At 57.2% G+C, this 69436-nt stretch overlaps 1 protein-coding gene across 6 annotated transcripts; it reads left to right on the forward strand.

The window, feature by feature from the left end:
• Positions 1 to 9409: 9409 nt before the first annotated feature.
• Positions 9410 to 53383, forward strand: LOC308516279 (interleukin-10 receptor subunit beta-like). Of its 6 annotated transcripts, XM_081087181.1 has the most exons (12): positions 9410 to 9500; positions 10369 to 10410; positions 11739 to 11862; positions 13898 to 14070; positions 17082 to 17242; positions 20778 to 20946; positions 31488 to 31611; positions 35108 to 35265; positions 38231 to 38397; positions 41830 to 41977; positions 47657 to 47817; positions 52624 to 53357. In XM_081087181.1, the coding sequence occupies exons 1-12, from the start codon at positions 9446 to 9448 to the stop codon at positions 52804 to 52806; spliced, it is 1665 nt and encodes a 554-aa protein (XP_080943307.1). In that variant the 5' UTR covers positions 9410 to 9445; the 3' UTR covers positions 52807 to 53357. The 6 variants fall into 6 exon arrangements, with proteins under 6 accessions (XP_080943307.1, XP_080943302.1, XP_080943306.1 ...); XM_081087176.1 differs by lacking the exons at positions 31488 to 31611; positions 35108 to 35265; positions 38231 to 38397; ... (1 more) ...; positions 47657 to 47817; positions 52624 to 53357 and adding exons at positions 22081 to 22211; positions 25704 to 27770; XM_081087179.1 differs by lacking the exons at positions 9410 to 9500; positions 10369 to 10410; positions 11739 to 11862; ... (1 more) ...; positions 17082 to 17242; positions 20778 to 20946 and adding exons at positions 29598 to 29735; positions 30816 to 30956 and having other exon boundaries at positions 52624 to 53383.
• The last annotated feature ends 16053 nt before the right edge of the window (positions 53384 to 69436 follow it).

Raw genomic sequence — 69436 nt, forward strand, 5'->3', positions numbered from 1 at the left:
GGAAAGCTAAGCCACGGGCCAGTGGGGAGGGAGGGATGGGCAGGAGGGACAGAGAGGACGTGTAGAGCAACGAGCCCACTCGTGTGACACTCTGAGGCGGATACGCGACCTCATGCACTTGTCAAAACGCACAGCATGTACAACACAGAGTGAACCGTCCCGTAAACGGGGGACTTCAGTGAATAATCATGAACCGATACTGCTCATCAGTTGTAACAAAGGACCTCAGAAGCGTGTTATTAGGGGAAACTGAGGGAGGGACAGTAGAGGCACTCTGTATTTTCCAATCAGTTTCTCGGTCCGCCTACAGCTGCTTTAAAAATAAAATCTATTCAGCCCGGCCGGCGTGGCTCAGGGGTTGAGTGTCAACCTATGAACCAGGAGGTCATGGTTCCACTCCTGGTCAGGGCACAGGCCCAGGTTGTGGGCTCCATCCCCAGCAGCCGATCCATGATTTTCTCTCATCATTGATGTTTCTATTGCTCTCTCCCTCTCCCTTCCTCTCTAAAATCAATAAAATATATTTTTAAAAATAAATAAGTAAAATCTATTCATTTTAAAAAATAAAAATATCCGCTCTTGTCCCCCAGAGCACCCCTGGCTCCCATTTGTTTATGCGTTTGTTTGCCTTGCCCGAGAAGACATACCCACATATGTTTTCCTAAGCAGTGTCTAAGGTGTCTATCCAGTTTCCCCAGCACCATTTATCGAAGAGACTCTCGGACCCCACTGGATGTCCCTGCCTCTTTTGTTACCGGTTCACTAAACATAAAGGCGTGGGCTTGTTTCCGGGCTCTCTGTGATGCCCATTCACATAGGTGTCTGTTTTACGCAGGTGCCATGCTATTTCGATTGCTATGGCCTTTGGGATGGAGCCTGCAACCCAGCAAGAGCCGAGACAGGGAATCGAACCCTGACCTCCTGGCTCCCAGGCGGCGGGCTGTCCGGTGTTTGGAGGGAGGCGTGGAGTCCGTGGAAGGCCCCCGAGGGCGGGCATTTGAATGATGTTGCTTCCTGTTATCCGTTCACTGCGCGCATTTTTTACTGAATGAATACAATGCGCCAGGCATCGTCTAAGGGCCGGGCATGTCCAGAGGGCCCTGGGGACACAAACAGCCAAACCCCCATCCCTTCCCGCGGAGGGGGCGGGGGAAGGGCGCGCGGGGCGGGGCGGGGCGGGGCCGGGCGGCGCTGTCAGTAAAAGGCAGTGGATTCCCTGGGCCGTGTCCCCGCCCCGGCCCGGCCGCCCCGCCCACGACCCCGCAGGAGGCGGGCACTCCGCGCGCGCACCCGCCGGGACTTCCCCGCGCGCGGGTCTGGGGAGGACGCGGAGGGTCCCGCCCGGCACGTCCGGAGCCGAGTCTCCAGGCCCACGGGCCACTCCACCCGCGGTTCCCGCTCTGCCCGCTCTGCCCGTTGTTCCCGCTCTGCCCGCCGTGCCCGCCGTGCCCGCCGTGCCCGCGCCCGCGGGAGGGGTCGCCGCAGGCACCGCCGCGGACCCGGGAGCGCGGAGCCCGGCTGCAGGGGGCCCACGGCCCGCGTCCCGACCGGAGAGGCGACCCCAAGCTGCCAAGGTACTGCGGGGACCGCGGGGTGGCGGGGGCGGGAGAAGGGACCGCCGGCCTGTGCGCGCCCGCAGCCGCTTCCCGGAATCCGTCCCGGGGCGCCCTCCCTCCGCCGCCCGCGCGCGTCTGTCCGTCCGTCTGTCCCCGGCCGCGCTGGGCCGGCCTCATCCCGGTCCCACCCGGACCTGCACCCTCCCTCCCCGCGCGAGGATGCCCGAGACCCCCGGGCACTGGGCGCACGGGTGTGCGCGGGGCGGAGGGGGCGCAGCGGAGCGGCCCGGCCCAGCGTCCCGGTCCTGCCGGACCGTGGCTGGGAAGCTGGAGGGGGCAGGAGGGAGGAGGGGACCCGCCCCAGGGTCGGGAGGGGATGAGGGACTGGGTGCAGGTCGGACTGCGTTTCCACCCGGGCCGGTGGACCAGTTCACCTGCCCCGAGTTCTGTCGGTCCACGCTCGTGTCCAGGGACGGCTTTATGGGAAGATGCCGCTGTCCGCCTCCTTCTGCGGGTCCCTGAGCCCTCGCTTTGCTGTTTCCTTCCTAGAGGTCTGACCATGCCCCGGGGTCAGAGCGGGGGTGGGGGTGGCGGGGGGCAGGGGCAGGCTGGGGGAGTCCTGGAGTCCACCCCCCCCCACTCGCGCTGGGGGTCACCAGCCACCACCGGCCCTCACTTGGCCAGGCTCTGCGTACCCTCCCCAGCCCCCACCCACCTGCCCCTCAGGTTTAGGGAGGAGCCGGGCCGGAGGGGGCGTTGCCCAGGCGACAGAAAACTCCCGCGCACCTGCCCCGGGATGAGGGAAGGCCTGGGAGGGCGGCCCAGTGTCCGGAAGGACCGGGCTTGTAAATGCTGTCGTTTACAAGTTGCTTCTCCACTTCAGAGCCTCAAAAATCCGCGCGGCTCTTTCATTCTTATCTGTATTTCCTCTAACGTGTCTCCTGTATTTATTTGAAAGTGAAAGGAGATCTGCCCGGAATTGAGCTCCTATGACTTGACAAATGGTAATTTGTCTTAAAAAAAAAAAAAAAAAAGAGCCCTGACAGGTTTGGCTCAGTGGATAGAGCGTCGGTCTGCGGGCTGAAGGGTCCCAGGTTCGATTCCGGTCAAGGGCATGTACCTTGGTTGCGGGCACATCCCCAATGGGGGGCGTGCAGGAGGCAGCTGATCTATGTTTCTCTCTCATCGATGTTTCTAACTCTCTATCCCTCTCCCTTCCTCTCTGAAAAAAATCAATAAAATACATAAAAAAATAAAAATAAAGAATTAGAAGAACCATTGTCCCAGAGATACTGTCTTAGAAGTGAAGCTTTCCTTAACACCCTATCCCAGCCTCCCACCTGCACACAGCCAGCTGGGCCTCATTTTCCTGCTATGGAAGGGGTCGTGGCATATGTATTCTTTGACTCCCAGTCATTATATTTCACCAAATGTAAAATGCTGTGAGCCCTGGCCGGTTAGGCTCAGTGGGTAGAGCGCCAGCCTGTGGACCAAAGGGTCCCCGGTTCGATTCCAGTCAAGGACACGTACCTCGGTTGCAGGCTCCTCCCTGGCCCGGGCTCTGGTCAGGGCGCGTGCAGGAGGCAACCAGTCGACGTGTCTCTCACATCGGTGTTTCCTTCTGTCTTTCCCTCTCTCTCCCACCCCCCACCTAAAAACCAATGGGAAAATATCCTCGGATGAGGGTGAACAAAAAAAAAAATAAAATGCAGTTGAGCGTAAGGTGCCCTTTTATTTCCTGTGGCCACGTAGGAAAGGCTGTCAGCCACGCCGCCTGCACCGCGGGCGACGCCGATGGCAGGGGTGTCCGCCTGTCAGGAGGAAGTGGGCACTTCCAACCGGGAACGCACTCGCTGCTCTTCCTGGGGATTCCGCTGCTTTGCAGAATGAATGGTCCCGCGGCTCCGGGAAGAGCAGGCTCGTGGTGGGATGGGCGCCCGTGGGCCCAGGTGAGGTGCGGAGAACTGGAGGAGACAGAGAGAAAGCGCCAGCCCAGCTGGGGCCGCAGGAACCCCGTGTCCCGCGGGCCGGCTCTCCAGCTGTGGGGGGGCGAGTTCTCTGAGGCATTGCCGTCGCTGTTTTCGTTCTGAGGCTTGAAAAAACATTTAAAATGTACGTTCGCACAACCACCAGGAACTAGACCGGGGAATCGATCGGCGCAATTGAAAATGCCCCGGTGAGGAGGGCGGAGGAGAGGAGGGAGGGGCCTTCGCACGCCGCCTCTCTCCTTTCCTGATAGAGCCGCAGGCCCTTCGTGCTGGCCAGAGGCCAGGGTGGTGGGCAGGTCCCTGGGCGAGCAGGGACAGCCAGCCCGGAACCAGGAGGGCCTCCCGCGGACCAGTGGTGGCCTCGCTTCTGCCCTCCCGGGAGCCAGGAGCTGGGAGGCTGCCCCCAGGACACTCCACAAAGCCTTCCCGGAGGGCCCAGGCGTTCCCACAGAGGTGCACTCCCTGGTCCCCATCCCAGCACCACCCTCTGAGCCAGACTCTTTACAGAACAGCCCAGCTGGCTGCGTGGTTCAGTGGTTGAGCATCAGCCTATGAACCAGGGGGTCAGGGTTCGATTCCCATCCGGGCACAGGCCCGGGTTGCAGGCTCGATCCCCAGTGGGGGGCGTGCAGAGGCAGCCGATCCATGATTCTCTCTCATCACTGATGTTTCTATCTTCCTCTCCCTTCCTCACTGGAAGCCATAAAAAAATATTTTTAAAAATAAGTAAAGCCTTTACAGAACCAAGTGGAATTGGGCACGGTTGTAAGAAGAGTCAAGATTTCATGCGCTGCATGGCAGTAGCAGGTGGCAGAGACGCTGTGGGGAGGACACGGCCGTCCAGCCCATGGCTGCGGGGAGTCTGCCTGGAGAGGAGGTAACGCTCTTGTTCAGAAGGAAATGTCCCGGTCGCCTCCCATCCTCCGCCGACCTGATGACAGTAAGAATTCAGAGAAACGAGCCCAGAGGTGAGAGAATGTGAGGGCCGAGGTGAAAGGGAGGCTGCAGCCTCGAGAGCAAACTGAAGGCGCTGGAACCGTCCCAACAGCAGACACAGGACGCGGCAGCCTGGGCTCTGCGGGGCAAGCACGTCTCACGGGGCGGCATCTCCCACGGGCGCTGAGAGGCGGGGTGGAGTCCTGAGGAAGAGCCCGAAGGGCGCGCACAGCCCCCCGGGCCTCGGGGAGACCCACCAACCAGACGCAAGTGCCAGCACAAACGGGAGGAAAGAAACGGTGTGAACTGAAGCAGAAGTGGCCCTTAGGCCCAAAGAAGCCGCTTCCCAGCACAGGGCTCGCCCGTCCAGTCAGGCCTCGCTCTGCCATCTCTGGGGTCAGCTGGGCACTTTCAGTCGCTGCTTCGTGTCGTTCCAAACAAGCCAAGCTCCAGAGGAGTCGCGTGCTTTCCCGCCTGCTGCATGCCGTGCAGGGCGGCCCTGGATGGCCGCCCCCGGGGAGGCAGGACGCTGCCGGCCGGGAAGGGGCCGCTGCCACCCTCCCTGCACACACCCCAGCACGGCCTCGCGGCCCCATGGGCTCCCCGGCCAGGGGATCCCGCACCATGGGGCAGCCTCCCCTGCAGAGGCCGGGGACCCAGGCCGAGGGAGCTCCAAGCCCGGGCTCGGGTCCCGGGGGCCCATCAGACTTAACGGACAGAGACCATCTGAAGATGAAGTCGTTCAGAACTCTCACAGCCACTGAGAGCAGCCACCACGGGTGGGCCTTCTGCGCACGGGCCTGGGGCAGAGCCGCCGGCTGCGGGGGACGGGCTGGCCTGCTGTCATGGGGGGTGGGGGGGGTGGACGAGCAGCTTCGTGAGCAATGTCAGGCTGGACACCAGGCGAGGCACGGGATCTCTGAGCCAGCGAGAGCCCAGGGCATTCTGGCGGGAAGCCCGGTGTGAGCCACCGCTGTGGCTGAGCACTGACCCCTGAACCACGAGGTCACGGTTCTATTCCAGGTCAGGGCACAGGAGGGGTAGGGGTGGGAGGGGGGTTGTGGATTCGATCCACAGTGTGGGGCGTGCAGGAGGCAGCTGGTCAGTGATTCTCATCATTGATGTTTCTCTCTCTCCCTCTGCCTTTCTCTCTCTCTAAAATCAATAAAAACATATTTTTAAAAAGAAAGAGAGAAAGAGAGACAGAGAGACAGGGGAGTGTGAGTCACCAGGAACAAGGGGGGGGGGCATTTCCTGGGTCCCCTGGCCCAGAGTCAGAGAGCAGACTTCTTTTTTTTCCCTCAAAAAAATTTGAAAATCTTTATTGTTGAAAGTATTACATATGTCCCCTTTTTCCCCCATCGACCCCTCCACCCCACCCCACCCCAGGCCTTCAGCACCCTGTTGTCTGTGTCCGTGGGTTATGCAGACACACAACCACACACACAATCCACCCACCCACCCTCCCCCGCCTTCCCTCTGAGATTTGGAGAGCAGACTTCTTGTTGTGAGGTTGTGTATGTGTGTGGTTGTGTGTGTGGTTGTATGTGTGTGAGGGTGTGTGTGTGTGTGTAGTTGTGTGTGGTTTGTGTGTGAGGTTTGTGTGTGTGTGGTTGTGTGTGTCTGTGGTTGTGTGTGTGGTTGTGTGTGTGGTTGTGTGAGGTTTGTGTGGTTGTGTGTGTGGTTGTGTGTGTGTGTGGTTGTATGTAGGTGGTTGTGTGTAGGTGGTTGTTTGGTTGTGTGTGTGGTTGTGTGTAGGTGGTTGTGCGTGGTTGTGTGTGTAAGGTTTGCGTGTGTGGTTGTGTGTTTGTGGTTGTGTGTATGTGGTTGTGTATAGTTGTGTGTGTGTATGGTTGTATATGTGGGTATGTGGTTGTGTGTATGTGGTTGTGTGTGTGTGGTTGTGTGTGTGGTTGTATGTATGTGGTTGTGTGTGTGTGGTTGTGTGTTTGTGGATGTGTATGTGGTTGTGTGTGTGGTTGTGTGTGGTGTGTATGTGGTTGTGTGTGGATGTGGTTGTGTGTGGATGTGTGTGTGGTTGCGTGTATGTGGTTGTGTGTGTGGTTGTGTGTATGTGGTTGTGTGTTTCTGGATGTGTGTGTGGTTGTGTGTATGTGGTTGTGTGTGTGGTTGTGTGTATGTGGTTGTGTGTGTATGTGGTTGTGTGTTTGTGGATGTGTGTGTGGTTGTGTGTATGTGGTTGTGTGTGTGGTTGTGTGTATGTGGTTGTGTGTGGATGTGTGTGTGGTTGTGTGTGTGGTGTGTGTGTGGTTGTGTGTGTATGTGGTTGTATGTTTGTGGATGCGTGTGTGGTTGTGTGTATGTGGTTGTGTGTGGTTGTGTGTATGTGGTTGTGTGTGTATGTGGTTGTGTGTGTGTGGTTGTGTGTAGTTGTGTGTGTGTGTGTGTCTGGGCTGCTGAAGGCACTGAGCCTGCTCTGTAGACGGGATTCAGGGCGGGGCCACCCGGAAGAACACGGTTATGCAGACGTGCACACAGGGTCTTTGGTGATTACCTCCCGCCCCCCACCAGAGGCCACGGGGCAGGTGTTGGCGCAGGGAGCCACCCCGGGTTGGCATCTGCAGTCTGGGTGCGCCCGTGGCTAAGGAATGTCCCTGCCACGCCAGCCTCTGCGGAGGGGAGTGGGAGCGGCCACGGGTGACAGAGACATCCCTGTGGGCGTTCCGAGTGGGTGCAGGGTTAGGGGCTGCGCTGGGGCAGAGGGGCCTGGGATCTCCTGGGGGGGGGGGCGGTTCCTGGAGTCCCAGGTCCCTCGAGGGGAGCACCTGCTGGTACCCGCGCTGCCCCCGCAGTCAGGAGGACTCGACGTGTGTTCAGCGTGACCTCAGCCTGCCCTTTGCGGGCATCCTTCCTGCTGAGGGGCTGGCTGCTGCCTCTGCTGGGGCCGGGACCCCCCGCGTCTACAGAGACCTCCGTCTGGACTCGGACAGAAGCTCTGGGGGCGCGCCTTCCCTCGTCACATGGAGAAAGGAGGCTTTCAGAGGCAAATGCAGATGCTAAGAAAGAAAATTCCTTGAACTATGAAAACTTCACACTCAGAAACTTCTGCGTGGCTTGAAAAAAACAAACACAAAATCCAGCATAAACACATCGATGGGCAACTGGCAGGAAAGGAGAGAAAAGGGGTGACTCACCCCGAGGCCGGGGCCTCCCCGCCCCCGGCACCCTCCCCCCTCCGTGGGCCAGCGTGTTCGATGCTGCGGCCCCCGGGGCGAGAGCGCGGCCTTTCCCATCAGAATCGCAGATGCGCCCTCTGCCCGGTGCCGACCGCTGCCCTTCTGGACCCACCTCCACCCCCACCCTTTGCTTTGCCCAGGATCCTGTCTTCTGCAGGGACAGTCACCAGCGCCTGTCGCTGACTTCCAGTTGGGTTCAAGCCCGAGGGGAGGGCGGGAGGAGCGTGGTGGGTCGTCTCTCTGTCCCTCAGCGCCCTCCCTGCATGTCCCGGGCTGGCTGAGTCCGGCTCCGGCCACAGCCTCACACCGGGCCTCTCCTCCCAGGGCCCTGATTGGCACCTGCCCTTTGCCCCTCGGACCCAGGGTAGGAGGCGGCCCCCGCTGTGGTGTCTTTAGCTGCTGCATTCAGTTTGCCTACATCCTGTTCACACATCTGGTGGTTGAAGACGATCTCACCATTTCCTGACGTACAGGTGCCGCTCGCTGTGGGGACTCTGACTCACAGGCCCTTTGGCCATCGGTCCAACCTGGAAAGTTCCCCTTCACTCAGACACGCCCATGAGCAGAAGGACATGCCCAGGAGCAGGGCTAAGGTCGTTCAGCACAGAAAAGAAAAGAAGCAATTCCAGTCGCCATCGGAGGGACTGGGGATATGAATGGTGCACGTCTGCAGAATAGGCAGAGTGACTATTTCAAAGCAACAGGAAACTCTGGTGCTAATGTAGACAGGTCCCCCCAGTGTGTGTGTGAGTGGAAGAGCAGGGGCAGGACAGGGCATGGATATGCCATCTTTTATATAAAAACATGGGAGAAAAATAGGTTTGTTTTGCTGATGCATAAAGGCATTCTGAAAGGCTCATCAAAAAAATAATAGTAGCCCGGCTGGTGTGGCTCAGTGGTTGAGTGTTGACTTATGAACCAGGAGGTCATGGTTCCATTCCCGGTCAGGGTACATGCCCAGGTTGTGGGCTCGATCCCCAGTAGGGGGCGTGCAGGAGGCAGCCCATCCATGATTCTCTCTCATCATTAATGTTTCTATCTCTCTCTCCCTCTCCCTTCCTCTGAAATCAATAAAAATATCCTATATAATAAAAGGCTAATATGCAAATCAACTGAAGGGCGGAATGACTGGTTGCTATGACATGTACTGACCACCAGGGGGCTGACGCTCCATGCAGGAGCTGCCCCCTTGTGGTCAGTGTGCTCCCACAGGGGGAGTGCCACTCAGACAGAAGCCGGGCTCATGGCTGGCGAGCACAGTGGGAGTGGCAGGAGCCTCTCCTGCCTCCATGGCAGCGCTAAGGCTGTCTGACTGACAGCTTAGGCTGGGGAGCGGGCCTAAGCCGTCAGTCGGACATCCCCCGAGGGCTCCCGGACTGTGAGAGGGCTCAGGCTGGACTGAGGGACCCCTCCCAAGTGTACAAATTTCGTGCACCAGGCCCCTAGTATTAAAATAATAATAACAAAAGTCGTTTTTTAAAGGAAGCAAGTCTCTTCACTGTCTACTTTTTTGTATGTTTAAAATTTTGGAACCAGATTACTGTGTTACCTGCTCAAGAGTTAAAATTAAAATTTCTTCCTGCCTCGGTGGGGAACGCAGAAGCTGGGCTCAGAGTGCTCGTGGACCTGGGGGGAAATGGTCCCGCTCTCGGCAGTCTCTCCTCGTCTTGTCTCCGCCCGTTTTAATGAGACGCTTCCGAATTGTGATCGCCCGATACTGATCTCCTTTCAGATGTGAACGTGAGGAAGGACGTAGGAAGCAACAGAGATGCCGTGGGCCCGCAGTGCCGTTGCGATTAGACTGGCTAGTTTGTATCTCATGGGTAAGTGACACTTTTTATCGTCGCTCTTGTGGGAGCCAGCCTGCGGAGCCATCGTCACTGAGCCCTTTCGGGGGACGGGGTGGGGGCAGCACGCTGAGACCCGGCCTCGGCCTGCCCACCGTCCAGGGCCGGGGGAAGGTGGACAGGAAGCCGGTGCTGAGAGGTTTCTGCCCGACGGTCGCTTTTAGGAAAACAGACAAAAACAAGAACGGCTTAAGGCTCGCTAAGGACGGGAAGTCCCACCTGTGGGCCTGGCCGGCGTTTCTCCTGACGCCCTCCTCGTGCCGACTCCGATTTGGAGCAAGGCCAAGCCCTTACGACCGGCCAAGGTCACTGCACTGAGCGTCGACCCTGACCTGTGGCTCCACGCTCCGTTTTTTATTGATTGCTTTCCTCCGTCATACGTGTGCCTCCCCCTGCCTTTCCGGTGACTCTGTTTTAGCATCACGTGTCCTCTGTCTGTCATCTGTTCCGGGCAGGACGGCCCGGCACCGCGGGGTATCTGCAGCCTCCGTGGCCCCCGCGGATGGGAAATGTCCTCCACTCACCGCGACACCCGGCAGGCAGCGGACGAGCGAGTCCCCAGCCCCTGCACCCTTCCTCCCCCCTGCCCCCCCCCCCCTCGGTGACCATCTTCACCTCTGAGGCTTATTAATGAGCAACATGCTTCTTTATATTCGGAGGATTTTCCGGGCGGACGACTGCTTCTCGGGGCAGCCCCTGGGCTCATACCAGCCCCCACTGTCCTGTGGGGCCCACTCGGTTCCGTGCTCGCACGCGTGTGTGAGAGGAGGCCCGCGCGGAGCGGCAAGTGTGAACGGAGCCCCGAGAGAGTGCGGTCTGTCTAACGCGGCTTTCTTCCTCCTAGTGCACGTCGGGCCCTCGCTGGGTGCGCCGGAGGCTTCGCTTGGTAAGAGGCGTCTCCTGATCGACTGGATGCTGGAAGGTCGGGGGCGGGGTGACTGGTCAGATGCCTAAGATGTGGGGAAGTTTCTTTCCGATCCCAGATCTGTTGCCCGTTTTGTTTGATGGTCCCCTTTGCCTCACAAAATTATTGTAAGAAATTAACACCAGAGGCCATTTTAAAGCCCCTTAGAACAGCCGTTCTCAACCTGTGGGTCTCAACCCCTTCGGGGGTGAAACGACCCTTTCACAGGGGTCGCCTAAGACCATCGGAAAACACATCTATAATTGCATATTGTTTTTGTGATTCATCACTATGCTTTAATTATGTTCAATTTGTAACCATGAAATTGGGGGTCACCACAACAGGAGGAACTGTATTAAAGGGTCGCGGCGTTAGGAAGGTTGAGAACCACTGCCTTAGAAGATTCTCCCATTTAAAAGCCCTGACTAGGAGAATGCGGGAGCCGCAGGCTACGCCAAGCAAAAGATGGTCCAGGAATAATTCCCCTGCATTTGGCGTTCTTCCACCAGTCCCCCCGTGCCTGTACCGATAAAGGAAAGTAAATTTGTAGTTGACTGTGTTGGGGTGACACCGGTTAATAAAGTTATACAGGCTTCAGGCACACAGCTCCACAGCACACCATCTGTGTATCGCACTGTGCATTTACTACCCCACGTCGAAAAGCATTTCTAAACTAAACTTCTTGAGCACAAATGCAGACCTGCCCACCGAGCTTCCCTCCGTGTTAAAGGCGTGTCCAGCCCGTGCTGGGCGCTGGGGGAGGGCGGTGGGAGACCGAGAGGGTCGGAGGCACTGTGAGCAGACCTGGCAGATTTGACAGGCGTAGCTCCCTTCGGCCGCCCAGCACTGGCTGCCTCGGGCTCAGTTTCACAGTCTGCAGAATGGGTCTGCAGCGCCCACGTCAGCATGGCTGTGGGGACTCAGTGCCTGGCGCACAGGTTCTTCTCCCCGCCCCCTGGGACGGGAATGAGGTCAGCGGGGGACTCCCAGCAGGAACAGCGGAGGAAGGGCAGGGAGAGGAGTTGGAGGGGAGCCGAGGGAGGGGGGGGCCAAGATGGCGCGGGCACTGGGGGGCCCAGTCTGTGTACACGTTGCTGACGGCCTGCGTGTGCCCTGAACGCGCCTGGGTCCTGTGCTGCTCGTTGGTTAATGGGGTCGGGAGAGCCGTTCCCTTCCCGAGGGTTCAGGGGCGCCGGGCTCCAGAGGGCTTCTTTGCCGGGAACGCGGGCTCCAGATCCCAGGGGGCGGCCAGGACCCGGCCCTGGCTCCCTGCCTCAGCGTTCTGTGTTTTTCCTCCTGCTTCCCTCTAGCGTCTTCAGATGAGTCTTGCATTTTCAGCCTGACCTTGAGGAATTTCCGGCCAATATTATCCTGGGAATTAACAAACCGCTCCGTTGTCCCAACGCACTACACGCTGCGGCACACGATCATGAGGTTCGTTTCGCGTCTCGCTCTTCTCTTGCTGAATTCATGACGGACTTCTGGGCGGGAGGGTCGACTCTGGGGCAGGCTTCTCCCTCTCTCTCCCTCTCTCTCTCTCTCTCTACACCCGCCACCCCGCCCTCTGGGGGGTGTGGTGTGTGTATGTGTGTTTTCTTGGGAGCTTTAAAAACCCAGAGACAAACGCTTATCTGTTTAACCCTTTGAGTGCCAACCAATATCCTAGGAACTAGGCTAAAATTGCCAAGGCATTTTTGCTGATTTTACAGCAGTTCAGGAAAAAAATTATGAATCGCAAGTAAATGAAGTTACATATTCAAAAACTTAAGGAAACCTTTACTACATTTGTTTTCATCTTTGACATTTATCGTTTGCTGATTGTATTATAAAATACTAGTAGAAAAAAAATGTGAACAAAACATATAATGTTAAAATAGAGGGACACCCTTCTCCAATATCTTCCACAAAATCGTCATCTTCACAGCAAGAATTGACATATTTAGCAATGTCATCATCACTAATAAAAGCAGACTTAGAACCGGATGCCCTTTCGAAGCTTTAGGGCTACAAAATCTGAGTAAACTTCATAAAATCGTAGTACCTGTAAAAAAATTAGGCAGATGAGCGCCAGTGGTCAATTTCAGAACTACAAACGTTCGGCATCACAAGTAATCCGCACTTAGGTGCCATCTGTCAATAAGCAGTGAACTACCAGCATCTACCAGGGACACTGCGGGAGGAGCACAATAGATCACGCTCCCGGCACTCTAGGGGCTAACTGGGTGGAGTATCGGACAGTTCACTGCCCTTTGGGACAAAGCTCACAGGGATGACCAGGGCCGGTTCCCACAGCACAGCGCCTCAGAGCAGAAGCACGATGTGTGTGGTTCCCACAGGCCCGCCCTCATCTGGGACCTGGGCTCTTGGAAAGTGCACCCTTTTCTGGGACAGGAGTCCAGGGGCCGGGACCGGCGCCATGGCCTGGCTCACTGTGCTTTGCTCGGGGAGCCAGGAGGCACGGGGCAAAGCTCCCGGGCCCAGAGTGCAACTTGGTCACCGCTGTCACCCTGGGCCCTGTGACCCTGGGGCCCTGGCCACCGAGCTCCTCTGAGCTCAGCCTCCCGCCTCGGGGCCTTGCAGGGTTAACTATGTGATGGACGCGCCTCCTTTGCTCTCCCCTTCCCGAGTGGGACAGTCACCCTCCCAGGTCCCATGTGGGCCCGGAGCCCCTCAGCGTGTCCTTTGGTTCATTGCTTGTTTGCCATCGAGCTGATACCCCTCCTGACAGACACCGGGCACCTTTATTTTTGCTTTTTTGTAAAATATATTTTTATTTCAGAGAGGAAGGAAAAGGGAGAGGGAGGTAGAAACATCCATGATGAGAGAGAGTCATGGACCGGCTGCCTCCTGCACGCCCGTCACTGGGGGTCGAGCCCACAACCCGGGCCTGTGCCCTGACCAGGAATCGAACCGTGACCTCCGGGTTCCTAGGTCGACGCTCAACCACTGAGCCGCCCGCTGGCCCTGGTGGACCTTGTGAGCCTCTGCTTTGGCCCCGGCACAGGGCCTGCCTTTCAAAGCCGAGGAGCCCGCAGGGCCGTGCCGCCCTCCAGGGCACAGGCGGGCTGAGCACAGGGCCTTGGGGTCCTCAGCTGGGAGAGACGGGGTCTTGGCGGGGCACCCGCAATTCCCCAGGAGGGGCAGGGAGCTGCAGGGCCTCCCCCATGAACACCCCAGGCTCGCTCGCTCGCTCATCCATCGCGGTGTTTCCCGAGAACCTGCTACATGCGGGGACAGCGTGGCCCCGTGTCCCTGTCCTGCTGGCAGACACCCTGGCAGCAGGCGCAGACGGCAATGAACAAGCCCAGTACACCGAGCGGGTGGGAGATGCTCTGAACGGACATGTACGGGAGCGGGTGGGGAGAGGGCGGCGGGCCGGGGGGAGGGACTGGGACCCCCGGCCGCACCCAGACGGAGTCTCACCACGTAAACACCCGTTTTCCTTGTCCCGTTTCTTTTCCTATCAAAGTAAAGGAGCAGCCCTGGAGCTGGTGCCGGGGTGCGCCAACATCACGCGGCCCTCCTGCGACGTCACGCACGCATGGCGCAGCCTGGTTGAGACGTACCTGCCCTGGGTCATCGGGTCCCGGGGGAGCGCCACGCTGGTCAACTGCGTGGGCAAGGTCTCCCCGATCCTGGAAAGTGAGTTCTCCCGTTTCTCAGCCTCGGTGTCCCCACGATCGCAGCGTCGTGTTCTGCCCGGGAGCAGGCAGGTCTGCAAGGGGCTGGGCCTCGGGCCACTGCCCGGCTCTGTGGCCTGTGGCCGAGCGGTTCCTCGCTGCTCTGAGCCGGTTTTCCTGTCCGGACAGTGGAGCGGCTCCCCCTGTGGGAGGCAGACGCGGGCAGTAGCCTCTGCTGCCTGTTGGCTTGCTTTTTTGTTTTGTATGTTTTTATTGATTTCAGAGAGAGGAAAGGAGAGAGAGAGAGACATCAATGATGAGAATCATGGATCGGCTGCCTGCTGCACGCCCCACACTGGGGATCAACCCCGCAACCCCGGGCCTGTGCCCTGACCGGGTATCCAGTCATGACCTCCAGGTTCATAAGTCGACGCTCAACCCCTGAGCCACGCGGCCGGGCCCTGTGGTTTGTTTCACCGCCTGGCGGGAAGTGGGAGCAGGGTCCCCTGGCCTGTTACCTGAGCTGTCACCCCTCTTGGGGCCAATGCTCTCCTTAGTCCTGCAACGCCTCCCCCAGATCACATCTTAGGAGCCTTTTGACATGTGCGCACCGGGTGAGCATGCCCGGGGCCCAGGCTCAGACAAGGCCGCGGCCGGGTGGCCTGCCCTCCCTCCGCTCCCGATGGCGCCTGAGTTCACAGCCCCACGGCAGGCGACAGCGGCCTCGGCCAGACCCCACGGCTTCTTGCTTTCTCAGTGTCCTCATTTGCAACCTGCTTCCAGGAGAAAGGTTCGGTGTTCGCCCCTGTTGAAGGCGGCGAGGCGTGCTTAGCAGAGCGGTTACGACAGCCGCCTGCCACGGGGGCGGACAGGGCAGGTCCCCAGGAGGCCCTGGAGGCGGGCCGTTCCTGTGGTGTGAACACAGGCACCTCTGTGTCCCCACGCAAAGAAGAAAAACACAGCTCAGGGGCTGTGGCCGTGAGGGCGTTAACGAAAGTGTATTAAGGTCATAATAAGACGCCTGGCCGGCGTGGCTCAGTGCCTGAGCGTTGACCTGTGAACCAGGAGGTCGAGGTTTGATTCCCGATCAGGGCACATGCCCAGGTTGTGAGCTCCATTCCCAGTAGGAGGTGTGCAGGAGGCGGCCAATCCATGATTTTCTCCCTCTCTTTTCCTCTCTGAAATCAATAAAAATAGATTTTTTTAAAAAGAAAGTAAAAATGAGATATCATTTTTCAAGACTCAAAACGGCAGGTATTAAAAATATGTAAATGCCCAGGTTTAAGGAAAGGTAGGGCATTTGCTTTGGCACAGTCTTTCGGAAGGTATTGCAGTAAGGATTAGAAACCTTAACACCTGCCTGCCCTGACCCACATTTCCCCTGTCGTAATTTATCCTAAAGAGATGATGGGCAAAAGCAAAGATTTAGCTCCAAGAATACTCATAGATACACATATTCTATTCAGAAAAATTAGAGTCAGCCTAAGTGCTCAAAGCAGTGAGTCCGCTCAATCGCGGTGCAGCCGCCTTGCCTTTCGGGAGAGAGTTAGCCGTGAGGAAGTGTGATGAAGGTCAGGGGTCAGCCGACTCTCTGTCTGGGCCAGAGAAAAACCCGTTAGCCCAGTGGTTCTCAACCCTGGCTGCACATTAGAATCCCCTGGGAATCTTTTTAAAATCCTGATTTCTGGGCCTCGTCCTCCAGAAATTGTGTTTCTTTCTTACACGCCCAGGGGATTCTAACGTGCAGCCAAGGTTGAGAACCACTGCGTTAGACTGTGCGGGCCACATGTGGTCTCTGTGACAGTCTTCATTTGTTTACAACCTTTTCAAAACTAAAAACCCTTCTCAGCTTGCAGGCTGTGCAGAAATTCAACCACAGGCCGGAGTTCGCCAGCCCTTCATATCGATAAATATGCATGGATATATGTATGAACTAAGTGAAAACATGCCGTGTAGAACAGTGTGGGTAAAGAATGGTTTGATTTTTGCTTAGGAGGGTGTGTGCGTGTGTGTGCGGACAGGAGTTCCATGTATATATGTCTGTGTCTGTTCACACACATACAGTAGAGACAGAAGATGACCAACCACGTTCAGAAACAGTGTCCGTGTTTGCTGATATGTCTGCAGTGGTTGGGTATTATCATCGCTGTTAGGGTTTGGCGGTGACTCGGGCTGTGAAAGAATTCACACTGAGAGAGGAGATGCAGAGAGGAAGTTTATATCACTTTCCGAGGGAGGAAAGGGCCAAGTATTGCTGCTGGTCGCTACAGGGCACGGAGCCAAGGGTGGCCTGATCTTTTAAGCAGTGGCTGTTGCTAAGCAACAAGGAAGGGTGGGGGTTGGGGGCTGGGAGGAGCAGATACCAGAGGCCATCCTGAAAGGTTTGTTTGTTTTCTAGGAACCAGACAGATGTCCTAGGGAAGTGTCTTATCGCTATTTTACCCAACCCTGTAGAACATGCTTAGAGCAAAGGTTATAGAGTTTTAAAAAGGCCTGTTCAAAGGGGAGGGGCAGTGGGACTTCCTTGGTGGGAATGATCCCTGAGTTGTAGCAGCAGGGAGGAGGGGGATGCAGGAATGTAGCCTTGACAGTAGCCTACCTTGTCCCGTTTGAATCGGGGGAGCCGTCAGTCATGGGGTGTGATCACCAGGTGCTTCTCATAACTTGTGGAAGGGCCACAGCGAGGAAAAAGAGAGGCCTTTGTCCCTAACTTACAATGGTAATGGGGCAGGAAGTCAGTTTTCCTTCTGTATTTAGCATATAGGCTGAACATTGGGTAAGGACTGACTTCTGTCCCACTTCGTGGGGTAATACCAAATAAGTCACTTTCGTTGGTCCCAGTTTCTCGTCAATTAAAAAGAGAACTAAAAGAACGCTTCTGAAAAATAATTTAAAACAAGTAAAACCCAGGCCTCAAGGAGGACCGCAGGCAGATTGAGAAGCGGCCAGCTGGGCAGAAGGAAGGCCCTCTCGGGACGCGGGCGCGATTGCTGGCTGGCACGGGGCTTGCTTCTAACTTTGTTTTCTACACAGTGATTTTGGAACCCCCCGAGTTTGAGATCGTTGGCTTTGTGGACCACATTAACGTGATACTGAAATTTCCACCCTCCTTGCCCAAGTTGCCACCTGGGGAAGGATTATGGCTTCGCTTGTCACTTTCCATAGAAGAGGAGTCAGAGGGGATTGTGAGGCAGGTAAGAGGTCAAAACATTTCTGAGTTGGTAATGACACTCTTTTACACATATACTAGAGACCTCAGGTGGAGGGGGGTGTCCCTCAGCCCGGCCTGTGCCCTCTGGCAGTCCGGGAGCCCTCGGGGGATGTCCAACTGCCAGCTTAGGCCCGCTCCCCGCTGCACTCTCCATCCATGAGCCCGGCTTCTGGCTGAGCGGTGCTCCCCCTGTGGGAGCGCACTGACCACCAGGGGGAAGCTCCTGCGTTAAGCAGGATCAGGACAAAACCAGCTCTCTGACATCTCCCGAGGGGCCCCGGATTGCGAGAGGGTGCAGGCCAGGCCGAGGGGCCTCACGGGTGCACGATAGAGGATGCGGGAGGTTGGCCAGCAGGGGAGGGACCGTGGGAGGGCTCCAGGGCGTGTCCAGCCCATCTCACTCAGTCCCAATCGGCCGGACCCCAGCAGCAAGCTAACCTACCGGTCAAAGTGTCTGCCCCCAGTGGTCAGTGCATGTCATAGCAAGCGGTTGAGCGGCCTTAGCATATCATTAGCATAGTATGCTTTGATTGGTTGAACAGCCGACCGGTTGACCGGACACTTAGCATATTAGGCTTTTATTATATAGGGTATACACTTTTTTAAAAAAATAAAGGTATTTTTGCCCTAGCCAGTTTGGCTCAGTGGATAGAGCATCAGCCTGCAGACTAAAGGGTCCTGGGTTCGATTCCGGTCAAGGGCACGTACTTTGGTTGCAGGCTCCTCTCTGCCCCGGGCCCTGGTCAGGGTGTGTGTAGGAGGCAACCAATCGATGTGTTTCTCTCATATCAATGTTTCTGTCTTTCTCTCTCTCTAAAAATCAATGGAAAAATATCCTTGGGTGAGGATTTAAAAAAAAAAGTAAATCAAATGAAAATAAAGGTATTTGTAATGATTTGAGCAATTAGACCCGAAGGGCCGAGGTCAGTGTGGTCTGATTTCAGGAAAAGAGGTCTCCAGCATTCATTCATCATGGAACATCACTGACACGGCCCCACCGCGCGGACTTCCTCCGGGGAATTAGCCATGTGCAGGGACACACAGGAGGGAGAGGCGTGTGGTGCAGGGGGAGAACAGGCACATCCCTGCAGTCCGGGAGATCTCTGAAGGGGTTGGTTTAGCAGCACATAAAAGCACCTGCCTCTCCCACTCCCGCCCACACACTGTGAGGGAAAGGGCTGTTCCACCGCTCTGCTCCCTCCCGCTTTCCCCGAAGGACTAGCTGGGTGTCGGGAGCCTCAGGGTGGTTCCGGTGTCAGGGAGACCTGGATCTTCGGTGATCTGTTCTCAGGATTAGTTCACTAAGAACACCGGAGTGAGTCCGGCTGGCGTGGCTCAGTGGTTGAGCATCGACCTATGAACCAGAAGGACACGGTTCAATTCCCGGTCAGGGCACATGCCCAGGTTGCAGGCTCGATCCCCACGGTGGGGTGTGCAGGAGGCAGCCGGTCCATGGTTCACTCTCATTATTGATGGTTCTGTCTTTCTCTCCCTCTCCCTCTCTGAAGTCAATAAAAATATGTATTTTTTTAAAAAGATGCTGAAGTGAGGGAAGATGGACAGCCATGCTCGCTGGTGGGCCTTGCCGAAAGAGCAGCTCGCGTTGGCCTTGCCGAAGCCCAGCCTGCCAGGCCTCGGTGGGGCATTCCAGGCAGAGGGCACAGGAAGTCAGAGGGCCTGAGGCCAGAGTGGGCCTGTGGGTTTGGAAATAGCAGGGAGCTGGAACGGAGTGACCGAGACAAGAGAATAGAAGGAGGAGAGGTCAGGGAGACGTGGGGCCGGAATTGGTAGGTCTTTGTGGGTCCGAGTCTTTGGAGTAGGATGGAGCATCCTGGCTGGGGTGTTAGGAACAGACCAGAGGGCCCAGCCAGTGTGGCTCAGTGGTTGAGCCTCGACCTAGGAACCAGGAGGTCAGTGTTCGATTCCCGGTCAAGGGCACATGCCCGGGTTGTAGGCTCGATCCCCAGCAGGGCCATGCAGGAGGCAGTTGATTGATCATTCTCTCATCATTTATGTTTCCATCTCTCTCTCCCTCTCTCTCCCATCTGAACTCAATTAAAAATACATACATATTTTTTAAAAAAAGGAACAAATCAGAGAGTGATGGTGGAGGAAGAGGAAGCACCCAGACCTAAATCCAGGGGGGCCGCCAGGTGCTGCTGGGAAGAACACGCCCACGTGGTACTCCCCGGCCCGGGTGCTGGCCAGGCAGCCACTGCAGGGCGAGCAGCACATGTGACCAGAGAGTAGACCAGCCGTGGGCAAACTACGGCCCGTTTGAAATGAATAAAACTAAAAAAAAAAAGACCGTACCCTTTTATGTAATGATGTTTACTTTGAATTTATCTTAGTTCACACAAACACTCCATCCATGCTTTTGTTCCGGCCCTCCGGTCCAGTTTAAGAACCCGTTGTGGCCCTCGAGTCAAAAAGTTGCCCACCCCTGGTGTAGACGCTTGAGAAATACAAACGGGAAGCTAAAGAAAAGACCCAGAAACGTGGTGCTGGTCTCGGGCCGTGGACACAGATGAGGAAGAACGCGGGGGGATCACCCGGCGGGAGTGAGCTGTGCCTGTTTCGAAACCGGAAAGATAGCCCCGGACTTTGAAAGCTATAGGTCGTTATGCAAAAGGGCCTTCCTAGCGTCTAACTCCAGAACAGCCCGGAACTGCCTGGGAAGGAAGAGGCCAGGGTTTCAGGGGGGAGCCGGGGAGCCAGGCATCCACCTCAGGTCTGCCCCAGGCTGTGTGGCCTCAGGGGAGGTGCCTCCTCTGGGCCGTAGGAATCACGCCTGCTTTGCAGACTGTTCTGATGGTCCGTGAGTTCATGTTAATGAAAGCACTTCCTGGAATGGAGAGTGGATAGATACCATTAATACAACAAGACCCTGGGATGGCACGATAAGATTGGCTACAAAAATGACTTCGTGGAGACCTGTGTTCCCCATGGGGGCTTTCTCTCCTCGTCTGTACAATGAGATTTCATAGTTTAGACATGTGAGTGCGTGTACGCGTACATGTCTTTTTGTGATAAACGGCTCGTCCCAGGTGACGAATGATCCCCTTTTCTGCTGAGTGTATGAGCCTTCTATCGCAATGTGAGACCTGAAGGCCACACCCCAAAGACATTCTCAAGGCTTGCTTCTCAATAAAACTCTACGCCAGTGGTTCTCAACCTGTGGGTCGCGACCCCTTTGGGGGTCAAATGACCCTTTCACAGGGGTCGCCTAAGACCATCGGAAAACACATATATAATTCCATATTGTTTTGTGATTCATCACTATGCTTTAATGATGTTCAATTTGTAACAATGAAAATGCATCCTGCATATCAGATATTTACATGACGATTCATAGCAGTAGCAACATTACAGTGATGAAGTAGCAACGAAAATAATTTTATGGCTGGGGGTCACCACAACATGAGGAACGGTATGAAAGGGTCGTGGCATCGGGAAGGTTGAGAACCGCTGCTCTACGCCAAGTCTTACTGATCTTTTGTTTTTGCTTCATTTTACAGCATCTACTCAAAATAGATGAACGCACCACTGGAAATTTCACTTACGTCATCGACAAGCTCATTCCAAGCACGAACTACTGTGTGTCTGTTTATTTGAAGTCTGAGAATCTGTCTAAACTACTGAGATCTCCCTGGAAGTGTACCCGCCTCCCACCCAGACCGGAGTCAGGTATGCCAGGCGCTCTGCTTCCCTTCGGGGGGCAAGACCCTGCAGGCCGGGAGCCCTGCGTTCTCTTCCACCAGAGACACGGGGCCAGGGGGCTTTGGGTGGTCAGTCTCCACTGGGTGGCGAGTCACACTTCTGTCGCCGAGCCATGGGGACGGTCAGATATCTACCTTCATAAGATAGATATCTACCTTCATATTTTTCCATTGATTTTTAGAGAGAGCGAGAAAGACAGAAACATTGATATGAGAGAAACACATCGATCGGTTGCCTCCTGCATGCGCCCTGACCAGGGGAGGAGTCCAGGGAGGAGCCTGCAACCAAGGTACGTGCCCTGGACTGGAATCAAACCCAGGACCCTTAGTTCACGGGCTGACACTCTACCCACTGAGCCACACTGGTCAGGGCTAGGCAAGATTCTAAGGGGAAACTCAAAATAGAACAGAGAGAGTTAAGCAGAGCCCGGACTTGGGGTCCTGGCGTGACCCAAGTCCACCTTAGGGTGGCCAGCTGTTGATTTCAGGCAGAACCCCATCGCCCACTTCTTCCCGCCTGCGGCACACACTGACATGTGACTCAGACGCTGAGGGGTGTTTTCAGTTTTGATCAAATAAATTTAAGTAGTCACGTCACGTGTGGCTCAGGGCTGCCGTGTTGGACAGAGCTGTCATGGAACGTAAGTTCAAAGTGGAAGCGCCCGGCCGGCGTGGCTCCGTGGTTGAGTGTCGACCTACGAACCAGGAGGTCGCAGTTCGATTCTCGGTCAGGGCACAGGCCTGGGGTGTGGCTCGATCCCCAGTTGGGGGGCCTGCAGGAGGCAGCGATCCATGATGCTCTCTCATCATTGATGTTTCTATCTCTTTCTCCCTCTCCCTTCCTCTCTGAAATCAATAAAAATACGTTTTAAAAAATAAAATGGAAGTAACTTTACTTTTAAAAATTAAATCTGTCATTTTTATCATTTGAAAAATGTGTATTTGGATTGCTTTCCGTTTTCATTTTTGTATTCCACAAGAGCCTTTCCAGCTACTGCTCCTTCGACATCTCCTTCGCCACCAGGCCAAGGGGCGTTTGCCCCACCGGCGCGCACCTGTGGGATTTATTTTGAAATGAAGGCATTGACTTTTTCACCCACAGTGTCCTCGGAGTCTGCCAGCATCGGAGGCCTGACGATTCTGTTTTTGATGGCCGCCGTCCTCGGGGGCGCCGTCGCAGTGCTGAAGCGGATCGGTTACATTTGCTTACGAAGCAAGTTCCCCAAAGTGTTGGTATGCAGTTGTTGTTTTTTAATTTCTGTCTTTTTCATTTTCGCTTAAGAACGTTTCTTCTGTACTTGCGTGTTTGCACAGGAGGAAGTCCCATTTTCTAAAGACCCCAAGGGGTTCCGGGGCCTGGGGTTCTGTTCCCTCCTCGGAAACACACATTTTGCACTTGATGTCTTCCTTTCCACTTGGCCCACGTGTTGCTTCTAGGGATCACACCGCAGTCCGATGGGCATGAATGTATCGCCTTTCCCCCGGTCATCTCCCAGCTGGGGAGCACTGGCCTGGATCCCCTTTTCCTTTCTTTTCCTTTCACTTCTTCGGCCATTAGGAATAACGTAGTGGCCCGGCCGGTCGCTCTGTGGTCGAGCGTTGACCTAAGAACCAGGAGGTCACGGTTCGATTCCTGGTCAGGGCACAGGCCCGGGCTGCGGGCTCCATCCCCAGTGGGGGGCGTGCAGGAGGCAGCCGGTCCATGATTCTCTCTCATCACTGATGTTTCTCTCTCCCTCTCCCTTCCTCTCTGAAATCAATAAAAATATTTTTTTAAGTAAAAAAAAAAAAGAATGCGGTGAACATGTTGATACAGATGCCCTTCTTATTTGTCATTACTGCAGTGGCGCCTGCGCACATAGTGGGTTTATCTGGTAAGAAGGTAGGGAAGGGACTGAGGCCGTCAGTGCCGACACCGGTGTGCGCACTCCTCCAAAGCTCTGCTGGCGTTCACCAGTCCCCGGGACCCTTCTGTCCCTCTGTCGTGTGGTTGACGCCCCCCAGACATGCTCTCCTCTGTGTTGGCTTCGTGGTTAGTGAAACCAGCCGGCTTCTTCCCTGAGCTCCCTGAGGCAGAGTCTCTGTTCTGAGCCTCTACGCATCGCCCAGGCTGGGTGTGGTACATGTTTCTAAAACCTCCTCCTGTCTTCTGACTCCACTGCGGCTGCCCATCATTTATCGTCTTCCCTATCCCGCCGCTTTCTCTTTTTTTTTTAATATATTTTTATTGATTTCAGAGAGGAAGGGAGAGGCTGAGAGAGAGAGAAACATCAAGGATGAGAGAGAATCATTGATCGGCTGCCTCCTGATGGAGCCTGTAACCCAGGCATGTGTCCTGACCAAGAATCTAACTGTGACCTCCTTCTTGGTTCACAGGCTGACGCTCAACCACTGAGCCACGCCAGCCAGGCCTACTGCTTTCTTTCCATGTTAGTTTTGTGATTTTTTTTCATTCAGAAATATCTCATTTTTCTACTAGAGGTCCAGTGTACAAATTCGTGCACAGGTGGGGTCCAGCCAGCCTGCCCCAATGGGAGCCCATCGGGCTGGGCCAGCGGGGACGGGGGAGGGAGGCGGGGAGGGGTCACGGGCAGGCAGTTGGCCAGCTGGCCCCACCCCCAATTGGGGTGTTGGGGGCTGGGCTGGCCAGGGGTGGGGTGGGGGAGAGCCAATCGGAGCCCGCATCAGGGTGGTTGGCTGCCACAGTGTGTGTCATAGCCACCGGTCGTTCCAGTTGTTCTGGTCATTCCACTGTTCCCGTCATTGGGCTTTTATATATATCTATATAGAGAGAGATAGATATAGATATAGATATAGATATAGATATAGATATAGATATAGATTAGATATAGGTATAGGTATAGGTATAGATATAGATATAGATAGATAGATGTTTGAACTCATTCACCTTATACTTGTAATTTTTTAACAACCGCATATTTAAATATTCCTCCACAGTGGATAAAATTGTACTCTTCTTCCTCTTGCTGGTTCTATTGGTTTGGGTGGGTTGAGGGAGGGTTTATTTGGGCAGTGAGTGTACTTTTGGAGATTTTAATCCCCATTAGTATTTGAGCTCAGCTGGCATGGCTGTGCCTGTGAGAGGCAGCGGTTGTGTGGGGTTTCGCCTGCACTGTGATGGGAAAGGCAAGACTCGTGTTTTAGAAGCAACACGGGGATTCTCTGTGGCTCTGTGGTAAGGAAGGGTCAGACACAGAACCAAGCACCATAAAGGAAGACCCCCGATACGCTTTCTCACGTGACAATGAAAAATCTCCTTTTCTCAGATGTCATCACAAAGGGAGCAAATGATGACACCACAGACGGGGACAGTCCAGGGGACATAACCAACAGATAGTCAGCATCTGGGTTACGGAAAGAGCTCCTGTGAGTCACTAGGGAAAAGGTGGACAGCCCGGTAGGAGACCCACCCCGGCTGGGTCTGGGGAGCAGGCTGTCGGATGCAGGCCGCGGGGGACCAGGGCGAGCATGCTGCCGGGGGCCTGGGCCGGCGGATAGCCATGCCCACCTCCGCGTCACCAGCCCTCTGTGGTCCACGGGCGACAGTGAACGCCCACCCGCCTGTGTTCTCCTTAGTCGCCCCTGCGTGTCCTGGAGGCGTCTTTAAGGGCTGGACTAGACGGGGCCCCAGTCTCAATGTCCAGACCCTTTCAAGGTCAGTCCGGGGGCTCTGACACCAATGGAATCAGCTGCCTCGGTCTCTCCTCACCCAGTTTCCTGACACCCCTCAAGAATGTCTCGGCCTCCAGAACTGGGATCTCCGGCCAGAATGCAGGTGGCAGCGAGAGGCAGGTGCAGGGAGGGGCAGGTGCAGGGAAGGGCAGGTGCAGGGACAACTGGCCCGGACATGGGCTGAGCCCCAGGGCCTAGTTCAAATCTCAGGTCACACTCACCGGTCATGAGCCCTGGGCCAGTTTCCTAACCTGTCTGCCTCATTTTTTCATCTGTAAAATGGGGGTAAGAACAATAAGCTTAGCCCGGCCGGGTGGCTCAGGGGTTGAGCGTTGACCTATGAACCAGGAGTCACAGTTCAATTCCTGGTCAGGGCTCATGTGGGGTTGCGGGCTCCATCCCCATGTGGGGCGTGCAGGAGGCAGCTGACCAGTGATTCTCTCATCATTGATGTTCCTCTCTCTCCCCCTCCCTCTTCCTCTCTGAAATCTATCTATCTATCTATATCTATATCTATATCTATATTTTTTTAATTTTTTTTTTTAAAGAACAGTAAGCCTACTTCCTGGAGCAGGTGTGAGGGGGAAATGAATGTCAAGTGCTCAGCTGTGCCTGGAAATCAGCAAACATTTTAGAACTGGTCGCTGTGATTTTCGTTGTTGCCATCACCACCCCCATCTCTGTGCAGTTCATCTCATTAAGTTTTTTGTTTTGTTTTGTTAATCCTCACCCGAGGATATTTCTCCATCGATTTTAGAGAGAGTGGAAGGGAGAGGGAAAGACAGAGAGAAACATCAATGTGAGAGAAACACACTGATTGGTTGCCTCCTGCACGAGCCCCGACCAGGGCCTGGGCCAGGGAGGAGCCTGCCACTGAGGTATGTGCCCTGGACCAGAATTGAACCTGGGACCATTCAGTCTGCAGGCCAGTGCTCTAACCACTGAGCAAAACGGGCTAGGGCAATCATTAAAGTTTCATTACATGCAAAAATGAAAAACAAATACTCAATTCTCTCCCTCCCCTCCCCCCAGAACTTTGATGGCGTGGCCATCTGGGCGTTCCCCAAGCTGCCGCCCCTGGAAGCCGTGGCCGTGGCAGAGGTCATTCACATCCACAGGAAGAGGAAGGTGTGGGATTACAGCTACGACGACGAAAGCGACGGGGACGAGGAGGCCGCCCCCCGAGTCAGCGGCGGGGGCTACACCATGCACGGGCTGGCAGTCAGGGCTCTGTGCCCGGAGTCCCCCTCCTCAGCCACCCTGGGGGGCAGCGAGGAAGCCGAGTCCCTGATGGCACCCGGGCCCAAGCCCTGGCCAGCTGAGCGCACGAGTGGGGCCTACGAGGGGAAGGGGACCTGGGGGGCCCAGCGCACGAGTGGGGCCTACGAGGGGAAGGGGACCTGGGGGGCCCAGCGCACGAGTGAGGCCTCTGAGGAGGAGGGGACATGGCCGGCGGACCCCTTTCCCAGGGAGGACAGCGGCCCCAGCAAGAGCCCCGGGGACCCGATCTTCTTCAATGTGGACTTGAACTCTGTGCTTGTGAGGGTCCCCGACGGGGATGACTCCGAAGCGCCCGCCGTGCTCTGTCTCCCGGAGGAGACGGTGGACTCTGACGACCCCGAGGACAGCGCCGTGGGGCCTGAAGATGCTCCTTTTGATGAAAACGACACCTCCAGGTCCGACGTGGGCATCGGGGACGGTTATATGATGAGATGACCCCAAAATATGGGCTTACCCGGCAGCTACCTCCCCACTCCTGGCTGCTCCTGTGGCGGGCAAGTGTTGGGAGGGGGGCAGAGTGCCCCCTTCCTGGGACGTTACCTGTGCAAATCCCTGTGGGGAGGGGTGACCCAGTGCCATCGTGTGGTCACCGGGGCCTCTTATATGTTCAGAGGGACAGGCCTTGGAGGGAATGCCCTGTCCTCTGTTCACGCACTGATCCTGTTCCTGCCTCAGTTTCCCTAAGGAGCAGGGTCCCCTGGGGTTTCCAGGGGTGTCCCAGGGCCCTGGGGAGTAAGCAGACAGCCAGGCCACCGCAGTGGCTGGAGTGTCCACAGTGTTTCCTACAGGCTCCCGGACAGAGCAGGGAAAGAGCCTGAGGGAGGAGCCAGGAGGCCTTCTGGCCTCGGGAGAATGAAGGCCTGAGGTTCCTGGTCCTTTAGCCATTTAAGACGCGGCCGTGTGTGTTGACACCAAATGCCCTACTTGTGATGACAGTCCTGTGACTGGGGTTAAGGGCAGGCTCCAGAGCCTCAGTAGCAGACGCCCAGGACTGGGACTCCTGCTTCTGAGCCCGTTGTGCTGTGTGGCCCTGAGCACTTTGCTCAGCCTCTCTGAGCCTGTGTACTCACTTGTAAATAAGGAGACTGGACAAGGTCATCTCCGAGACCCTGTGATGCTGGGAGAAATATTAGGAAACTAGAGGCCCAGTGCATGAAATTCGTGCACAGGTAAGGTCCCTAGCAGCTGCCAGCTGCTGGCCGGGGCCTGCCTTCATTCTGCGCCGCCTTCTGGTGGTCAGCGCACGTCATAGCGAGCAATCGAATTCCCAGTTGGTCAAACTCCCAAGGGGGCACTTTGCATATTAGGCTTTTCTATATATAGATACACAGGCCTGGTGACAGGCGGAGGGGCACAGCCCAGGAGGCTCTGGGGTGAAGGGAGGGTATAGAACCCCCTGACCTTGGCTCCTCACCCAGAATCAGGGTCCTCAGACCTTCCTTCTGGATCCTTCCAAGGAGGGAACAAAGTTTACAGCAGTCCTGCTAGGCCAAGGACTTTAATAGATTATTTTCTTGTTGCTCTAAAGTAACTCAAAGGACAGGTCCGAGAGAGGGGCGGTGTCGACCTGATGGGTTCTGTAGCAAATGGACGGAGTCATAGACCAGCGGTCGCCAGCCTTTCGGACCTCACGGACCACGGGTCGGCAGTCACTGTCGTAGAGGCTGTCCATGTGTCTGGCGGTCAGCCGCACTGTGGGAGATTTCCAGAGTGACCTTTCCCAGAAAGCTCTCTTTGGCAGCGTGTGTACCTGTGTTTTTAAATTTTGTATAAGGGTTGGAGGTTGGGAAAGGATAATACAGAGATACTTTTTAATACAAATGTGGCGTATTTTGTTTTTTTAATCCTCGCCTGCCTGAGGACATGCTTAGAGAGAGGGAGAGGGAGAGGAACATCCATGTGACAGAAAAGCATGAATCAGTCGCCTTTCATGTGTGCCCCCACCAGAGGGAAACGAAGCCAGGCATGCGCTGCACCCTGACCAGCCGCCCGTGGGTGCCCAGGGCGCCCAACCCACTGAGCCACCCAGGCCTGCCCAGCACGCCAGCTTTGGGGGCTGTTTCTCAACGAGAGCGCACATGCCGTGGACGGGTTCTCGGGCATGGCCATGCTGCACCAACCGCCTCACCTCTGCGGGAGGGCCTGCGGGAACCCTTGCACTGGGGCCAGTGGGTGTTTTAGAGGCAGACACGGGCGGTCCCAGCACTGCCCCTGCCTGGGGCTCCCAGTCTCTCCCTGTGCGCCTTTAAAAAGAGGAAATTAACCCTCCTCCCCAGCTTGGGAGAGAGACGAGTCGCTGACAAATAACTGACTTGGGTCTGTGACCCTTGTCCCTGGAGAGGAAGGGGAAACCGGATATGCCGTGGACTTCTATAAAGTCAGTGTGTGGGGGGGGAAGGGGGCGGGGACTCGCTGGATCACGGAGGACACGGTGCCAGAAGACACCCAGCCAGGGGATGCAGGAGACACCCAGCCAGGTGAATCCAGGAGACACCCCAGCCAGGTGAATCCAGGAGACACCCCAGCCAGGTGAATCCAGGAGACACCCCAGCCAGGGGATGCAGGAGACACCCAGCCAGGTGATGCAGGAGACACCCAGCCAGGTGATACAGGAGACACCCAGCCAGGGATCCAGGAGACACCCAGCCAGGAGATGCAGAAGAGACACCCAGCCAGGTGATGCAGAAGACACCCAGCCAGGGGATGCAGGAGACACCCAGCCAGGGGATGCAGGAGACACCCAGCCAGGTGATGCAGGAGACACCCAGCCTGGGGATGCAGGAGACACCCAGCCAGGGGATGCAAGACACACCCAGCCAGGGGATGCAGGAGACACCCAGCCAGGTGAAGCCAGGAGACACCCAGCCAGGGGATGCAGGAGACACCCAGCCAGGGGATGCAGGAGACACCCAGCCAGGAGATGCAGGAGACACCCAGCCAGGGGATGCAGGAGACACCCAGCCAGGGGATGCAGGAGACACCCAGCCAGGAGATGCAGGAGACACCCAGCCAGGTGAAGCCAGGAGACACCCAGCCAGGGGATGCAGGAGACACCCAGCCAGGAGATGCAGGAGACACCCAGCCAGGTGAAGCCAGGAGACACCCAGCCAGGAGATGCAGGAGACACCCAGCCAGGGGATCCAGGAGACACCCAGCCAGGTGATGCAGGAGACACCCAGCCAAGGGATCCAGGAGACACCCAGCCAGGTGATGGTAGGAGACACCCAGCCAGGCGATGCCAGGAGACACCCAGCCAGGTGATGGTAGGAGACACCCAGCCAGGCGATGCCAGGAGACACCCAGCCAGGAGGCGCCTGGATGGCCTCGCCTCTGTGAGCTCCATTCCGGGACCTTGAGCGCCAGTTTCGCAACCTGTTTCACTACATCGGTGTTTTCCACTCACCGGAAGGGCGGCCCAGGGCCCCTCCTTGCTCCGCACCCCCTGCCCGTCGCGGTGACAGGGGCCTCTGTCCCTGGGGCGCACGCGGGGAGGGGCGCGCAGGAGCAGGGAGGCGGGGCGGCGGGGCGAGGGGCGGGGAGGCGGGGAAAGGGGCTGGGCGTCGGGGAGAGAAGCTGGGCGTCAGGGCGAGGGGCGGGGCGTCGGGGCGAAGGGCGGGGCGAAGGGGCGCCGGTGGCCCCGCCCCAAGTTCCCGGAAGCGGCCTCGGGGCTGGGTCCCGGTGCGTCGTTGGCTGCCCGCCGCCCCCAGCGCCCTCGGGGCGGGGACCCCGGGGCCATGGCGCGCGGCCTCCGGAGCTGGCTGGGCGGCTGCCTCCTGGTGACAGGTGAGCGCTGCGCCCGGGCTGGTCCCCCCCTCCCACCCCCCTCGCCCCGGCCCGGCCACCTGCGCGCGGCCCCGGACCCGCGTGGGCCCGCACGGCCGGCAGAGGCGCTTGGGAGCCGGGGAGCCCCGTGGCGACGTCGGGCAGCGATGACCCCAAGGGCCACCCTGAGGGGTCCCCTTAGACACCCTGCAAGTCACCAGCGTTCACTGGCCCACTCGGCGCTCAGCGCCCACCATCTGGTTCTGCCCCAACTCCAAGCTCTGGTTCCGAGCCCCAAGTCCAGGGACACCTTTCCCGCCCTGGACGACAGGGTCGGTCCCCCCACCCGCCAGCGCGGACACTAGACGCGGGCGCAGGGGAGAGACAGTTGCTTTACCCTGAATGGCGCCCCAGGAGGATGGGTTAGCCCCGCTCCCCAAAGCCAGGGAGGTGACAGACTGGGTGGGGGCTGGGGGCTGGGGTGCTGGGGGCTGGTGGGGGAGGAGAGGAGGCGAGGAACCCCCTCCCGGCTTGGGGGCAGCCCTGACCCCGCCCCTGCCTGCCTGGTCTCCCTGGAGAGTCGCAGTGGGGCGCCACCCGGGCTCAGGAGCTGGAATGAAACTGAGGCCGGGGTGTCCCTTCCACCTGCAGGGGTCCCACCGGTGACCCCACCTCCCACCCGGCTGCTGCCTCGGGGCTGCTGCAGGGAGAGACCGGCTCCGAGGTGTGGAAAGATGTGGTCTCCAGGCGAGGATTTAAAACTCAAGGCCATCGAAGTCCCAGCGCCCTGGTCCCACGCTCTCGGGATGGCCTGCCCTCCTTCCTTTCGGGCGGACGTGCCCGGCCTCCCAGACACGGGGACACGGGGACACGTGCCCTCCCAGAGTCCCCTTCCCCTCGCTGTTCCCACGGGGACCCTCCACCTGCCGGGTCCATTTCGGGCCCTCCTTCCCCACACCCGTCCTCAGCCGCGGCCACGGCTCAGACCCCTCTGTGGGTGCTGCTGGGTGACGGGCCAGTGGGGTTCTATTCTCCTCTCTCTGCTTTTATGGATGTTTGACATGTTCTCGTAACAAGTTTTTAAATGATTTCCATCTCTAGCCTCAGAGTCACTCATCCTGCTGTCCCCGACACTCTGGGGCATGTCCCCAGCACCCCAAGCCTCGTGCTGCTGGAGTGCGGCCCTCGCCTCCCCGGCCCCCAGCCCCACCCAGCGTCGGGTGCTCAGGCCAGGGGTGGAGAGTAAGTCCCCGTCTCCGCAGCAAACGTGCCTGAGGTCTAGAGTCGATGCCTCTGGGAGTCTGTCCAAACCCACCTGCTCACCTCACCCCTTCCTCTCCCTCACCCGCGCCCATAGGAAGACGGGGAGCCGTAGGGGAGACCTGAGGGTTGGACCTGGTCATTTTCTTGGGCGACCTTTTTTTTTTTTTTTAATCCTTACCTGAGGATATTTTTTCCATTGATTTTCAGAGAGAGTAGAAAGGAGGGGGGAAGGAGAGAGAGAGAGAGAGAGAGAGAGAGAGAGAGAGAGAGAGAGAGAGAGAGAAAGAAACATCAATGTGAGAGAGACACATCGGTTGGCTGCCTCCCACATGCATGTGCCCCAACTGGAAACAGGGATCGAACCTGCAACCCAGGTACTTGACCTTGACTGGGAGGCGAACCCTCAGCCCTTCGGTGCACAGGCAGGCGCTCTAATCACTGGCCCAGCTGGCCAGGCTGTGGTGACTTTTCAGGGAAAAAGTCACAACCGTTTTCCCTTGATTTTTACAGCATTGGGAATGGTGCCTCCTCCTGAAAACGTCAGAATGAATTCTGTTAATTTCAAGAACATTCTGGAATGGGAGTCGCCTGCTTTTCCCAATGGGACGCTGACTTTCACAGCTCAGTACTTCAGGTGAGCCTGGGGGTGGGTGGCAGGAAGGTGGCGAGGACGGTGGCCCTGGGCCGGCGCCGGCTGGGCCTCGGGAAAGGCTCTGTGTCACCCACGTGACCGTGGCCGCCCACGGAGCTGCCCGCGGCCAGTTCCTCTGTCCGGCCCCCGCCCGTGAAAGCGCTGTCCCGGCAGACGGGTGAAACGCGTCTTACTCTGCCCCGTGGTGCCTGGTTGGGCGCGGCAGGGGTGGTGGGAGAGGGCGGCGTGTTATCACAGGACGGGATGCCGTCGGCCGCACGGTCCCCGACGCTGAAGCGAACATCTCGGGCTTGTGTGTTTTTTAATAGGAGACATCTCTCTGGCACTGACACAAACCACAGTTTTTTAATTTTATTTTATTTTTAAATATATTTTTATTGATTTCAGAGAGGAAGGGAGAGGGAGAGAGAGAGAAACATCAATGATGAGAATCATTGATCGGCTGCCTCCTGCACGCCCCCCACTGGGGATCCAGCCCGCAACCTGGGCACGTGCCCTGACTGGGAGTCGAACCTGGGACCCTTCAGTCCGCAGGCTCCATCCACTGAGCCATACTGGCTAGGGCTATTTTTATTTTTTTAATATATTTTTATTAATTTCAGAAAGGGAGAGAGGGATAGAAACATCAGTGATGAGAGACCAATTGATGGGCTGCCTCCTGCAGGCCCCACAGTGGGGATCGAGCCAGCAACCTGGGCCTGTGCCCTTGACCGGGAATCGAACCGTGACCTCCTGGTTCATAGGTCGACGCTCAACCACTGAGCCACACCGGTCAGGCACATGGATGTTTTTAAGAGAAACTCGCTGATAGCACCCCAGTTAGAGTCGTGTTGCTAGAAGTCGGCAGTACCCGGTGAGAGCCGTCCAGAAGGGCGGAGGCCAAGTCCGCAAGCCCCTGCCATCTCCCCTCCCCCTAGTGACAGACCGTGAGCCCCCCCGCGCCGTGGGTGCCGGCGGTTCGCACAGAGGGAGCTCCGCGGCCGTGGCCTGAGACTGAGCAGAGGCAGCTCCTGCCTAGCAGGCTGGTCTCCGAAAGCCCAGGGGTGTGCGAGGTGAGGGGGTGAGTGTGGGACCCCAGGATCTCCGTGGGGCGCTGACCTCCCAGGCCAGCCTGCCTGCTGGCTTCCCTCTGCGCCGGGCCCCCCTCGCAGCCTGCGGGGTCGCCCCTGTGTGCCCGGTGCAGCCAGCAGCCGGCACCTGCTCACGGGCGACACAGCAGCCGACAGACACGGTGCCCTCGTGGAGCAGGAGGAAACGCGGGTCCGGGAGTCCGTGAACCCCACGCTCCTCGCACCCAGCCTTCCGCTCGCAGACCCGGGCCTGCTGGTGCGAGCGGAGTGGGAGGCAAGGACAGTCCCGGTGCGCCTGTTTTCCACTTTACCGTGCAGGGTAATTCCACGCGAACGTCCAGCCCGAGAGCTTCCCAGCAGCCTCTCCCCAGGCTCCCAGCCTTCTGGCCGCTCCCACGGGCCCTTTGCCCCGTTTCCCTGTGCGTTTCCTAAGAGCAGGCTCCACGTCGCCAGCACCGGCAGCTCTCACCGGGCGACCCCTGGCTCTGGGGAGCTTGGCTGAGAATTCCGCCCGTGGGGGGCGGGGAGGGGGCCTGGCACAGACTGTCTCCTGTGTGTGCATGGGGAGGGGGGCAGGGGGCGGGCACTCGTGATTTTAATGTAGAAACATCTAAACAATTAAATGTAAATATGGGGGAGGGGTCACTTGCCTATTTAATGGGGAGAAAACTACTCTTAAATGCGATCAAGGTGACCTGGTGGAGGGAGGTTACGCGGAGCCACTTGGAAATACTCTGTGTCCCCCCAGTGGAGGCTTCAGTTTAGCTGAGGGGGGGGGGCGCCTGCGAGGAAACCCCCGTCATGAAAGGACCCTGGGGTTTTCCGAACGGCGGGGCGCGTCTCCGTTCTCCCGCCTGCGCGTCACCTGTGACACAGGGGCCATTTCAGCCGCCCTCCTGGGGTGGGGCCAGCACACCCAGGGCTCACCTGACACCAGTGCGACAGGTGTGAGCCGTCGGCAGTTTTATCAGCAGCTTCCTGGCCACCTCCGAGCCTCGCTGGCTGTGGCGCCCAGAGGGGCAGGCAGGCGAGGAACCGGTGGGACAGAGCCTGGCTCCCCTCGGGGCTGCGGGGAGGAGAAGTCACACCCCTGGGGGTGCTCCCGAACACCCCTGTTCTGCCTCCTCACCTGTGGGCCCCCCTCCCCTCAGTGGCTGGTGTCAGGCGGGGAGCGGAGGTCAACCAATGGTTTCCAGGGAGATCACAGCGAAGTCACGCGCAGGACGTTACTCGAAATCACTGTCATGTGCTCACCGCGGCGGACCCGTGTGCGCCCACCTCGCACAGCGTGTGCCCGATCTCAGAGCCATAACCGGGAGGGGCTGCCTTCCTCACGTGTGTGCGGTGCTTGGCTCCCTCTGGGCAGGCAGGTGCTCGGGGACAGGAAGTCTCAGAACTTCTGTTGTGAACACAGGCACCTCCCCACGTTCAACCCAGTTTTTGCCCCAAATTGTTTGACCCTGGAACCGACCTTTTTCTTTTCTTTTCTTTTAATATATTTTTATTGATTTCAGAGGGGAAGGGAAGTGGGAGAGAGAGAGAGAAACATCAATGATGAGAGATGCCTCCTGCACGCCCCCTACTGGAGATCAAACCCACAACCCAGGCATGTGCCCTTGACCGGAATCGAACCCAGGACCCTTCAGTCCGCAGGCCAACGCTCTATCCACTGAACCAAACCGGCTAGGGCTGGAACTGACCATTTTTAAAAACATATTTTTATTGAGTTCAGAGAGGGAGAGAAAGATAGAAACATCAATGATGAGACTCATGGATCGGCTGCCTCCTGCACGGCCCCTACTGGGGCCTGAGCCCACAACCCGGGCACATGCCCTGACCCGGAATCCTAGACCCCCTGGTTCACAGGTCAACACTCAACCACGGAGCCACGCCTGCCAGGCTGGAATGGACCATTTTTGAAATAGCTCTAGGACAGCGGTTCTCAACCTGTGGGTCGCGACCCCTTTGGCGGTCGAACGACCCTTTCACAGGGGTCGCCTAAGACCATCCTGCATATCAGATGTTTACATAACGATTCATAACAGTAGCAACATGACAGTGATGAAGTAGCAACAAAAATAATTTTATGGTTGGGTCACAACATGAGGAACTGTATTTAAAGGGCCAGAAGGTTGAGAACCACAGCTCTAGGAGCATCGAAGTCCCGTGGGACTCAGTGAGTAAAATGCTCATAAATGATACATCCTAGTCGTCAACATTGATGATGAAGAATTTGCTTGCTCACCTGGCTGGTGTGGCTCAGTGGTGACCTATAAACTAGGAGGTCACGATTCGATTCCGGTCAAGGTCGCATGCCTGTGTTGCAGGCTGGATCCCCAGTGGGGGGTGTTCAGGAGGCCGCCCGTCAGTGAGTAACAGCCTCAGGTGTCCTGTCTCCGGTTCTGTAGTTACAGGAAGTTCCAGGACACGTGCGTGGGCACCGCCGCCACGGAGTGCGACTTCTCGGAGCTCTCCAAGTACGGCGACCACACCCTGCGCGTCCGGGCCGAGCTCGGGGACGAGCACTCCGACTGGGTGAACGTCACCTTCTGTCCCATCGATGACAGTAAGTCGCCCTGCTTTCCGTTTCGCTGTGATGTCCTCGCCACGCCTTGGGGTTTTCCCCGTCGGCTGCCCGTCAGCCAGGATCCTTTGGGTGCCCACAAAGTGGATGGCCTTGTGCCAGGAACTTGGGGAAGACGCAGCAGAGAGGACTGTGGCCTTCAGGAAGCTGCTGGGAGAGACGGGAGGGCAGGCGGAAAGTCAGTAAGGGAATTAAGTAGAAATATAGTAGCGGGATGCCTTCAAGGTGAGAAGCGTTGGAGCCAGGGCTGTTCACGAGAAGACCTGGGTGGTTAACGTACAGTCGTGCACTGCTGGGCCAGGGGGTGCCCCTGAGAAATGTGTCGCCAGGTGATCTCAGTGGGCAGTCACCACAGAGACCCTCACACGCCTGGACGGCACGGCCCACTGCACACCTGGGCCGCGTGGTCCGGCCCCGGGCTCCTGGGCCACGGCCTGGCCAGCTCGTCGCTGCACTGAGTTCTGTGGGCAGGTGGGACGCACAGTGAGTATCTGCGTATCTAAACACAGAGAAGGGCCCAGCCGGGGTGGCTCAGCGGTTGAGCGTCGACCCAGGAACCAGGGGGTTACCGGTTCAGTTCCCACTCAGGCCACATGCCCACAGCGCAGGAGACACCCGGTCCATGATTCTCTCTCATCATTAATATTTCTATCTCTCTCTTCCTCTTATTCTCTGAAATCAATTAAAAATATATTAAAAGTATATATATATATTACTAGTATCAGTCTTTTGAAAAAAAGTGTTTTGATACCAGCATCACACAGACCTGTTAATAACGCGTTGCTGTATGACAGTGATGGCGAACCTTTTGAGCTCGGCATGTCAGCATTTTGAAAAACCCTAACTTACCTCTGGTGCCGTGTCACAGATAGAAATTTTTTGATCTTTGCAACCACAGTCAAACAAAGGCTTATATTTTTGATATTTATTTTACATATTTAAATGCCATTTAACAAAGAAAAATCAACCAAAAAAATGAGTTTGCGTGTCACCTCTGACACGCGTGTCGTAGGTTCGCCATCACTGCTCTATGACATCATGATGCCTATGACATCCCTGGGCGATGGGAATCTTCAGCTCATTGTAATCTTAAGGGGCCACGGTCATACATGTGGTCCGTCATTGGCCGACACTCCGTTGCGCGGTGCGTGACTGTAGGACATTTTCTGGGAGGAAGTGAGTTTGGAATTAGGACTTAAATGTGACAGAGGCCAAGAATAAAGGTATTCCAGGCAGGTGTGGGGGCAGGGAGACCAGGTGCAGACAGCCCACTTGCCCAGAACGAAGGGCAGAGCAGTGGACACAGCAGATGGCAGGTGTGTGGGGTCAGGCTGCCTGGGAAGCATAGACACGGTGCGCAGATGAGATCTGGCACGTCCTGGGGTCCCCAGAGGTCACGAGGTGAACGTAACAGGACCTCAGGGACTGGAAACTGATTAAACCACTGTGCAGCCACTGCGAGAGGTTACAAGGACCTCATGAACAGACTCAAGCACAGCCTTCCAGGGCGTGGAGACACACTCAGGAGGGTCGTCTCTATAGCACCCCCTGCCCTGGGCCCTGGGGGCTCCCCCAGTTCCGCTCACTCGGGGAGGGAATGCCGCCAGGGTGTCCTTCCGCCCTTCCCCAGCCCCCAGGCTGCCCCAAAACACTCTTATTTCTGGAGTCAGAAATTATTCGAGTTATATTATCTTTTCTAAAGATAGAAATGATGAGAGAGAATCATGGATCGGCTGCCCCCTGCACACCCCATACTGGGGTAGAACCCGCAACCCGGGCCCATTCACAGCAGCCAGAGAAGAATACAGAAGAGAAGGCACAGCGGGCTGCCCAGAGCCGTTCATTGTGTTCATTATTCGCTCTACCGTTCTTCCTGCGCGCCTGCCGAGTGCCAGGCACATTCTCGGGGCTGACGCCGCAGCCGTGAGCAAGAAAGTGATGAAATCATTCCCCGTGGAACCTCCTTTCTAATGGGGAAGACAGATAACGCACAAATAGATACATATTTTTTTAAATATGTTTTTCTTTTTTTTTCTTTTCAATTTAAATTTTTTATTGTTGAAAGTATTACATATGTCTCCTTCCCCCCCATTGACTTCTTCCCGGCTGCTCCCTGCAACATATAAAATATGTTTTTCTTGACTTCAGAGAGGAAGGGAGAGGGAGAGAGAGAAGCATCAATGATGAGAGAGAATCATGGATCGGCTGCCTCCTGCACACCCCACACTGGGGATGGAACCCGCAACCCAGGCAGGTGCCCCGACCAGGAGTCCAATGGTGACCTCCTGGTTCATAGGTCAATACTCAACCACTGAGCCACCCCAGCCGGGCTAGATACATGTCTATGACAGAGTGGCCGTGGCTGTCAGGAAAATAAAGTGAGGCCCCCAGGCAGGAGGTGGTGGAGCTGCTCTTCACACGGCGGGGGTGGGGGGGGGAGCAGCTTCTGGCTCTGGAGGCAGCATTGGAGCTGAGACCCAGCCCTATGCACGTCTAGTAAAAGAGCATTTGGAAGGCAACAACTTCAGGCTCCATTGGAAAGCGTATGTGGTTAATTGTATCTGTTAAACACTAAGAATAGCAGAAATACCATCTGTAGCTTCTAACCCAGCCAAGGAGATAAAGCCAATTCAACCTAGTAAGCCGGGGTGGGGGCGGGGGGAGCAGTCTTTACAGGAAACACAAAATAAGGTACTTGGAATAGTTTGGAAGACATCAGAAATTACAACAAATGTAAATGAACCAAAATGATGAATAAAAGCCAAGGTTGTCAGGTTTATTTTTCAGAAACAAAATCCAGCCGCCCTCCTTAGCCACGGCAGTCCGTGTCAGAGCAAGGGTATATCCAAGAGCAGACCAGTGGGTCTACGCAGTTATGAAAACTAAATGTTGACGTTTTTAAACGATGATTTTTTTGATTGTCATTGTGCTTTGTTCTCATCCTCAGCCGCTATCGGACCTCCTGGCGTGAAAGTGGAGGCACTGGCTAATTCCTTACACATACGTTTCTTGGCCCCGAGAATTGAGAATGAACATGAGACGTGGACCATGAAGAACATTTATAGCGCGTGGCTTTATCACATGCAATATTGGAAGAACGGCTCGGACACCAAGGTGAGCTGGGCAGGCCGTGGGCATTGCAGACGTAGGCTCCCTGCTCTTGGCTCCGTGTGGGTGTGAGGCCATGAGGATGGAGGGAGGGCGCTAGGGGGCCCTCTGGCCAGGGTCTTACAAGGAGGCAGCACCCTAAGGTCCAGGGACCTGCGGCCTGTGAGCACCCGAAGCCCCGGTCTGAGGGGGGACCGGTGCCCTGGTTCACACCCCCAGGCCCCAGGCAAGTGCCCGGAGCAGACCTCCTGGGTGCTGGTGCCGGAGAGCAGGCCCGTGCCTTCCCCGAAGGGAAGCTGTGGACGAAGGCAGCGCTGACTCAGCGGTTGGCTGGGGGCCTTGGAGAGGCTGAGTCAGGTGATCCACTGAGTCAGGCGGTCGCTGAATGATGACCGTTTTGTGGCCTGAACCCTCAGCCACCCCGCACCACAGGACAGTCCAGTCCACGGTCAGGCAGCCCACCCCAGGCTGAGCAGTGTCACGTGTGGTACCTGTTGGGGCCACTTTTCCCCAGCACCTCCCCCTCTTTGGGGGACCATCCTTTTCAAAACATGGGCTGGGGTGGGAAGACCTGCTGGGACGTGGCCCCTGCCACCGAGTGGCTCTGGTCACATGCTCGACCTCAGCTTCCTCATGTCTGCACCGCAGCCGCAGTGACCCACTTCGTCAGCACAGCGGGGGAACAGCCGCGGCCTGGGGTGGTTGGGGGGCCGGAGGACACCAGGAGAGCCTGGGCCGCGCTCCATCGCCAGGCCAGCGTCGGGGCAGCACCGGGGCCCCTTCCCCGGACGCAGACGCGTGAAGGTGGTTTGCCCTCGTCCTGGGTCAGCTTTATTCCCATTCTTAGTGCTTCTGAGCCACGTGTGGCCCTAAACGGACGTCCCTGCGTGTTATGTCCCTTACGTTACATGGGTGTTGCCTCCGCTGCATCGATGTCGATTTTATCACTCAAGCGTTTGGCGGCAAAGGGTCAGCCATGTGTATTGTCTCAGGAATGTTGTAATTACATTTACGTGTATGTACTGCATAGCGCCCCACAAAATTTCAAGTTAACTTTTCCCCCCAGAAAATGCTCCATTAAAGTATGCAAGATATCCACCTTCCTTTTTTTAATAATGTGTATAATTGATTTCAGAGAGGAAGGGACAGGGAGAGAGAGAGAGAAACATCAGTGATGAGAGAGGATCATTGATTGGCTGCCTCCTATACGATGGAGATGGAGCCCGCAACCCGGGCCTGTGCCCTGACCTGGAATCGAACTGTGACCTCCTGGTTCATAGGTCGATGCTCAACCACTGAGCCGCGCCGGCCGGGAGCCATTGCCGGTTGATCTATGCTGTGGCTGAACGTCTATGTCCCCCACCCCGAGTCCACGTGTCGAAACGCAAGCCCTCATGGGATGGTGGCGGGAGGAGGGGTGATCCGGTCGTGAAGGGGGAGCTTTTATGAACGAGACCCCGGAGACTCCTCGCCCCTCCCGCCCTGTGAGGACCCCGAGGAAAGAGCAGCTTTGAGCCCGGAAGCGCCTCCCCACCGGACACAGGTCTGCTGGCACCTGGACCTGGGACTCCAGCCTCAGAGCTGTGAGGACACTTGTTATAAGCCCCCGTCTGGGGTTTTCTGCCGAGGCAGCCCCCCCTGCCCCCCCGCCCCGTGAACAAGTCCATGTGGTCTCTTCTCGCCTCAGATGCTTCCAGAGGCCCGAGTTAGGTCCCTAACTGATAGCAGACGCGGCTTTAGAAACGCTATTGCTTCCTGATGGGAGAAAGGGAGAGAGTGCAGCCAGAAGTTGCCCAGAGGGAAGGAGGGCTGGAGAAGCCATGGGAGGGCCCCCGCCCCCCGCCCTGCCGCTCCTGCTCTGCCTCCCAGGGCCGCCTTTGACAAGAGCATCACACGGTGCCAGAGGGATTGGTTTTCCAGAAACGAAAGCCAGGAGTTGGGGCTTTTCTTCTTGGTTTTAATTATTCGGAGTCACACAATCCCCTTCATGTATCCGACGGGTATAATCCAATTCCTTCCCTCCGTGGACTCAGCTTTTCATGCAATAAAGGAACATCAGCAAGATGCCGATCAACCCAACCCCCAAAGGAAATAACCAGCTCCCAACACAGCACAGGTCTGTGCTCACTTTCCGCGGACGTCCCCGTGCCTGTGACAGACTTTCCGGGGCCCCTTTCATAGGCAGTTCCAACAGGATGGACATGCGAAGAGCAGGTGCTCCTCGTCCCCTGTGTTTTGCCAGAAACGGCTTTGGATTCTCAGATTCAGTCATGATGTTTTACATTCAGATCGAGCTAAGAGGAGTCGGGGAGGCGCCCTCCAGGCAGGCGGTGGTGTGGGCCCTGCGGGTGAGGTGGGCCACTGGGGGGCGGGCACCCTGGGTACACGAGCAGAGGGAACCCCAGCAGCCAGGCTCAGACTCAGGCTCTTGACTTGGAAAGAAAGTCACACTGAGTCTCACTGTAGATGACCGTGTATCAGTCAGCTCGGGCTGCTGTAACAAAACACCCCAGCCGGCGACCTCAGGAACAGGGTGATGGAGGCTGGAGGTCAGGTCACGGCATCTGCAGGGCTGGGTCCCTCGAGGCTGAGGGACCGGCTGCTCCAGGCCCCTCCCCAGCCTCTGCTGGTCACTGATAACCTTTGGCTCCTGGGCCTGTAGCAGCATCGCTCCCATCTCTGCCCTCGTCTTCACACGGCCGCCTCCCTGCGTGCGTGTCGGTGTCCACACGTCCTCTGCGTATAAGGACACAGGTCATGCTGGCATCCTCTTAGCTTGGTGGTCTCCTAAGGATGTCATTTAACATGACTGTCCCTGTAAAGCCCACGCTATATCCAACTGGGTCTCTCTCTAAGGCACAGGGGTTAGGACTTCAGCTTGTGAACTGGGGGGGAGGGGGGTGCACAGTGCAACATGTACAGCTAGTAGATCCTTTTTGAAAAGGAAGTGGGATGGTTTGTGTGTCGTTTAAAGAATTAAAGAAACACATCTGTGCCCTGGCCGGTGTGGCTCAGTGGATAGAGGGCCGGTCTGCAGACCAAGGGTCCCAGGTTCGATTCCGGTCAAGGGCACATACCTTGGTTGCAGGCTCCTCCTGGCCCAGGCCTGGTTGGGGCTCCTGCAGGAGGCAACCATTAGATGTGTCTCTCTCATATTGATGTTCTCTCTGTCTTTCCCTCTCTCACTTGCTCTAAAAATCAATGGAAAAATACCCTCAGACGAGGATTAACAAGAAACACGTATGTGAGGATCAGTCAGTGCTTGCCCCCCTCTTAGAAGGGACCCCGGGATGAACTGGGAGACATCGTGGTCCTTTCATCTTCCTGCCTTGAGCCTGATGTTCAGATTATACCTGGGGAGGGGGGGTGCAGATGGAGGGGGGGGCCCCATGTCCCTTCCCCGCTGAGGCCTGTTCTTATCTTTGTCTCCCTGACTAGTATCCAGTGACTTGTCAGCATGACTTCGAGGTCCTCAGGAACCTGGAGCCATGGACCACCTACTGTGTTCAAGTCCGGGGCTTTCTTCCCGATCGGAACAAAACCGGGCAGTGGAGCGAGCCCGTCTGCGAGGGAACCATCAGCGACGGTGAGTCACCGCTCTCCCGCGACGTTTCCGAGAGCTGTACACGCGCCGCCGTGCGGGCGGGCGGCCCCTCCACGTCGCCCGTGCAGCCCAGGCTCCCCAGGCCCGCCCTGCCTGGTGGGCTCCATGCTCCTGGGAGCAGGGCGCCGGGCTGGGGCCACACTAACAGCCAATCCCTCCGAGAGGGAGGCCTTCCCTGGGCTGTCCCTGTGCGGGTCCCAGGGCACTGCTGTGCTGTGTCTGTCACCGGACAACCAGGGGTCCGGCTGCCTGTCACTCCCTGAGCCAATTCAGCAGAGACAGGGCTGAATCCTAGATGAGCGTTTATTCCAATCCTGCCGGCAGCGCGGGAGAGCAGGGGGTCACCCACAACATTCTGCTCTGCACCCCCATAAGCCGGCTGCTTGTTTGGTAGAAGGACTCGGATTACATGGGAAGGAGGCAAAAGAGCAAATGAGCAGTGTACCGGGAAGGCGGGCGTGGAGACCCTGCAAAGGCCTGTGGGTATGCAAAGGCCCGGGGCCTTCAAAGGGCTGGCGGCAGCTCCCTGACGGGAGGACGGGCCGCACTTCCAGGTGGGCCCCCAGGTCCTGAGTGCAGCCGCCAGCCAGGGGCGCAGGCGCCTTCTCTCCCCGGAACAAAGCCATCGAGGTGAACAGCGTGGCCGATGTTCCTAACGGCTCCACCTGGTCCCCGCCTTCTGTTTCTGCTCCTGTCACAGTCACACTGGCTCAGCGTGTCGGCCCCTCGGTTCTTCTTCTTTTTTTTTTTGTTTTGTTTTTATTTTTATTTTTTTAAATTAAATCTTTATTGTTCAGATTATTACATTTGTTCCTCTTTTTTCCCCCACATAACTCCCCTCCTCCTAGTTCCCACCCCACCCTCTGCCCTCACTCCCCACCCACTGTCCTCATCCATAGGTGCACGATTTTTGTCCAGTCTCTTCCCGCATCTCCCACACCCCTTTCCCCCACAAGAATAGTCAGTCCACTCCCATTCTATGTTCCTGATTCTATTATAATCACCAGTTCATTCTGTTCATCAGATTATTTATTCACTTGATTCTTAGATTCACTTGTTGATAGATGCGTATTTGTTGTTCATAATTTGTATCTTTACCTTTTTCTTCTTCCTCTTCTTAAAGGATACCTTTCAGCATTTCATATAATACTGGTTTGGTGGTGATGAACTCCTTTAGCTTTTCCTTATCTGTGAAGCTCTTTATCTGACCTTCAATTCTGAATGATAGCTTTGCTGGATAAAGTAATCTTGGTTGTAGGTTCTTGGCATTCATCACTTTGAATATTTCTTGCCACTCCCTTCTGGCCTGCAAAGTTTCTGTTGAGAAATCAGCTGACAGTCGTATGGGTATGCCCTTGTAGGTAACTGACTGTTTTTCTCTTGCTGCTTTTAAGATTCTCTCTTTGTCTTTTGCTCTTGGCATTTTAATTATGATGTGTCTTGGTGTGGTCCTCTTTGGATTCCTTCTGTTTGGGGTTCTCTGCACTTCCTGGACTTGTAAGTCTATTTCTTTGACCAGGTAGGGGAAGTTTTCTTGTCATTATTTCTTCAAATAATATCTTGCTCTCTCTCTTCTTCTGGCACCCCTATAATTCGGATGTTGGTACGCTTGAAGCTGTCCCAGAGGCTTCTTACACTATCTTCATATTTTTGGATTCTTTTTTAATTTTGCTTTTCCGGTGGGGTGTTTTTTGCTTCTTCGCATTTCAAATCTTTGACTTGATTCTTGCGCTCCTCTGGTTTGCTATTGGGAGTCTGTATAATATTCTTTATTTCAGTCCGTGTATGCTTAATTTCTAGTTGGTCCTTTATCACAACATCAAGGGTCTCATTAGATTTCTTGTGGATCTCACTATATTTATCAGCGGTCTCACCAGCCTTTTCGAGGGCCTTACTAAATTTATCGGCGGCTTCTAGACAGTTCTTTAAAGACCTTAAAAGTGTGGTTTTGAACTCTATATCCAGCATTTTGCTTTCCTCCATTTCTGTCATTTGTGTCCTGTTTCTTTGTCTCCGCATTTTTTATGCTTTCTTGGTTCACCTGCTTGTGGTCTTTGTGCGCAGTCTTGTTGTAGTTAAACCTTGATTGTTGTAGGTAACACTGGGGGGGATTTGACCTCCAGGCCAACTGGCTGTGAGAATCAGCTGTGTCTGCAGTGGGAGAACTTCTGTCCTCTAGGGAGGTGCTAATCTAGCCTTTGCCTGAGGCTATCTAGCAAATGCCTCTGTGCAGGGCTTGGGCAGGGCGGGTCCCAAGGGATCAACAGGGCGGGCCGAGCGAGCAGTTATGGCTGCTCTCAGTCCCGTCCCCAGAGTCTCTGCCTCTCAGTGTCCCAGCAACTGCTGCAAGTACCTTGGAGAGAAAGCTGCCCTCGAGTTCCTACTGATGCCAGACAGTCCCGCTTCTCCCGTTTGAGTCTGGGTCCCCAGAGACTCGCCCGGAACTGGAGCCCAGAGCCTGAGACTCCCTCCCGATTGAAACAGACAATTGTGCCCTCAGCCACCAGCCCGCTCCGCATGTACCTCCGCACCTTAGTATTTTACTTCCGCACTGCGCCTCCTCTGAGTCTCGGTATGCTTTTCTCTTTCCTTCTAGTTGTAGAATTTCCCCTCAGCCAGCCTTCCTGTGGTTCTGGGTGATGTCCGTTCCATCTTTTAGTTGTATTTTTGAAGTGGTTGTGCGAGGCAGCAATCTCCGGTGTTTACCTATGCCGCCATCTTGGTTTCTCCTCCTCGGGTTCTCCTTAAAGGCTGGTTTTGGTCACTGAACTCATTTCTCGCCCCATTTTGCTTTGTCTCACCTGCGGCTTTGCCCAGAGGAGCGGTGGGACCCTTGCCCCCTGTTCCTCAGAGTCAGAGCGTTGGTGTGCTCCAGGCCACCCCTCCCCCTGTGGCTTCGCACCACCCGCCTGCAGGGCGCCGGCCCCTCTGGATAGGGCGGGCTGTTACATAAGCTACTTGGCTGTACTTGTCCACAAAGCCGTGGGAAAGACTTTGCAAATACCAGCTGCAATGGACACCCGGGCCCGGGGCCGTGTTGCGCAGCAGTGCTCCGAGGCCTCGGGGACTCTCAGGCTAAGAGCCTGCACCCAGGTGCCTGAGGAGGGCGGTGTTTCCTTCTCGGAAAGCCCGCCCCGTGTCCGCATTCTTTTTGTTTTTTAATTGTTCTATTGCTTAGAGTATTACCAAGAGTATTACATTTGTCTCCTTTTTTTCCCACCCTCGACAATCCCCTGGCCTCCCCTACCCCCGGTGTCTTATGTCCATTGGTTATGCTTATATGCATGCATACCAGTCCTTCGGTTGATCTCTTACCCTCCACAGTGTCCGCATTCTTAGCGCATTTGACCTTTCCACGCCTTCTTGGAGGGCTCGCCACACCTGCCCATGACGGGCCCCACTTGACCTGTGGTTAACCTCGTCCAACGGGAGGCAGCCGCTGGGCGCTCTCTCCTTGGGGTGCCGGCTGCTATGCTTCTAGTTTCCGTCCTCATCTAGAAGGGTGAGGGCGTAAGGCTGCCACTGAGTGATCCGTTCTGGAATGTTTGTGTTGTTTCCGGGAGCGGCCTCAAGCTCATTGACCTGTGGTTTCCGAAATCATCTTGGCTTTTTCTCTGCTTTCGTCAGTGCACAAGCAGTTGGCGCGGATGTGGGACTCCTGCCCCGTCCCGTCCCGTCCCGTCCCGTCCCAGGCTCGTGACCGGCAGCCTCGTCGGAGGGCGGGAAGGCTGCTGCCTCTGGGGGGGGGGGGAACTCCCTGGCCACCCTCCTTTCTCTTCCTGCTGCCCCTCCACTACCACGCCCCCTTGCCCCCATCTCCCGCCCACAGTCAGTGGCGAGGGGACCTGCCTGCCCCTGCCCTGGTCTCAGCCGCACCTTCAGGTAACAACCGGCAGCCAGGGTGCCACCCGGTCCCAGACCCGCTCTGCGGTTTCCTCACTTCACTCTGCTCAGGAGTCATCTGGGCTGAACCTCAGGGGCCCCCATCCTGCGGAGTCACTAGAACCCCCGACCTTGCAATCACCCCTCTTCCCTCTAAACACTTGCCATCTGCCTTCCCACAGTGCCACGCAGGGCCTGGCGTCCCCACACCCCGTCCCTCCCGCGGTGAGCGCCAACCTCCTGCGCCCCGGCCGCGTCCTAACAGGCCTGTGCCCCCGCGGCCACATTGGCGGGGGTTGGGGGGGGGGGGAATGGGAGGAACAGGCAGGGCGCAGAGCGAGCCGAATGTATACCAGGCCTTGTTGCTGCTCCTCAGATCGCAGGGAAACCACATCGCCGAGTATTCCTGACGGGTTATGCCATCGAATGTGGCCAGAGCCACGTAACTTGATCAAAAAGAACAATTTCTCCAGTATTGGGGGCAATAAGTGATCGCCCATTAACTAACAAAAAGCAACATTTTCTACAAGAAAAGGGGAAGGATGACCCGTGGAAAGGGGCTTTGGCCACACGCCATTCGAGGTTTGTTTAGACGGGGTGGCCTCGTTTAAAGCTCGCCACCATTTTCCCTGCACTGTGTAAGGTCTCCTCTGCTCCTCCGGGAGGAAAGGGGTTCGGAGGGTGAGCTGATGCCCCGACGTCGCTCCCTCCGCTGGTCAGTGGCAGAGCACAGGCTGGCGAGGCCCAGGCAGGTCAGTTCCCTGGGTGGCCCAGGCGGCGTCCTGTCCCTGCCCTGTCCCTGCGGATGAAGCAGGGACAGCGGGTCGCCGGGGTGGGCGGAGCTGAGCGGCCGGACGCTGTGCGCGGGGCGGGTGGGTGGCCGGGCGCCCGGAGCTCCGGGCCCGCGGGAGGCAGGTCCTCTCGCCCTCTTCCCCTCGGGCCCTCGCCGCGGCTGTGGTGTGTGCGTCTGAGTGGGGCTCCGGCCCGAGGACAAGCGGTTTTTCCAGAACAGGGGCTCCCTGCCACTGCGAGGGGGCGAGGGCATCGAGGTCTTGCTTAGTGTGTGTGTGTGTGTGTGTGTGTGTGTGTGCACGCGTGCACGCCCCATGGCTGGAACCAAACGGAAAAGGACGCTAGGTCCTCACACAGCTGCTGGGTTCTCCCCACCCCCCCCACCACCTCCTGGGATGAATGGATGGGCCCTGCTCCCGGGTGTGCTGGGATCCAGTGGTGGGGACAGTGTTAGGGTGGCCGTGGGGACAGTGTGAGGGTGGCCGTGGGGACAGTGTGAGGGTGGCCGTGGGGACAGTGTTAGGGTGGCTGTGGAGACAGTGTTAGGGTGGCTGTGGGGACAGTATTAGGGTGGCCGTGGGGATAGTGTTAGGGTGGCCGTGGGGACAGTGTTAGGGTGGCCGTGGGGACAGTGTTAGGGTGGCCGTGGGGATAGTGTTAGGGTGGCCGTGGGGACAGTGTTAGGGTGGCCGTGGGGACAGTGTTAGGTGGCCGTGGGGACAGTGTTAGGGTGGCCGTGGGGACAGTGTTAGGGTGGCCGTGGGGACAGTGTTAGGTGGCCGTGGGGACAGTGTTAGGGTGGCCGTGGGGACAGTGTTAGGGTGGCCGTGGGGACAGTGTTAGGTGGCCGTGGGGACAGTGTTAGGTGGCCGTGGGGACAGTGTTAGGGTGGCCGTGGGGACAGTGTTAGGTGGCCGTGGGGACAGTGTTAGGTGTCTGTGAGCCACTTGGTAGGGACAGAATGTAACCCTTGCTGTCTCCCTGCAGACAGCGCCCCCTCCTGGGTCGTGGTGGCCATGGTCCTGGTGGCCTCGGTGCTGGCGGCCTGCCTGCTGCTGGCCGGCTGCTTCGGGCTGCTGTGGAGCATCTACAAGGGCACCAAGTACACGTTCTCCCCGGGCAGCGCGCTCCCGCAGCACCTGAAGGAGGTAGGCGGCGGGGGGCGGGGTGCCGGGTGCAGGAGCTTCCTCCTGAGTCGGTCAGGCCTGCGGGGCGCCTGCTGGTCCTGCCTGGCGCCTGTGCTCAGCCCGGCCCGAAGGGAGGGGCAGAGGTCGTCCCAGAAGCTGTCCCCCCACCTGGAGGTCGTACCCTTTCCGACCTGCCCTGCTGAGCCCCAGGTTGTCAGGGAGCCACGGTGCCGCTGGCTCTGGGACAGGAAGGCGGTGCTCAGAGTGGAACCGGGAGGAAGAAAGGGAAAACCCTAGGCTCCCGGCCAGCAACCCGCTGGGGGCCGGCTGGCTGAGTGACTGGAATGGGGGGCGTGTGTCCTGGACTCGGGGCTGTTCCAGGCGCTTGGAGAGGAGGCTGTGTCTGGATGGAGCCGGGAGGACTCAGCCGTAGCGACACGGGGCATGTGCAGACACTTAGAATGAAAGCAGGCTTGCCCTAGCTGGTGTGGCTCAGTGGATAGAGTGTGGCCTACGGACTGAAAGGTCCCAGTTCAATTCCCATCAAGGGCACATGCCTGGGTTGCGGGCTCCATCCCCAGTAGGGGGCGTGCAGGAGGCAGCCGATCAATGATTCTCATCATTGATTTCTCTCTCTCTCTCTTCCTCTCTAAAAAAAAAAGAGAGAGAAGAAAGCAGGGAATAGTGCCTCTAGGGGTGCAGGGCAGCAGGATGTGGGGGCACAGAGCTGGGATGCTGTCATAGCAGCGGCCTCAGCCAGTCCGGAGGCCCTGGAGCTGGGACGGCTCCTTGGAGGTGCCCTATGCTGAGGGCAGAGGGCCTGTGAGCCCCACATCCCCCGGGGGTGGGGGTGGCTACGCCCAGGAGGGTGCTACCAGCAAGGGGACCACTCAGCTGTGTCAGCAGCCAGCAGGCTCTGAGCACCCGAGGGTGAGTGCCCCCCGCCCCCGCCCCCGTCCCGAAGGAGGTAGGGCTGCACCTCCGACCATCCTTCCGGCCGTGGCTGCGTCCTGTAACCTCCGCCTTCAGAACTGGGCGGGCACTATCAGGAGATGCCCAGTGACCCGAGTGCCACCCATGGACGCAGCCTTTCCTGCCCCTGGCGACCAGGGTGGCGACTCCGTTCCTTGCCGGCTGGTTTCTTGGCCAGAGGGGCCCGGCGTGAGGAGGGGCAGCCCTGACTTGGGGCCCCACGGGCTTCTGCTGTGTCTCCTGCGGGAACCCTGTCCACCAGAGGTCAGTACATGCTTTTAAAGGGCCAGAAAGCAAATATTTTAGGCTTTGCAGGTCAAGAGGCAAAACCGAGATTTTATGTAGATATTTATATAACCACTTAAAAAATAACCACTTAAAACTCCAAAGCTAGCCAGACCCTGTGGCTCAGAGGTTGAGCGTTGACCTGTGAACCAGGAGGTCACAGTTCGATTGTGGGCTCCATCCCCAGTGTGGGGCGTGCAGGAGGCAGCCGATCAATGATTCTCTATTATCATCGATCTCTCTCTCTCCTTCTCCCTTCCTCTCTCTCTAAAAAGCAATAACATAATTAAACAGAGTAATTTTTTAAAAAAGAGAATCTTCTAGAGGCGAAAGGTGGAACCGCATTTGCAGCAGGAAAAACACCTTCCTCTGGGTAGAAGGTGCCTCCTAAATGGAGAACGAGAGGAAGACGCACTATTGTGCTATTTTTGCTCTGGGCTTCGCCATCAGAGAGTCCCTTGGGCAGGAAAGGAAGGGTGGGGGCTCTGTGACAATCAAAGTGGAAGCCCCCCCCCGCCCCCCCCCCGCCACCTCCAGGGCTGGACAGCTGTGCAGACGTGACCAGGCACCAGCCCTGTAGCAGCTGAGAAACGGGGGGGGGGGGGGTGCTGGACAAGGGCCCGCGGGGGTCGGGAGCCCAGGAGCTGGGAGCAGATCAGGCTCCTCCCAGGCGCTCTCCCCTGACTGCAATGCAAGAGGGTTGCGGCCCCCCCCCACGCCCCCCCTCCCCCCAGCAAATGCTGCAGGGCTGGGAGAGTTGCTGGGGTGGGGAGTTGCGCTGTGAGCTGCATGCAGCTGGGATGCACTGCACCCCCACCGGCTCCGGGTCCAGCCAGCAGAGCCGCCTGGTGGGTGCGCTCCTGAGCCCGAGCACGTCTCCCCTGCTCTGGCCTCTGCCCCTTTTCCTGGAGAATCGAAGCAGCGTCTAGTCCATTCTCTGCATCCCCGGGGTCTGAGGATGGGGAGGGTCCCCTTTCCCCCAGCCTCCTCCTTGACGCACCAGAGATCCGACATGCTTCCCTCACCCTCCCCCAGGCAGATCCTGGGGCCACCCCACTGGGCAGTGCAGCCAGCAGCTGAGATCAGTCAAGTCAGGGACGAGTGAGGTCACATTATTTTGCTACAACAGGTCAACTATCTATAATAATAAAAGCATAATATGCAAACTGACTGAACGACCAAACAGCAGAGCAACCGTCTGGACGACCTTCCGGACAACCGTGCTATGACAAACACTGGGCCAGGCCGGCCAAGGCGGGTGCAATGCGATTGGTCAGGGTGGGCCCCGCCATCACTCCACGATCGCCCTGCAGAGGGAGGCCCAGGCCACCGGCCGGCACAGCAATCGATCGCAGAATCCCGGTCGGGTAGCCTGGGCCTCCCCTGCTGGACGATCGATCTCAGGGCCTCCCTCTGCGGAGCCATCGATCACGGAGCCCCACGATCGATTGCCCAGCAGAGGGAGGCCCAGGCCACCGGCTGGAGGTGCTGCGGCAGGTGGGCGGGGCCTCTCTGTGCGGGGTGATGGATCTGGGGGCCCCGCAATTGATTGCCCCACAGAGGGAGGCCCAGGCCAGTCAAGCAGTCACACCCCACACCTGTCACCCGCAGAGGGAGGCAACTGGTGGCCGGGGGGTGGGGAGGGGGGCGGACATCACTGCACAGATGGCAAACAGTGGCAGCGGCAGGCTAGGGAAGGAAAGCCCTGGTAGGCCCTGATCACCGGCCAGGCCTAGGGACCCTATCCGAGGGGTCCTGGATTGTGAGAGGGCGCAGTCCAGGCTGAGGGACACCCCCACCCCACTCCCGTGCACGAATTTCATGCACCGGGCCTCTAGGTACAGAATAAAACCTCAACTCAGTGGGAAGTAATGGGTGGAAGGCTGGAAAGAGCCCAGGGACAGAACAGACACAGGCCTCACCATGACGCACAGCCGTGAGGTGTCACCTTCAGGAGGGAGGCCAACTGGAGCCAAACTCAGCCCCCATCCTCTTCCTTAGCAGCGACCTGCGCAGCGAGGCATCCGGGAGGGGCCCGCCGCTGGCCTAGGGGGGACCAGTAACAGGCTGGGGACGGTGGGCGCACAGAGCTCTAAAGAAGGCTCCTCCGTCTCCCCCTGGAGATGAAGAGCGCGGTGGCCCCCGGGGATAGAAATGCAGCCGTGAAGTCAGCAGGCAGTTCAGGAACCAAAGAGCTGGACCCAGGATGACTGGACGGTTGCCCCGGCCCGACGCGCCCCGGCTGCCGTGAGGAGTCCGTGTCCATAACATGCAGGGTGGACACACAGCGCAGGCCACGTGGGCTTTAACTTGCCAGGAGCCACCGTTTCCAAAGTGAAAGGGGCAGGCAACACTATTGTAAGCTGTTGTATGGGACCCAGCATAGCCGAAAGGCCTCGACAGGCAGCCAGGGTTTAGGCAATGACTGAAACACCTCCTTTCCCACCCCGGCCTCGGGGCCTGGCATGTGCTTCGCGCTTAGCGCACCTGCTGATGGGGACCAGCTGCGTTTCAGGTGGGCTCATGGCTCCCCAGCTGGACAGGGGGACTGAGGGTCGGCTCCAGGGACACAGGATGCTGTGAGCACCCGAGGCCCTGGCTCAGCCTGAGGACACCCCCCCGCCCCGCGCCCCTCCACTCCGCCTCCTCGATGCCCGCACAGCCCTGCTTCCTGGAGGAGATGGCGCATGGGCTGTGTCAGGGCAGCGGCAGTGTGACCGGCGCCAAACCCCCTCCCAGGCACCTGCAGGCGGTCCCTCAGAAAACGAGGTGCCGATTTGTCATTTCTCTTTTTAATATATTTTTATTGACTTCAGAGGGGAAGGGAGAGGGAAAGAGAGAGAGAAACATCAACGATGAGAGAGAATCACTGATCAGCTGCCTCCTGCACGCCCCCTACTGGGGATCGAGCCTGCAACCCGGGCCTGTGCCCTGACTGAGGATCGAACTGCGACATAGCTCGACACTCGACCACTGAGCCACACCGGGCGGCAGAGCTTCCTTCCCTTCCAAGGCTGAATAATGTCCCTTGTGTGGATGGACCACATGTTGTGTATCCGTTCAGCTGCCAGTGGGCACCTGGGTTGTTTTCATCTCTTGGCTGTGGCCGCGAATGTTGCTGTGGTCTTGGGGGTGCAGGTACCTCTTCGAGACCCTGCCCAGGAAGGATTGCGGGGTCACACCGTCACTGATTTTGTGAGGAACTCTCATACTGTTCTTGTCATATTTTTTAAAACCACGTTTTCCAGGCCTAGCCAGTCTGGCTCAGTGGATAGAGCGTCGGCCTGCGGACTGAAGGGTCCCGGGTTCGATCCTGGTCAAGGGCAGGTACCTCGGTGGCAGGCTCCTCCCCAGCCCAGGCCCTCGTCGGGGCGCGTGCAGGAGGCAACCCATCGATGTGTTTCTCTCACATCAGTGTTTCTGTCTCTCCCTCTCTCTCCCACCCTCCCTAAAATCAATGGGAAAATTTCCTCGGGTGAGGATTAACTGAACAAATAAGCATAAAGCCGCGAGCTCTGAGCCCAGACCAGTGGGCCTCCGGTCACTCGCTCTCTCCTCCTCTCCCCGCAGTTCCTGAGCCGCCCCCAGCACACCCGGCTCCTGCTCCTCTCCTTCCCGCCCTCGGACCAGAACGAGGTTTTCGACAAACTGAGTGTCGTCACCGAAGTCGAAGTCTCGGAAAGCAGCCAGCAGCCCCCAGGGGACAGCGGCGGCCTCGGGACCTCGTCGGGGCAGGGCCTGCCCTCCAGCTAGTCCCTGGGGAGGGGTACACCCCACTTCTCAGCGCTGCCTCTGAGGGCGACAAGCAACGAGGCCAGGACCCCAGCCCGGGACTCAGACGCTGGGCCAGGTCCGGAGCCTCGAACCCAAGCCTGGGTTTACCTGCCAATGGCCACTCGGCCCGAGGACTCCTCGCGGGGGCCCGGCTGCTCACAGAGGCCCCGGTGAGTAAGCAGCCGCCACAGGGGCCGTGCTGCCAGCCTCTCTGCTCACTGACACAGGAACACGCCTCAGTTGTGAGAAAGAAAAGCACTGGCCTGAGGGATAAGAGCGGATCCTGTAAGATCCGACCGACCGACCGACCGCCCGCCCACAGGCCATCAGGAAACGGTTCTGGACAGCGCGGACTCGGGGTGCCTCCTCGGGGTCCTGTTCCTCCTGTTCTGCGTGGCGCCGGCGCTCCAATAAAGTTCTCTCTGGTCCCCACGTGCTCACGATGCCACACCGCAGAGCTGTCACCTGCATGAGGCTCTTGCGGGCCTTCTTTGTTACTATTATTATTATTATTATTTTGGTTATTCCTCATCATTTTCCCATTGATTTTGATCTTATCTCTTTGTTTGTTTGTTTGTTTGTTTGTTTGTTTGTTTTCTGCCATTGATTTTTAGGGAGAATGGAAGGGAGGGGGAGAGACACAGAGATAACATCAGTGTGAGAGACGCACCCGTTGGTTGCCTCCTGCACGCGCCCTGACCAGGCCCAGGGATCGAGACCGCAACCGAGGTCCATGCCCTTGTCCGGGATCGAACCTGGGACCCTTCAGTCCACAGGTCGATGCTCTATCCACTGAGCCACACTGGCCAGGGCTTGCTGTCATTTTTTATGTCCATTCACTCAGCGGGTATTTGGTAGTCCTGCCTGCTGTCTACTGGGAGCCGTTTCCCCACCTGGACGAGGGAGGCAAAGGCCTTGGGCTCAGTGCACTTGTTAAAGATGCCTCCCCGCTGCCCGCACACAGTAGGTGCTCCCGCTCCCCACACACAGTAGGCATTCCTGCTGCCCGCACACAGGAGGCCCTCCCACTGCCCACACACAGGAGGCCCTCCCGCTGCCCACGCAGAGGAGGCCCTCCCACTGCCCACGCACAGTAGGTGCTTTTGCTCCCGCACACAGTAGGCACTCCACAAAGCTGTTCTTACCTGAAACATACTCTCGTGGGTGTGACCTGAACTCCACAAACAGCTCTGCCACACACCCCGCTTCCCTGTGCCACATCGCCCAGCAAAGCAGATTCAAAGGCCCCCAAAGAGGAAAAACACAACCTGAAATAACGGCATTTTTAACGACACGCCTGGGTGGAGACCAGATGTCCGTGCGCTTTCCTTGTGTCATTTTACGGTGCAAAATTTTAACATTATTTTCCACAGCGGATTGTGAGGGAGTGACCACCATGCTTTCAGTTCTCAGGGCCCTCACTCTAGCTGGGGCTTGTCTCCCATGAGGGAGAAACTGCTTGTCTACCTCCCGCAGGCTCCTCCCCCAGGGGTAACGGGAGGCCTGGGGACGCATCGGCTCAGGAGAGAAGAAAGGAGCTGCCCCTCAGCAACCTCCCCTGCCCTGGTCCCTCCGCATCCTTCCTGCTGATCTGCCTGAACCCTCCCTCCGTCTGAGGAGCGTCCTCCTTGCGTGAAGCCCTCGCCCTCGCCCTTCCTCTCTGACAGCAATAAAAACATCTTTAGAGAGAGACACCCTCTGTAGGTTCCCAGGGAGGAGTGGACAGAGCAGCCTCCTTCGCAGGTGGGAGTCCTGGGGAGCAGGACGAGCTGGAGGCTGGTGCCACACCTCCCCCTGTTCACACCTCCCCTGCACACACCTCCCCAGCACACACCTCCCCCTGCGTACACCTCCCCCAGCGCACACCTCCCCTCTGCTCACACCTCGCCCTGCTCACACCTCCGCTGCTCACACCTCCCCCTGCACACACCTCTCCAGCACATACCTCCCCCGTGCACACCTCCCCCCACTCATACCTCCCCCTGCTCACACCTCCCCTGTGCACACCTCCCCCTGCTCACACCTCCTTCTGTTCACACCTCCCCCTGCTCTGACGGATATTTGTTTAGTTGTGAAAACAAGTCCTCCCACAAATTCTCTGTCCTCCTAACAACTCTGTTTATGTCTCTTTTTTTAATATTTTTTATTGTTGATAGTGTTACAGATGTCTTCCATTTCCCCACTTTACCTCCTTCCTCCCAGTCCCCTCCCACCATCCCCACCCCCAGGTCTTCACCCCCTGTGGCCCGTGTCCATGGGCTGTGCCTATACATATACAAGGTCGTCGGTTTCTCTCTTCTCGCCCCCAACCCCACGTGGAGGTGTGTCAGGCTGCTCCCTGCCTCCCGGCTGCGGGCCTTACTTTGTTGGTCAGTTCACTCTGTTCATCAGATGCCACAGATGAGTGAGATCATGTGACCTGTGTCTTTCTCAGTGTGGCTATTCCCTGAGCATCATGCTCTCCAGGTCCATCCGTGCTGCCCCGAAGGGTAAGGTCCCTCTTTTCACAGCTGCACAGTGTTCCAGGCTGTGCCTGTCCCTCCGCTTATCTATCCACTCGTCCACGGACGGGCACTTGGGCTGTTGCAGCTCTTAGCTATTGTCTCTGTTTATGTCTTGACCGCTGCTTTAAGGATCAAACCTGCCACCTGGCCCATGTTGCTCAGTGGTTGGAGTGTGCCTCCCCCGCACACACACACCCCAAAGGGCCGCAGGTTCTATTCCAGGTCAAGGGCACATACTTGAGTTGCGGGTTCCATTCCCAGCCAATGGGGGCACATTCGGGAAGCAACCAATCGATGTCTCTCTCCCTCTGTCTCTCCCTGTCCCTTCCACCATCTCTAAAAGTCAATGGAGGAATATCTTCAGGTGAGGATTAATTAAAAAAAAAACAAAAACACTTCAGGGCTATGCTCTGGCTGGTGGCTCAGTGGTTAGAGTGTCAGCCATGCACCAAAGGGTCACGGGTTCGATTTCTGGTCAAGGGCACGGACCTGGGTCGCAGGTTCGACCCCTGGCCCCAGTCAGGGTGCGTGGGGGAGGCAACCAATCAATGTCTCTCTCACGTCAATGTTTCTCTCTCTCTCCTCCTCCCCCCCCCCCCCACTTCCCTTCTGCTCTCTCTAAATCTCTGAATATCATGGGGAAATACCCTTGGGGGAGGATTAACAGAAAACAGAACACTTCAGGGCTGGCTGTCGGACAGGCAGGACCCAAACAGGAAGCATCGTGAGCAAGAACAGAAACAGCCCTGATAGAAACACACAAACAGGCTTGTTTCTTCCTCATTGTGGGGCCGGGGGCCGCTGTGGCTCTGTCCCAACCTCAGGGACTTCGTTCTCTGGCCGGGGCTGAAGGAGGTGCCGAAGGGGAAGGAAGTGCCACCCTCCCGCGGTCCCGAAGCTTCTGCCGGGCGTGGGGCAAGCGCTTCCGCCCTCATGCCTTCGGCCAGGGCGTGGCACAGGTCAGGGTCCACAGGTGGGGCAGGGCTGCTCCGGGAGAAACGCAGGGACAGCAGGAGGGAGAGCACAGTTCACTCTGGGGAGGGGGAGGGTGCTTGGGAGCCGTGATCCCTGCTGCACACCAAGAAGGGAAAATGCCTTTTGGGGGGAGCAGGCAAATACCTCTGGAAATGCAAAGTACAGCCAGGGAAACTTAAACGTCAGAGGATGGGCTCGGCCCGTGTTGCTCAGTGGATAGAGTGTCGTTGGCCTGCGGACTGAAGGGTCCCGGGTTCGAGTCCAGTCAAGGGCACATACCTCAGTTGCAGGCTCCTCCCTGGCCTGGGCCCTGGTCAGGGCTCGTGCAAGAGGCAACCAATGGATGTGTTTCTCTCACATCGGTGTTTCTCTCTGTCTTTCCCTCTCTCTTCCACTCTCCCTAAAAATCAATGGAAAAGTATCCTTGGGTGAGGATGAAAAATAATCCTATATATTAAAGCCCAGCGACTGAACGGCAGAACGACCAGAACGACCGGTCAACCAAAGGGTCGCTCAGCGCAGGAGCTGCCCCCTGGTGGTCAGTGCGGTCCCACAGTAGGAGCACCGCTCAGCTGACCGGGTGGGCAGTGAAGTACAGTAGCAGTCATCTCAGGTGGAAACTGTAGTTTCACTTTAACCCTGCTGTTTGGCTTAACAATAGAAAGTTATTTTGATCTTATAAATCATCCCATTGGACATGGACTGGGACATAATGTGCTAAGGGGTAGGGAACATGGCATAGAAAAATTACTCTCTTAGAAAAACAATGTATTACGATTAAACCCAGCCAGGTGTGACCCCATTTTCCTCCCACTTGTACTTGTGAATTTTTTGTGAACTTTTTACCCTGCCAGTTCTAGGAACAGCTAATGAAATGCTTTGTAGTTGTTGCAAATAGAAGCTTTGCTGTACCCTTGGTCACCACTGCAGTACAAGGCCGCCTGTGAGGAGGGACGTGCTGTAGTCACTGGCCAGCTTAATAAAGGCCGAGTCGGTGGTCTATCTCGCTGATTGAACCCATAACGAGCCGCTGCTCCTGCAGTGGGCCAATCCCCACAGGCCACGCCCCCCACCAGTGCACAAATCCTGTGCACCCGGCCTCTAGTAAATAAATAAATGTCAGAGGATGGGCTTAACAGCAGATTGGACACAGTGGAAGAGAGAGGAAGCAAACTGGATAGAAGGAGTGTATCAGGGTTCTCCAGAGAAACAGAACTAATAAGGTGTGATATGTGTGTGTAGAAAGGGAGAGACAGAGAGAGAAACTCTTATTTTAAGGAACCAGCTCACAGGATTGTGGAGGCGGGCAAGTCCAGACTGTGGGGGGAATGCCCACAGGCAAGAGCTGATCTTCCAGTTGAGTCCAAAGCTGCCTCAAGGCAAAGCCCCTCGTCCCCTGGAGACCTATGTTCCTTCCCTCAGGGCCTTCAACTGACTAGACCAGACCCACCCACACATGGAAGGGCGTCTGCTTTACTCAGTCTGCTGACTTCAGCGCTAATCTCTTCTAAACGATGCTCTGCAGCAACGCTCAGCCTGCGTGCACTGAGCGGCTGTTTGGGTACCGGGGCCTTGTCCAGTTTGCACAGATAAGTACCCAGCACTGCCCTGGCCGGTGTGCTCAGTGGTTAGAGCATCAGCTCTCACACCAAAAGGTTGCTGGTTTGATTCCCGGTCACGGGCACATACCTGGGCTGCAGGTTCAAGCCCTGGCTCTGGTTGGAGTGCGTGTGGGAGGCAACCAATTGATGTGTCTCTCTCACATCCATGTTTCTCTCCTCTTGCCTCCCTCTTCTCCCCCTGCTTCCACTCTCTCTACCAATCACGGGGGGTGGGGGGGCGGGGAGAGGGAATCAGCCTTGGGTGAGGTTTCTCAAAAGTGCCCAGCACTGAGGGGGGATCTGAGCAGTGACCCAGGGGCAGCGCAGAGAAGCCTGGACGCGGGAAGGCGGCGAGGCGAGGCCTCGCGCTGTGCGAGGGCGGATGAGATGATAGCAGGTGTCTGATCGGAGTCTCGGGAGGTGAGGAAGGTCGGGGAAAGGCGGCACCTCGCCTCGCTGTGTCTCACAGATGCTGCATCTGCTTCACAAGTGGAGGCCCCTCCATCAGCACGGGGATTGCGACCCCTGAAGGCAAGGTGGTGGCCAGCGCCTGTGGCAGCACCTTCCACGAAGGACATGCACTGTTTCACTCGACACCGTGCTGCTGCCTGCTTCACAGGCGAGCGGGTGCGCGGGACCCGTCTGCGCACTGACAACCCGCGCAGTTCCTGTGCCGCTCTCATGGCAGCCGCTGCTGCATCGCCGCGTCTGGGTCCGAGCCACACTCTGAGCGTCCCTGCTTTGGACTCTTTGGGAAGTAGTGGCTGATGAAAGATTCCAGGTCACAAATTCCACAGGCGCCCCGACAAACCCCACGCTGACCGAGTCAGAGGAAACCACCTCTGCGTGAAGGACCAGGACAGCAGAGGCGAGAAGGCAGGTCCCCCCACGGCAGAGCGGGGACACCACGGGGACCCCAGCAGGAGTAGACGCCGGGGGTCACTGGCGCCGGGAGTCCATCAGCAGTCGGTGCCAGCCTCGAACCGCACGCCCTGCACCACAGCTTCAGGAAAAGGGATCAAACACAGACTCACACGGACAAAGGTGAGAGCTCTGACATCTAAAGAACATATTGAGGCGGAAGGAAACGTTCCGGGCGTTCCAAGCCGTAAGAAGAACTAGAGGAAGGAAACTGGGACACCTGAGGAAATCCAGATATCACCGGGTTTCAGAGACGACAAGAGGGGGCAGTGGAAGGTGACATGTCTGGGAGTCCTGTTGTGTTTCGGAGAATAATAAGGACGTACTTGAGACATGGGTACGACTAATGCGCTAACATGTCACGGTACCTTCGTCACTAGAGCAGGGCTCTCGGTGTGGAGAGGGGCAGCTGTGTCCCCAGGGCCATCCGACAGTGTCTGGGAACATTGTTGGCTGTTTGGACAGAGGGGGTTACTGGCCTGTAGTGAGTGGGAACATAAAAGGGTGCCGTTCAGGGAAACATACAAATGGGGAGTAGGAGGGTGACGGTACGAGGTGAAGCAGGGCAGGAGGGTAGCAGGCAGGGTGCACCCGCATGCCATGAGGCCGTCGGCACCCACAGCGCAGAGTCACCGGCCCCAGGTGTCTGCAGAGGCTGGGGAGTCTGTGCTGGAGGAAGAGTGATGAGAAATGCCACTCAGCCACATGACCACTCCACGAGAGAGGACAGATCCCTTTAAAAAAGGCAGAACTAATGGAAAACAGAAAGTAATGCAACAGAAATAAATCCCAAAGTAAAAGGACTAATAATCCTGTAAAAGACAAGATTGTTAGACTGCATTTTTAAAATAATAATAAATCTTTCGCTGTTTTTAAAGTATCTGCAGAAAACATCGGGCTATAGAAAAATTGGAAGTAGAGAGAGGGCACAGGATATACCAGGCGGACTCTAACCAGGAAAGCTGATTTCACTATATTAGTATCATGCACAGTAGATGTTAAGGCAAAAGGTATTACTAGGGTTAAAGAGGACCACTATCCTATACCAGAGGCCCGGGAGTGGGCCTAAGCCGGCAGACGGACATCCCTCTTGCAGTCTGGGACCTCTCGCTCCTTCCTGCCTGCCTGCTCGCTGCTCCTCACCACTGGGCTCACTGCTCCTTAGCCCTGCCACGGAGGCGGGAGAGGCTCCCCCCACCACTGCTGTGCTCTCCAGCCTTGAGCCCGGTTTCTGGCTGAGCAGCTCTCCTCCTGTGGGAGCACACTGACCAAGGGGGGCAGCTCCTGCGTTGAGCATCTGCCCCCTGGTGGTCAGTGTGCTCCCACAGTGGGAGCACCACTCGGCTGACCGGGATGAGAGGCTCCTCCTGCAGCGGGCCATCCCCACAGCCCGCTCCCCCCCCTCCCCCAACAGTGCATGAATCCCGTGCACCAGGCCTCTAGTATAATCATAAAAAGCTCCAGTTCGCAGGGAGATAACACAGCTCCTACCTAGGTGTGTTTAGCAACATAGCTTTGAAATAGGTCTGACTGACAGAGCAGGGGGAACCAGACAATTCACCATCGTATTGACATAGGAACAACAGACAACCCCGTCCAGCCGTGGCTGGCACCGACCTGTCTGCACACCGCCAGTCTGTCTGCAGATCTAAGCTGTGAGCGCCTGCACGAGGCACCATCAGCGCTGGGACCTGGGGGAGAACAGGAGATGCTGTCAATTAAGCTAGATTATTAGGCACTGCTGGGTGTCAGAGATGCTAAACGTGTGCAGGTGTGTGTGTAGAGGTGTGTATGTTTGTGTGTGCACTGGGTGTGGGGGCGTGTGTGCTGTGTGTAGGTGTGTGTGTGCAGGTGTGTGTGTGAGTGTGGTCTGTATGTGGTGTGTGTGCAAGTGTGTGGCGAGTACGGTGTGTGTGCAGTTGTGTGTGGTGTGTGTGTGCTGTGTGTGCAGGTGTGTGGTGTGTGTGCAAGTGTGTGGCGAGTGTGGTGTGTGTGTACAGTTGTGTGTGCTGTGTGTGTGCAGGTGTGTGGTGAGTGTGGTCTGTGTGTGGTGTGTGTGGTGTGTGTAGGTGTGTAGAGAGAACGCGAATGCGGTGAAGTGTAAAGAGATTCTGGGTGCAGGGTATCTAGGCCAGCCGTGGGCAAACTATGGCCCGCGGGCCGGATCCGGTCCGCTTGAAATGAATAAAACTAAAAAACAAAAAGACCGCACCCTTTTATGTAATGATGTTTACTTTGAATTTATATGAGTTCACACAAACACTCCATCCATGCTTTTGTTCCGGCCCTCCGGTCCAGTTTAAGAACCCATTCTGGCCCTCGAGTCAAAAAGTTTGCCCACCCCTGATCTAGGCATTCAACTTCCTTATAGATTTAAAAGTTCTCAGCATAAAAAGCTGGGGAAGCTGTGATGAATGTACAAATGCTCACAGAGTCGTCATTCTGGCATGCGTTCAGTTCCCATGCGAGCTCAACACAGAATCTTCTCAGCTCCGCCGACAACGGGCCTCTGTTAGAACAAGCCTGTGGCCTTTCACAGGCGCTGCTGCTCTGCTCAGAGGGTGTTTGTCCCAGTATCTTCCTGGCCGTGCCATTTCCCTGCGGCCTGACGGGGAGGGGCTGCTGGGGACCCCCGTGCGCCGGCGGCCGCACATGGCCGAGGAGTGCTGGGCGCGTGCCCTGCTCGCAGTGTGTCCGCACGGGCTGGGCTGGGCCTGTGTGGCCGCGCAGCTTTCGGGGCTCACTCAGAGGGCAGGGGCCTCGGACTCACGGCGTCCCACTGCCCCCGGAGGACGCGCAGGACCCGGGGAGCCGTCCTGCCCTGGCGAGGCCCTCGCACCTGCTTCTGTCCTTAACCCTCCCTGGAGATGCGTGTTTCTCATTGATTCTACAGAGAGGAGAAGGGAGAGAGAGAAGCACCAATCGGTTGCTCCAGTCCGGAGCCTGACCAGGGCTCAAACCTGAACCCTGGGTACGTGCCCTCACCGGGGAATGAGCCCGAGCCCTCGGTGCCTGGGACGGCGCTCCAACCACTGGGCCACACCAGCCAGGGCTTGGCATTCTGGCTTCGTCAGCTCAGGACTCGAGGCCTCCTCTCCCTAGGATTGCCCGCTGTCTCCCTCGCATCCTGGAGCTGTGTGAAGAGTGTTCCTCTCGAATGCGTGTGAGCCTTCTCTCTGATCAGATGGACAAAGGGCACAGGCGCGGGCGGGCCCGGCTTTGTGAGAAAGACGTCGCGCGGTGAACTTTCACAGGAACTTCCGAAACTGCGCGAAGGAAGACCAGTCCCAGGCGCCTCGCCCAGGCCGCTGTGCCCTCTGGGCCCGGTGCCTCCGTGGCCTTGGCGGGTCCCTGGGGCCCGGCGGCATCGAGGGGGATGTGAGCGCCTGGCCGGCCGGCTGCGGAGGCTGCAAACCTGGCGGCTGGGAGGGGACGAGGAGAGAGGGGCGCACGTGGGAGGAAAGGCCCGGAGTCTGGACCAGACGGGGTCAGCAGGTCACCTCGTGAGCGGTCCCTGCGCATCGAGCCCATTTCCACCGCAGCACTCCTGCACCGCCCCTGCCCTGCCAGTCATGGTGCCCGAGCGCCTGGAGCGCTGTCGGGGCTGTGGGCGGAGCAGAGCCTGCGGAATCGCTGGGCCGTGGTTCCCTCCGACCGAGCTTCCCAGGAGGAGTTCCTGCCATCAATGCTGCTGGCTGCCGTGGAGCCCTCCGCTTCGCCCTTCGGTCTGCACACACCCTCCCACCTTGGGGCCAGCACGCCTCGCCCCACCGCCCCACCGTCTGACGCTCACCAAGAGGCGAGGAGGAACGAAACGGAGGCCTGTGGTGAGTCGGACCAATCCTGCGAAAGAAAAGTGTGCAGCCCGGCCCGCGGGCTCAGGGGTTGAGCACCGACCTATGAGCCAGGAGGTCAGGGTTCGATTCCCGGTCAGGACACAGGCCCGGGTTGGGGGCTCCATCCCCAGGGTGGGGTGTGCAGGAGGCAGCCAATGCATGATTCTCTCTCATCATTGATGTCTCTCTCCCTTCCTCTCTGAAATCAATAAAAAAATATATTTTTTAAAGATGAAAAGAAAAGTGTGTGTGTTGTTTTTTTTAAATCAGTATCTTCCCCTTTTCTGGCTTCCAGAAGTTCTATGTGGAACTCACAGCTGGATCAGATGCTTTTTAAAATGACAAGAGGTTTCATTTGCTTGTTTGTTTAAACAGAGGAACAGGGAGTTCTTGTTTCACCGGAGGCAGCTTCTGTGGCTGACGGCCCGGGGGCCTCCCTGGAGCGGTGTCGGCAGGAGTAGCGCAGGATGCTCGGTGGGGCCCCGTGGCGGAGGCATCCTGTGCGCACCGCAGCTTCAGAACTTTAACCAAAACCAAACCAGCGTCCTGAGTTGCGGTTCAGATACCTCGCAGCTCACCTGCTTGAAATGCGCAATGCCGACGTCGTCAGCACGTGCACTCCGCGTCACTGTCTCCCCCCCCCCCAAAGGCCCCCCAGGAGCAGTCCCTCCCGCTCCTCCCAGCCCTGCAGCCCCCACGGATCTACCTCCGGTGCCCGGGGTCTGCCTCTTCCGGGCATTTCACAGACGTGGAGCGACATCGCGAGGCTCGGTGACCATCCGTTCACTGAGCTGGTTTCCGAGGCTCGTTTGCGCTGCGGCGTGGAGGCCCCGTCAGTGTTTAGTGCAACATCCCTTCCAGGGGATGGATGGACCGCGGTTTATTATTATTGTTAGTTGATAGACATTTGTGTTGTTTCCACTTTTTTATTTTTTTAACATGTTTTTATAGATTTCATAGAGAGAGGAAGGGAGAGGGAGAGACAGAAACATCAACGATGGGAGAGCATCATGGGTCGGCTGCCTCCTGCGCGAGCCCGCAACCTGGGCCTGTGCCCTGACCTCTCTGCAGGGGTCAACGCTCCACCGACTGAGCCACACCAGCCGGGCTCCGCGTCTTGATGGCCATGGGTAATGGTTCTCTCTCATCTCTGAGGTCCCTCTCGCTCCCTCTCCCTTGCTCCCTGAAATCAATATAATATGGAACTGGATCCAGCGGGTTCGGGAGATGCTCACTCGTGATTTTCCCTGGAAAGGGCAGAGGAGGGGCCCGCAGGAGGGTGGCTGGCGAGCGGGCGGTGCCGCTGCCGGATGAGTCGCCCGGGTCTCTGGAGACCTGACCAAGAAACAGGACTTTGCCTCATTCCCGCTGCACAGCTCTCGGCGCGGCGGCTGTGTCACGTTTCATTTGACGCCTGAGGGGGAAGGTCATCGCCCCGACTGCGCGGCGGGTGTGCCCGTTTCCAGAGGGGGAGGCACGGGCGGGCGTCTGCGGCCAGGACTCCCGCGGCGGACACTGCCAGGAAAGCTCCAGCTGGAGCTGCCAGGCTAGTTACCCCGAGGATGGCATCTTCTCTCCGTGCCTCAACCTACTGGATCTTGGTGACCCGGCAGCCGGCCGTGACAGCTATGCCACGTCTTCCCTCTAGTCCGCGGCCGTGGCTGACGGACCCTCCGCACCGTGAGCCAGAGGGAGAGCGGCCTGGGGAGACCGACCTGGGGAGACCGACCTGGGGAGACCGACCTGCTCCAGCCCCCGGGCTGCCTGGTCCTCACGGGCCCTTGTCCAGCAGCCCCGCCTGCTTCTCAGCTGCTACAGGGCTGGCCCCGGTCACGTCTGCAGAGTCGTCCAGCCCGGGAAGCGGGGCTCCTGCCAGCACCCAGTTACCATGCTCGCCTCCACTTTGATTTGCACGGGTCCCTGTCCTTTCCTGCCTGACCCGTCTCTCTCTCTCTCTCTCTCTCTCTCTCTCTCTCTCTTAAAATATATTTTTATTGATTTCAGAGAGGAAGGGAGAGAGAGAGAGAGAGAGAGAGAGAGAGAGAGAGAGAGAGAGACGGGCATGTGCCCTCGATCAGATTTGAACCCAGGGCCTTTCAGTCCACCGGCGCTCTATCCACTGAGCCGAACTGGCTAGGGCTGACCCGTCTCTCTGATGGTGAAGCCCAGAGGAAAAAGTAACACCACAGTGTGGCTTCCTCTTGGCTCTCCACTTACAAGACACCTTCTGCCCGGAAAGAAAGGGCCGTCCCTTTGTTTCCTCTGTTGCAAACGTGGTTTCTCCCCTCTTATCTCTAGAAGATTCTTGGCTCACTCTAGGGCTGCAGCCCCACTGGCTGTCTTTTAGAAGTTCTGGCTGCTCTGAAACAGTTTCCTTTGGCTGTGTGCCCGCCTTGAATTTTTAAAATAAATCCTTTTAAGTCTGGGATCAAAGGTAACATTAGTGGGTAAGTATGCACTGAGTTACACTCCTCTTTCATCTGCACCTGGGACCCTGTCATACTTTCTATTCTGGGGCCTCTTCCTGCCCTCTCTGCCCTGGGGGCACGCAGCCTTCGCTCGGCCTAAGGCATTTGGGAATGAATGACTTCCCCACCGTCAGACACGGAGGCTGCGTTCCTCCACTTTCTCCACGGGGCACCAGGCATTAATGAAACCCTGGGATTCGCTAGGCGGCGGACGGGGTGATGTGGTGGGCTGAAAAAGCCGCCCCTACAAGATCCCCAGGTCCTAGTCGCTGGAACCTGGGAAAGGGGTCTTTGCAAAAGGGGTCTTTGCAGATGGGATAAATGCCGGGTCTTGAGATGAAGATGTTACCCTGGATTATCAGGCGGGAGCCTAGCTGCCCTAGATGTCCTGATAAGAGAGGCAGAGGCAGATGGCATCGACGGAGCAGGAGGATGCGATCCCAGAGGCAGGACTGGAGTGATGTGGCCACAGGAATGTCTGGGACCCGGGCAATCTGGAAGAGGCAAGGAACAGATTCCTTCTTAGAACCAGTGACTGCCGACACCTTGACTTTGGCTCAGTGGTACTTGTGAGGATCGGAAAAGGGCCTTTGTCTGTCTTTGCTGTGGCCTTCCACAGTTCATGAGAAGCACCTGGTAATTAAACCCCACGATTGTTGGCGCCTCTGATTCAAACAGCCCCTCTATTCAAACTGCAAGGCAAGATAAGCTACTCTCAAGGCTACATTTTTGCACACCCCTCCTCCCTGCTGTTTTCACAACTCAGGGATAATTCAAACCAAGAAGTCTCCAGTAGAAGTTCCTTGCCCCCTCCCCTTCAAACAAGCCTCTTTTGAACTCTTCCTACCTTTTGCTCTGAGCATGTTTTACAGGCCTGAGAAAAAAATGCTGATAAGACGCCTCCCTAGGACATCTGTCTGGACCAGGGGTCCTCAAACTACGGCCCACGGGCCACATGGGGCCTGCCGAAAACATTTGTCTTTTTACTTCAAAATAAGATATGTGCAGTGTGCATAGGAATTTGTTCATCGTTTTTTTTTAAACTATAGTCCGGCCCTCCAACGGTCTGAGGGACAGTGAACTGGCCCCCTGTTTAAAAAGTTTGAGGACCCCTGGTCTGGACTGTCCCCTGAGGAACTAAGGAAGACAAACCCTGCTGTCTGCTCAATTTCACTGCCCTTCCTCGTTGCCTAGCAACAGCTGCCATTCCTCTTTAAGTGGAAACGCCTTTTGTTTCTTTCCCTGCACTGATTAGCACTGCATCAAAGTAAAAAGTACATAAATAGATAAACTTTCTCTCTGCACCTGTCTCTTCTCTGAGCTGTGAATTCTTTCACTGCCCCGTCACCGGCCAAACCCTACCAGCACTGATTTGGGGCTTTTCTCCAGGACTGGGGGAGAACACATTTTTATTGTCTCTAGCCACACCGTCCGTGGCACTTCCTAGAGCAGCTCGGGAAGGTCACACAGGTGGGGATGTAACCTGGAGCCCTGAGGCAGCCGCCTGGCCGGTGCTGCTTCTGGCTGAGCGACCGTGACGAAACAGTTGCCCTCGCTTCCTAATCTGTCACGCGGAAGGTGGTGCAAGGACACATCCTGACGACAAGGATTACACGGGGCACGTACATCAGTGACATCTGATGGCGGAAGGGGTTCTAAGGAAAGTGACCTCACAGGTGATCTGACCCTGAACCCCTAACTGGGCGGTGCATGGTGGAGAACCAACGGCTCACCTTTGCCTCCAGCAAGGCCTGTCCATCGTGTCTGTACGTCCGGGTGAGCACACCTTTAAAATAAGTCTCAACCACCCGCAAGAGAGCAGACTCTTGTTAACCTTCCTGTAATCCCATCCCCACCTGCTTTCTCCCACCTTCCTGGAATCTTCCTCACCGTCCCCGCGTGGACCCCGGGAAAGAGGACACCTACGGAGAAAGGACTCCGGGACTCACATTTAAAAGCAGAGCCCGGCAGCCATTTCTGCACAGGGGCCTCTCAGCAAAGGACTCAGGGGGCAGCCTGCGCCCAGCTGCCGCCTGCCCTGAGCTCCTGCCACCTGAGTCAGCAGCCCTTGCCAGGGGCTCCCAACCTCTCTCACCCACAGCGTTACTGGAAGGGCCCTGGCGCAGGACTGCCCGGGCCGGCCTGTGGTGTGTGGGTCCTTGACTCGTGCAGGACAGATGTCACAGCCCGAGTCCAGGTGATTGTGAGAGGAAGGTTATTAAAGTTGGGACAGTGAAACAAGGAAGGGCCCAGGAGAGAAGAAGCCACAGAAGAGGAACTGGGAGGGGAAACGAGCCCAGGCTGGGCGGGGCTGCTCTGGCTCCCTGGGAAGTCAGAGGAGGGGGACCTGGGGGGCAGGGGTGAGCCCAGGACGAGCTGCCGCTGCCCACTGCTCCCCTGTTTGCAAGTCTCCTGGGGTCCCTTGGAGTTTAGGAGATGCGCGCCTGTGGGGGGGAGAGGAGGGCACGGGCGTGCTCCCCCGAGGGAGACAGGCTGGGACGAAGGCCCTGAGCAGACGCAGTGAGATGGTCACCTGCCAGCAAGGAAGGAGCCTCCGGAGAAGCCGGCCCCCTGGTGCCCACTCGCAGCCTCTGGAGTGAGAGAAAGCACACGTGTTGTTGGAGCACCAGCTGCGGGCTTTGCTACGGCTGCCCCAGCGCGCTCGCAGAGGGGCAGGCCCACAGCAGCCCCAGCGCGCTCGCAGAGGGGCAGGCCCACAGCAGCCCCAGCGCGCTCGCAGAGGGGCAGGCCAGAGAGGCAGGCAGGCGGCAGCAGCCAAACAAAAACAGCCGGGCCAGCGTGACTCAGCGGCTGAGCTTCAACCTGTGACTCAGGAGGTCAGGGTTGGATTCCCGTTTGGGGCACAGGCCCGGGTAGCGGGCTCCATCCCCAGTGGTGAGCGTGCAGGAGTCAGCCGATCCATGATTCTCTCTCATCCCTCTCCCTTCCTCTCTCTAAAATCAATAAAATAAAAAAATTAAAATAATAAAAAGAAAAGGAAATGGAAGCATTGTTGATGACTAAGGTCTTCGGAGGCAAGTCTGCTTCCCCATGTTCCAGACACACGTGGGCAGCAGCTGCTACACTGCTGCTGCTCCAGCCCTTCCTCCTCCCTGCCCCACCCCGCCCCGCAGCACCTCTCCCCGCTGCCTCGCCCCTGCGCTCCTCTGCGCTCCCACCTGCCTGCACCCTGTGGTCCCCTGCCCGGGTTAGGCTCTGCGGCACCCCCTCGGCCATATCCCCGCTGAGGTCTGCCCGCCTCGCCCTCCCCCTTCCACTTCCAGGACACACCGCGGCCCACAGACTCCTCAGGGGACCCCGTCCCCGTCCTGGGAAACGCAAGGCACCCACATCCAGCCAAGGGAGCGTGGCCTTCAAAGCCGTCACTTTCCGCGCAGCGTGCCCGGAAGGTTGGGAACCTCACTACCTTTGACAGAAACCGCACTGCATCTGCCGCACATCTGTGCATGTTGATCGCTATTGGGAAAAAACACGCTTGCTGGCCCACAGGCATCTTGTGGGCCCACAGACCCAGGCAGGGGCGTGCACCTCGGTTGCAGGTTCGATCCCTGGCCCCAGTCAGGGTGCATGCGGGAGGCAACAATCGATGTGTCTCTCTCACACCCATGAGTCACTCTCTTTCTCTCTAAATATCAATGGAAAAAATACCCTTGGGTGAGGATTTTAAAAAATAATAATTTCAAGTGCTTTTTTAAAAAAATACATTTTTATTGATTTCAGAGAGGGAGAGGAAGAGAGATAGAAACATCAATGATGAGAGAATCATGGGTTAACTGCCTCCTGCCGCCCCACACTGGCCGGATTGCGAATCAAACCCCGGACCCTGCAGTCCGCAGGCCGACGCTCTTTCCACTGAGCCCAACTGGCTAGGGACATTTTAGGTGCTTTTGAAATGAAAGAAAAACAACCGCCTTTGACCTTTTCAATATAAATGGACACCTGAAGTTTACTAGACAATGAGAAAAACTAGCAGCATCACAGGGAAAGCCAACGCCAAGTAAACAGAACAACACGTACTTTGCAGAAATTGTGTTTAAAACTAAATGAAGCAGACTAACACTTGCTGGGGTGCGAGAACGGCCAACGTGGGGTACGCCAGCCTAAGGACCCTAAGCATCCCATCGTCACTAATCGGTGACTTAGACCGTCTACCAGCCACAGCACGCGTGGAAACGACGCCGATCACAGCAGGAGGTCCGCGGAAGGGCAGAGGCTGGAGGCCCGGCCCCATCAGCTGGGGGGGACATCAGCATTCCTGGCCGCGATGGCTCCCCAAGTGCATT

This window comes from Myotis nattereri (assembly GCF_964212035.1).
Source record: "Myotis nattereri genome assembly, chromosome: 3".
Lineage (NCBI taxonomy): Eukaryota > Metazoa > Chordata > Mammalia > Chiroptera > Vespertilionidae > Myotis > Myotis nattereri.

Excerpts from the sequence above, each read along its gene's own strand:
- LOC308516279 (XM_081087181.1), top strand. The coding sequence starts at position 9,446 with ATGCCGTGGGCCCGCAGTGCCGTTGCGATTAGACTGGCTAGTTTGTAT. Across the intron at positions 9,501-10,368 it reads GGCTAGTTTGTATCTCATGG|TGCACGTCGGGCCCTCGCTG; the intron begins GTAAGTGACACT and ends TCTTCCTCCTAG. Across the intron at positions 31,612-35,107 it reads TTCACAGCTCAGTACTTCAG|TTACAGGAAGTTCCAGGACA; the intron begins GTGAGCCTGGGG and ends CCGGTTCTGTAG.